The 72,089-nt window shown below is 34.9% G+C and overlaps 3 protein-coding genes and 1 long non-coding RNA gene across 5 annotated transcripts; 2 read left to right on the top strand and 2 right to left on the bottom strand.

Annotated features, from left to right (window-relative positions):
* Positions 1-28,146: 28,146 nt before the first annotated feature.
* Positions 28,147-33,796, bottom strand: LOC128558899 (uncharacterized). The gene is made up of 7 exons (XM_053549174.1): positions 33,716-33,796; positions 33,320-33,441; positions 32,251-32,342; positions 31,698-31,738; positions 29,872-30,033; positions 29,355-29,471; positions 28,147-28,371 (listed from the first exon to the last, which is right to left on the bottom strand). Coding segments are annotated over exons 2-7 (639 nt in total). The 5' UTR covers positions 33,322-33,441; positions 33,716-33,796.
* Positions 33,797-33,800: 4 nt separating this feature from the next.
* Positions 33,801-42,691, bottom strand: LOC128558898 (uncharacterized). Its single transcript, XM_053549173.1, has 3 exons — positions 42,573-42,691; positions 35,730-36,123; positions 33,801-34,294 (listed from the first exon to the last, which is right to left on the bottom strand). Exons 1-3 carry the CDS (start codon positions 42,615-42,617, stop codon positions 33,801-33,803), a joined length of 933 nt encoding a protein of 310 aa, XP_053405148.1. The 5' UTR covers positions 42,618-42,691.
* Positions 42,692-42,985: 294 nt separating this feature from the next.
* LOC128559065 (uncharacterized) lies at positions 42,986-54,432 on the top strand. Of its 2 annotated transcripts, none has more exons than XM_053550088.1 (7): positions 42,986-43,121; positions 47,318-47,474; positions 48,419-48,493; positions 51,216-51,263; positions 52,300-52,356; positions 52,944-52,979; positions 53,541-54,432. In XM_053550088.1, exons 1-7 carry the CDS (start codon positions 43,008-43,010, stop codon positions 54,086-54,088), a joined length of 1,035 nt encoding a protein of 344 aa, XP_053406063.1. In that variant the 5' UTR covers positions 42,986-43,007; the 3' UTR covers positions 54,089-54,432. The 2 variants fall into 2 exon arrangements, with proteins under 2 accessions (XP_053406063.1, XP_053406064.1); XM_053550089.1 differs by lacking the exon at positions 42,986-43,121 and adding an exon at positions 43,143-43,204 and having other exon boundaries at positions 53,541-54,429.
* Positions 54,433-56,244: 1,812 nt separating this feature from the next.
* Positions 56,245-58,939, top strand: LOC128559181 (uncharacterized). The gene is made up of 3 exons (XR_008372248.1): positions 56,245-56,275; positions 58,454-58,502; positions 58,855-58,939. It is a non-coding gene; the product is annotated as an uncharacterized LOC128559181 (long non-coding RNA).
* The last annotated feature ends 13,150 nt before the right edge of the window (positions 58,940-72,089 follow it).

The raw sequence follows: 72,089 nt of genomic DNA, 5'->3' as shown, positions 1-72,089 counted from the left end.
ATACTGAATTTCAACTGTAATTATGTTTGTATAATTTTTTGACCTTTTTCACATCTGACCGTGATATTAAGGCTTAAACCTGTCCTTGGCTCTGAAGAAAATCTGTTGGATATTTATGTACTGTCAAATGAAATAATACTTACGCAAATTTAAACAAATCTGAAATAACGGTGCGGAGGGCAAGAAACTAATGAATGTGTTAGGACTTTGACAGGTATAGAGACCGACAGACAGACAAACTGAAATATTAAACAAGAGAAAGTAGAATACTAAATGCCAACCTTGATGCATTCAATAACAGCACAAAGAAGAGAAATGATTTGGTCACTGCGCACTTGACGTTTAAAGTACTGACCTCAAATCAATAAGTATGGGTCATTTACCTGATCTTCGACAAAATCATTTTCTAGTTATTCGGCTAAATATGTTTTACTGTTCTGGGTCAATGTGACCTTAACCTTTGACCTACAGACCTCAAACCAATAGGGGTCACATGCTGGTGATATTCAACCTCCCTATCAAGTTTATTTTTTGATTCTATGCTCAAGCGTTCTCAAATTATCATCTATAAACGGTTCAACTGTTCCGGGTAACTATGACCTTGACCTTTGTCCTAGTGATATCAAAATCAACAGAGGTCTGCTGGTCATGGTCGACCAGTCTATCAAATGTCGTGATCCTAAGTCCAAGCATTTTTAAGTAATCGTCCAGAAACCGTTTTATTGTTCTGGCTCACATTGACCTTGACCATTGACCTACTGACCTCAAATCGATATAGGTCATCTGCTGGTCATGACAAACCTCCTTATCAATTTTCTTGATCTTAGGCCAATGCTTTCTTGAGTTATCATCTGGAAACCGTAGACCTGTTCACGGTCAATGTGACCATGACCTTTAATTTACTGACCTCAGAATCAATAAAACTCACTTGCAAGTCATGATCAATATTCTTCTCATGTTTCGTGATCCTAGGCCCAAGGGTTTCTAAGTTATAATCCAGAAACATTTTATCAGTTCCGGGTCAGTGTGAAATTGACCTTTGACCGAAAATATTCAAAATCAGTAGGGCTAATTAGCTGGTCATGATCAACGTCCATATCAAGTTTTATTTTCAAAATATACATTGCCGTGTTTATTAGGAGCTAAGTATATAGTAAATAACTGTAGTTTTGCATTACTTATGGACGGTTCTTCAACTCTTGGTGTAAATGACCATTTAGTTTTTAATTAATTATATGGTTCTATAAACTCAAAACACTATTAGTATATAGTTAGAGCACTTTATAGACTTTACATGTTTATGTATCATCAGAAGTTGTATAGGTTTTGAAGATCATACGAGGGACGTTCAATATATAATGTTACTCCGTATGTAGTTCCGTAACCGCTGGTTATTTTAGATGCGGTTTTCGGCACATTATAGAGCAATTTATTGGGAATACAATGCTATATGAATTATAAAAATCGGCAGGTTCAAAGTGGTGTACGCTGGTATATAGGACCATAATTATAATTTAGGTTTGTCTTTGGCATCCAGAGTCTCAGCAAAATAGAATAACTTGTAAAATCACAAAATTCTATCATTTTCCTACGAGGTACAGCAATTTGTGATGCGTTTGTGTTTGTTTTAAACTATTTATTGCATTTTTAATTTTACAACACAACTAAAAAATCTAAACTCGAGGTTGATTCCATTTGGAATGGGTGTTGAGAGCGATTAATCAAAGTTGTAAGAACTAGTTTCGCAATCAAGAATTAAGATACTAGTATCAACTTAGAATACAAGAATTTTCAAACGACTATTATCGCGCCTAACCTAATTGCAGAGGCTTATTGTACAAACCTTATTATTTTTCGAGTAAAAATATACACACTCAATTTAAAACTGTTATAAACTTTTTTATTTTAGTTTTCATATGTTTTTGTGAAGATCATGAATTGTTTTATCTCTTGAAACTAGAATCAAAAAATAGCATATTACAATCTGAATATTTTGGACATAAAATTGTCCAGTATAACAGAGAACACCTCACTCAAATGATTATATTTTTACTTTGAATCTACCAATTTTTATAATTTATAAAACATTGTGTAGCCAATAAATTGCTCTATAATATGCCGAAAATCGCGTCTAAAAATAACAAGCGGTTACGGAACTACGTACGAAGTAACATTACATATTGAACGCCCCTCGTAAATGTATCTGAAGCATTTACCTCCATAGCTGCTTTATAGTCAACAACTCTTCACACAAAGTTTCCCATGTCCTGACATATGTGTACAATATCTGTTATAGCAATAACATTTGAAGATTTTGTAATCATATGTTTTCGAAAGACAGCTTTACTATTTTCATTGTTAAAATGCATTGTAGCATTATAATCCTTGCAAAGACTTTACAACTTAGTTCTTTAAAAGCCAGTTATAAATTTTCAGATTACCTAAAAATTGTTGTGTTCTAATGAATTATGAATCTTATTATGAAACTACACATTTGAAGTTATCAAATATAATTTTTTTCTGTATTGAGGCTGTTGTGTCAGTCCCGTGTCTATGATATATATTACAGGTTACTTGTAAAATTGATGCATGCAGCACAGAATATTGAGACTTACAACAAATTTTTAATAATGTCACACCTGAACTAGCAGGTTTCCTTACACAAATTCTTCCTAAATGTGATCAAGGTTGTATCACAACATACAACCACCAATTGGACATTCTTCTTTCGGAGTCAACCTGCCTCGGGTTGGGAAAAGGTGCAGTCAGTCTTAAGCTCAAAATTATAACACTCCTTTTCAGGGCTAGTGTCCTTTCCTTCCTATTCTTCATTAAAGACACCAAGTACATATAATATAACCATAAGAACTTTCAGAACTTTCTGACGATTTCAAAACTTTTCTACTAGGAATATACTCTGTAAGCAGTTCTGCTAAATACGTAGGTGTTTTGCCAGGATGACATCTATACATGAAAGAAAGTACCTTGAACTCAATTCTTGATTTCACCGGCAACCAATGTAAGTGATAAAATTCTTGTTTAGAACTGTTAAATTTCCTCCTGTTAAGGACAAGTTTTGCGAACATGTTTTGAATACGTTGCATCATACGCACCTCACAGTTAGCTACAACATACAGTATGACATTGCAATTAATCCAGATGTGAAATAACTAGAAACAAAACTAGAATTTCAGTGGCTGTTTTTGTCAAATATTTTCGGATGTTCTTAATTCGTAGGTAATTCATCATGGCTGTGCGACATTTGCATTTTACATGATCTTTAAAGTTCAATGTTTCGTCAAGAAATGCACCGATATATCTAATTGTGCTTTCACGTTTTACATCATCACCAGCCATGTTAATGGAATTTGTAAAACATCTGTTCAATTAAAGTCCGCTACCAAACATAATAAATTCAGTATTGGAAGTGTTTATTTTCAGTTTGTTTCAATTTGTCTAGTCATTGATTATAATGCGCACCTTTCAAGGTCTCTGATCGCTTGTGAATCAACGAAAACAGATGCAGGACGAAAGCTTTTATTTAATACAACAAAATGATGCTACTTATTTATTTCGTTTTATTTTTATTGCTGCTTTAATAACATGACAACATTTTATTCTTAATTTTCATGCAACACTCCTACTTATAAATGTCACTAAACCATCTACTTTGCTTCAATAATATGACAAAACCGCCACGAAAGCAACGAATATATTATGTTAAGTTTAGGTAATTCAATAGAAGCTAATTACAGTGACGTGCTCAACTGTTCCTAAAGTGTCGGCTCAGTATTATATCTTCTAAATTAATGTGACCGCATCATTTTGATAGCATCTTTTTCATTAGTTTCTTACGACGGGTAATAACTTTTGTCATTTCAGTCAGCGTACCCAGGATATAATTATAATTTTGAAAAGAATCTGTAACTTACTGATACCCTTCACGAACAAGATGGCCATAAATGTCCATTTCTAATTTGTAAACACAATTGGTGTCCAAAGATGAATGGCCCGTTAAGATATAATCTGTAAATTGTTTGTGGTATTATGAGAGCTGTGATATGTTGTTATTGTACATCGTCCATTTTGCAATATATTAAAGAAGAACCTGTTTATTCCCTGTAAAATAATGAATGGTTAGTTGCAAGTATATTATCAAGCGTCAATGAATTTTTGGTTCGCGTAGTTTAAGTGTAAAATGTCGTCTCATGTTTTGTCATATTCTCAAGAGCTACAAAAAAATAAGTTAATATGTAATGGAAAAAGCGAAAACTTATTCCTTTTGATGCTAATTCTGTATGGTACAGCTATAGATCTTGTACTTTGTACTTGTTCATAATTCCAGGTGTTCTTCTACATTTAAACAAACTAATTTTCTAGTTCTTTTTAATAATTTTATAATTGAAAGAGTGAAAATAATAGAGGTAAGGTTCCTGTATACTGAATTTTCCCTCAGTCAAATTCGTCACTGTTTAAATGTTTTAACAATATCCTTTCAACCGATTTGAAGTTATGTTCCAGCCAAAAATGTAATGAGTAAATTCAAAAGCCGAAATCAGGTAAATAAGATAAGAGAAATAAAGCTAGAGTTACGGTTCCTGTACATTTCTCTTGTTTCAACTCCCTCTTTTGTGGAATCAAGTTTGAATAACAGAAAATATATCTTATGACTTAATTATAAAACTCGAGATAATTCAAACGTAACGAAGCAAGAGATTTTATACGCTGCACTTCTTCCCAATGATAGCCCCATGTCATCATTCTTTAAATTAAATCTGAAGACCAAATCGGAAAAAAAGAGTGGGGGTATTCAAAAGATAAGAAACGTAGAGGTATGTGTACATCACACTTTCTACCAAAAACACCTGTCATTGCATGGAGTTTAAATGAAATACCTTCAATAAGGTTCGAATTATGCTACACACAAAAGCGTTATGAGTAATACAAAGGGAGATGATATAAATATTGTGCATTTTTTTCACTGTGTTAAGTTTTGACAATATCCCTGCAATAAAACTGGAACATGCTCCGGACAGAAATTTTATTGGTTATGAAGAAATGGAAATTATCTAAAATGTAAGGACGATATTATAATCAATCTTGTAAATTTGTACTTTCCGTTTCATAGTATTGCTCTTTTGCTCAGGATGGAAGTGTTAAGAGTAAATCATTAATTAGGAGGTGGTCTTTTTCATACAAGTGAAGTTATATCAAAGACACATTTTACAAACGCTATTTAAGTTATATTACTTCCATTAGATCGGAGTGGTGTTCCTGACAAAAGTACTATATGTAATAAAAATGGATAGCAAACTCAAATGCAAGAATTTAGAGTTACCGTTCTTGTTTATTGAACTTTCTCTTAATAGCATGTGTCGTTGTGCAAAGTTTTAACAAAATTCCTCAAACTGAATTGCAAATATTCTCAGGAAAAACGTGGTATGCATATAACGTAAAAGGTGTGGATGTTCAAAACATAAGCAATGTACATTTTTATTCATGTTCTCTACAATCCATCTTAATGATGTCTATAACTGTATGTCTATCGTAATGGTCATTGTGTGACGTTTGCATGTGTTACCCTACGGACAAAACGCTTTACAATTCCAATATTGTCGTTATAAAATTTTAACAAGTTTCTTTATCAGGTCTTCAGTTTTGCAAATTTTATTCCTTTTTGTGGGCAAGCTGATGAACTGTAACGACTGAAAAGAAAACGAACGACTATTAAAGATGTAAACACGAGTTGTTTCGCCGTCGAAACTGCAAATAGCATAAGGGATGGCACCATCGTGTATGCAAAGTGTTCAGATTATAGAAATCACATACTTGCACTGTAATTGAACATTTGCAAGTAATTGGATGTTGAGTGGCACTTAGTCTGCTTTCATCTAGACTATGGACTTCTCTCCAGTAATGAAATTGGTAGGACCAGTTGCAATTTTTCGAAACGTGTGTTACAGTAAATGTAAAATTTGAACAAATATCCAACCCTTTAGAAGACAAATAACTTTGTTTATTATTTAAGATAAAATAAAATAATTTAAAATAAGCTTGGACAACTTTAGGATTATTTCTTATGGTTCGTAGAGTAGCCAGTAATTAGGTTGCGCGAATGGTTCTATCTTTGAGATGTTCAGTGTAAACAAATCTATATAAAACTGCATATGTTCTGCAAGGGGTGTGGGCACTTTTCCACTTTTAAACAGCTTCTTCACTTGAACACATTAATGCATCTTCTTCAAATTTAGTATATAACCCATTGATCAACATTTTCCATGAACAGCCTGATTGAACATCACAGGATCCGGCCTTAAGCATCTTTTGTATAGACCTTTTTCAGTTTCATGGGACACCAGAGCCAATAAATCTTTAAGAGGCTTCTAATCATGAATTATTTCATGGATTGACATCAATCTCAGCTTTGTTCTTATGGTTACTCACTTTTGAACAGTCACATTAAAAAAAAAGAAATTTCATTAAAGTTGTGTTAACTCCCTGAAGAATAATCGCTTAACTTGGTCAGAAGCACGGTAAGATGGTCACTGCCTTCCTCAAGTTAACGATATATTAATTTATCATTCAAAAATAAAAATAAAACTCTTTGTTTACATAAATATTTAAAAAGCAAAAAGTTTTTCTAAAGTGCATTAGAATTATAAACCAATTACATGCAATGTTTAAAAAGCAGGACATTGTGTCACTGATTTGCGAGTTTTTTTTTTATGCAAGAAGTTTCCTGCTTTGTATTTTCACGGTATACTGTGAAAACACTAATGTTTTTGGAGATAATTTTGTTGTGAATTCCATGGTTGTTTCAGTGCACATAATTAAATCCCAAGGAATAAGTAATGATATATCTTGATAAGTTGAAATCAATGATATCATATATGAATAACATAGAAGTTTTTGACAAAATAACACAATTTTATACTATTTAGATACTACTATACTATTATATATACTATTTAGAATTAAATGGTTTTACACTACTATTGTTATTGCACATCTTGTCAAATATCTTAATGTTATGTTGTTAATATTTAAGATCATACTGTTTAGTTGTTGATATTTAAGAGGTCAAAATGCAGTCTCAGTACAAAACCCTCATGAAATCATCAACCAGACCATTTTGAGCCAAAAAACTTGGTCACTTGTTCAGATCTTAAAAATATATTGGAAGATATTCAGAACCACATTTTCTGCGTCGTCATCATACAACTTTATCAGATTTTTTATCTTTACGTAATTTAAGTGAAGTATAAAACTAAATTATTTAAGTTAGAAATCTCGGCCATTGGGTTGAATCATTGAAATACCTTATTTTAAGTCAGAAACTATTATACAATTTCTTGGCAATTGCTAAAAGTCTGAATATGATGTCATTTCCCTGATCTGACCGTCTGGTGATTGCCTACCAAATTCTTTTTGGTTGCATAAACATGGCAATCGTATGCTATTTGGTTAATCGCATAATTATGGGCACATGTGGATAGGACTGTTTTTTTCCAAATATGAAGGTAGGCCACATTTTGCGAATCACTTTCTCAAAACGACTTGGGCTGAATTTGTCATAACGACCAATCAATATGATATATGATGGATGCCAGGGGGCAGAATGTTCAGAAATATATCTTAAATTTGTAGGAAAAATATTGATTTTGTTTTTTTAGTTTGCTGCCTCTATATTATGAAAGTATGCTTTAGTTATCAACTTAAATTACAAAAAAATGTGAACAAACTTTTGAAATCATCTCCCGTTCTTTTAAGATAAAAAAGTCTGCTCTTTGTAATACAATTCTCAATATTCATATTAATTACCGGACCTCTAGCCTGCCCTGTACGGGTTGTCTAGAGGTCCGGTTACCGGACCTCTAGCCACTGCCTTAACTCTAATTTTGACTTCTTGCACTATATTTTCTCGAATTTTTGCATAATTTTAATCTATTTTTTTATACATTTCAGGGATGTCAGATAATGGCTAAAAGGCCGAAAAGAGACGAACAGATCCGTGACTTCGCTGAATACGTTGATGGCAATAGCAGTGATATAGAAGATCTATCTGACAGTGATGATGATGTGACTAAAGTTCTGATAAATGCAACTAGTGATAGTGATACTGATAGTGACGATGAACCATTAGTAAACATGAAACGTAAACGACCCAGTGGCAGTCAGACAGCTAATTCTGGTGATGATAAGGCTAGTTCAGAAGATAAAGATGATGATATTCCTTTGGCCAAGTTAGTCTGTAACATCACTGACACACCTGTTCATGGTTCTGTGCGGACATCATGTGAATATCGGGCTCCTAACAGTTCTTTTACTGGTGATACAGAGGCCATCCTAGAAAACTTACAAACGCCTTATGCCTATCTAAAAATTTCATAACTGATGAAATGTTTGATGTTGTTTCTACAGAAACAAATATGTACAGCATGCAGAAAGATGGAATAAGTTTAAATACACCGCAAAAGAGATCCAAACTATAATTGGCGTTTACTCTCGAATGGGAATTATTAAGGTGCACAAGCTGCTAGCTTATTGGGAATGTTCAACTCTTTACGGCCCTGTTACCAAAGTCATGTCTCGAAACAGATTCTTAAATCTTATTCGGTTGTTGCATCACTCAGACAATCTGGATCATGTTGACACTGGCACTCCAGACAAAATATGGAAATTGCCATCATGGTTCTAGTCGCATGAATAGACCGAACTGTTATATAAGTATGGATTTTAGAAACTGATCACCGCTCTAGTCGTAGTTCACTTTAGTTTATTGTTAGACAGTTTTATTGTTGATTTACAAATTCAATATTAAAGTTTTTTTCATCAGTAATGAAGTTTGATTCAGTTTCATACACCTACTTTGTTAAAAACGCAGCCCAAACCTAGTTTCTATTTATGTAGCAGATCTGCTACAATTCCGAAAAAAAAACCCGGCGTATCAGATCTGCTACAAAAATAGTTTTGTTACCATAGTAACGAGATAAAAAATAAACATGATTTTAATTCACCAAGGTCAAGTTACTTAAAATAGCAAGTGATCAGAATGTTTCACATTTCACAACTACTGTCGCAAACGAGTTCACTTTCATGGGGGTAGGTGGTCTACGAATTTGTACATATGAAACTATATATCTAAATGTTTGTGACAGTCTGAAGTTGATGCCAGAATCCAAGTGGTGGGCAAAGTGGCCGCTGAAAATTAAAAATCGTACTAAACAAACTGACTTGACAATATATTTCAATTTTATAGGCATAGTCCTTATTCTATACCAGTTTCTGTTGCAGAATAGATTAAAACATAGCATATTTTATCTTCAAGTAATTGAAATATATTCTTACAAAATATGGAAGATATTGCATGCAAAACGATAGGAAATAATTACTGTTTTAGATACTTTCCTTTAATAATTCTATCACTTTTAATTGCTTGATTATATTTTACAAGTGTTGTGCTTTATTATGTTCAGAAATTTCATAAACTATATCATCAGTATTTTACATGACAGCTTTTAAGTAATTTATGATCTATTAATCTAACAATCAAGGGCTAAGTAAACAACTAATTGGGTGCGGTAAATCTACGTACACTTACATAAGAGTATAGTGTAATACTTTAAAATTCATATTAGGTAAATGTGTAGTTTTTTAAATGTCCAAACAGTTTCTTTTGGACAGAACGAACACGTGATAAAGAATTATTACATGATTAAAATTTGGTATATACCGGTATTAGTAAAACTAAGTTAAATAATGGGTGTGGTTAATCTGCAAATGATGAAAATGTATTATTTTCACATTATGACAAGGTTCAATGTTCAAGTAAACCTATGTGTTTCTTAACTCTTTATATAAAGTAATTAAAACAGACTGAAATGTTAATTCGCAAATTGAAACAAATTTTGTAGCAATGACATAAGTTGCTGATTTATTTACTCAGGTCATTTTCTTGTAAAAAAAAATGTAAAAATGATTAAAATACATCATACGTAACAATGTCCTCGACAGTTTGTTTACTTGTAAGCTTGTGAGATATTATAACATCAGTGAAAGATAGAATACTGCTCTGCAATTACATCTTTTTTTAAATATAAATAAATAACCTTTATAATATTAATTCTAAATTACTAATCAACCTACATTGAACAAATGTTGATAGATACAAACTGGTTTGATTTAAGTAATCTAAGTCACTAGCATACAAGATGTGTGTTTTGTGTACATTTTTACACATGTCAGTTTCTTATCTCCTGCACATCGGAAAAAATAAAATTTCAATTTCATTTATTTGTTATTTAAGGAAACTTGTTTCTTCATACTATACTGCTATAATTACCTCATACTACAAAATTATGAGGTAATTATAGCAGTGCAAAGTGTAGAAAATCCTTAGGTTGAAAAAGCCTATCGAGAACATATGTAGGAAACTTTTTAATGGGGTATCTTTGTATACTTAAGTAACTTATATCTATATTAAAAAGTTGAAACATATCCAGAACACGACAGCTCGCCTGATCACTAAGACGCCCCGTCACAATCATATAACACCGATTCCGAAGGAGTTCCATTCGTTTCCAGTGAAATACATGCCCACTCGTTTTAGGCTATACACAATCAGTCCTATGATATGATAGAAGTGTATAAACCGGTAAGAAACCTAATATCACAAGACACGCTGTTACTGTTTATGCCAAAAACTAAAACCATTATGTATGACAATCGTACCTTTTCATTCGCTACTCCAAATCTTTGAAACTCCAATGAAGTCAAGATCAGGGAAGCAGCTTTCAAAAGCTTGCTGAACACCAACTTCTTTGTACAACATTTCGTTAACTGAATGATACATTATTTTTTCTTTTCATAAAACAGCGTAGAACAGTATTTTGTCGTTAGGTAATTTAAATATGTATGTTTGTCTTGTTTTATCTGTATGTTTTACATTCACGATTGAAAAATAAATTAGTAAAATGAGAACACTTTTTGTTGGTTCATTTTAGAAAATTTACATCATATATTTAAACAAATGTTGACTGATACAATCTGACATAATATGTTTTGAGTCATCTGTATTATTGCCACACACGATGGCTAAATATTTAAGCATATTTTTACACAATGTCACGTCTTTGTCTGTATCTTCTGCACTGCAAGCGCAAATGCTACATCAGTCCTCATTTCCTATGGTTGTAAAATGTATTTGATAAATTATCTTGAATTGCATAAGACACTGCCTGAAAACATATAAATGGGGAGATGCTGAAAATCTGTTGATGGAGGATTTGTACAAAATGCATGCCAAGAACACACATAGTCGATATTGTATTCGTCATTTTAAGTTTACTTGTAAGACGTTGTTACTTCTGTTTAAATAACAAACAATTCTGCATATTCAAATATGTCAAAAATGAGAAACGTTGATTCTTCAAAAGAAGTAACATACACCTGAATGAATGTGAACTGTAACAATCAGGCATAATATCAGTTCAGTCATAAGTACAACTACCATGGTCTATGCACCTGTATTGCCATCGCCAAAGCTCTGGAGCAGCTGCTGGCTGTATCATCAATTTATGTTTTAAGTATTTATTCTCATTCGCATTTTAATCATAACCGAAGTCTCTTGCTCTTGGAAGTGCATTCCGCCATACCATTAACTGATAGCAACACCGTAGCAGCAAGAGCTGGTAAAAACTGTTCTCTGTTGGTGGGAGAGTTTTGGGCTTCTTCATGATTAGCTTTGTAACCCACATTCTAGGGTATGGCAAATATATTCCTTGAACATATATTGGTAAGGTCAAGATGTGTAACTAGAATGAAACAGATAGATATAATTATTGATAACTACAATTGCAAGCATCAGAATGAAAAGAGGTGGCATACACACACCTAAAATGTATATGTACAAGGACACTAACGAGTTCTAAAAGATTGGAAAAGTTTTCTCCTCTTAATGGACAACAACCTCGCTCGTTCAATTATACAGAGTATATACTGCAAAACGTAAGGAGCAGTCTCACTAACAAAGAAGTATTCATTAAACCTTGGCGGGCAAGGTGATAAAGCAATCGAAGTTTCTGTTGACAGTGCCTCAAGCATTTAAAAACTGTCATACTGTCAATAAAATGCAGTCGGCACTTTCAAGAGACGCAACATAGATAACGTGTAGAGTTTTCAACTTTGCCATGAAATCGGACTTCGCTCTTTCTTTTCTGTTCAAGATGAGTATTGAAATCTGTATCAGACATTATACTTGTGGTCCAAATTTCTATGCGATTGCTTCAAAAACAAATAAGTCTATATAAAACAAGGGACCACCCGGGCGTGTCCTATATTGTCCCCAGGGTCACAATTTGAACGGTCTTGGTAGAGAACGACAAGAGTACGTATGCCAAATACCAAATATCTAAGCTGTAGGACTTATGTCTACAAAAAACATTTTAAAGGTTTTTCCCTATATAAGCCAAAATAAAAACAGTTGACCCCGGAGTGCAGTCAATTTTGACCCCAGAGCCATGAAAAAAAAACTTGATGGTAGACAATACCAAACACCAAATGGCTTTATGGTTTTGGACAAGAAGATTTTTTCCTATCAATGAAAAACAAGGGACCCCCTGGACGTTGTATATATTGACCCCAGGGTCATGATTTGAACAATCTTGGTAGAGAACCATAAGAACATGCCACATACTAATAATATCTTTGCTCTAGTTCGTATGGTTTAAGACAATATTTTAAAAGGTTTTCTCTATAGAAGTCTTTTTTATACCATGTGCTCCTAGGGCGGGACCACTTTTAACCCCAAGTGTATAACTTGAACAATCTTGGTAAAGGACTCATTAGGACTACTACACTATGCTACATAACTTATATAAAGCCCTAGGCCATGTGATTTTGTACCAAATATTTTCAAAGTTTTCCCTAAGCAAGTCTATGTAAACTATGTGACATCCAGGGCGGGGCCATATTTGAGCCTAGAAGATGACTTGAACAATACTGTTAGCAGACCACTAGATGATGCTTCATACAAAATATCAAAGCCCAAGGCCCTGTGGTTTTGTACATGAAGATTTACATAGTTTTCTCTATATAAGTCTGTATGAGCCATGTGAACCCCGGGGACGTATTTGATCCTAGTGATATAATTGAACAATCTTGCTAGAGGCCCACTAGATGATACTACATTCCAAATATAATAGCCTTATACCATGTGGTTGTGGACAATATGATTTTCAAAGTTTTTCCTCTATGTAAGTATATATAAACCATGTTTAGCGGGGCCATATTTGATCCTATTGATATAATTTGAACAATCGTGGTAGAGAACCACTAAATAATGCTGCATTATTAATTATTGGGTTTGTTACTGACCCTCTACGGAAATATGTAGGGTCAGTATGCTTTATAGAGGGCGAGGCAAAGCGACCACTTAATTACTTCTCCAAAACCTTACAAAATGTCTTGCAATTACTTTTACTTTATCGTCATTTCTATATCAAAAATGCAAATTTCACCCTTTTTTAACTGTCATTCACATGTAGGATCTCCCACTGACCCTCTATAGAAATATAGAGGGCAACCACGTGACAATATTCAACCAAGGAAAGGGCTAGAATCTGGTGGGAGGTAAAACAAGCCAAATATTAAAGCCCTAGGCCATGTGATTTTGTACCAAAATATTTTCAAAGTTTTCCCTAAACAAGTCTATATTAATGATGTGACACCCAGGGCGGGGCCGTATTTGACACCTTGAGATGATTTGAATAATATTGTTAGAAGACCACCAGATGATGCTTCATACAAAATATCAATACCTAATGCCCTATGGTTTTGTACACGAATATTTACATAGTTTTCTCTATATAAGTCTATATAAACAATGTGATCCCAAGGGCGGGGTCATATTTGATCCTATGGATATAGTTTGAACAAACTTGGTAGAGAACCACTAGATGACGCTACATATTAAATATCAAAGCCCAGTGCCCTTGGTTTTGGACAAGATTTTTTTCTACGTTTTTCCAATATACGTCTTTATTAACCAGTTGGCTCCAGGGCGGGCCATATTAGACTCTAGCGGGATAATTTGAACAGTCTTGGTAGAAAACTACTAGATTATGCTACATACTAGATATCAAAGCCCTAGCTAAGACCTGTGGTTTTGGACGAGAAGATTTTTAAAGTTTTCCTTTTATGTACGACTGGTATAACGTAAAGAAAATTTAAGAAATCAACAAGCTGAAGCATATTCTTCAAAGTTGCTGCCAGTATATAATATTAGTCAGTTCAAATATATTGTGGCAGCCATCTTAGCGGCCATTTTTTAAAATAAATTTGATAGTTTTACATTTTCGTCGGAATACATATTTCGTACTTTACATTGTGTCGTTAATGATGATATATAGTAGGATGTATACATTACAAAAGATGATTATTATTTTGTTTCTGATTTCACCTATTATTAAATATATTTTATATTGACTTACCCTACCCACTAAAATATATATGTTATCAATGATTTAGATATACCCTTTAACAAAATAACAATGCTATTACAATTCATTATCACTTTATCAACTCGGTATTGCATAGTGTAAGGTAAAAAACAGTACATGGAAGCACACAAACAAAGTATATTGACCGTAAGTTCAAGAAAATAGTATTTATCACATTTTAGTCAATATAAAATTGGTATAAAATGTGTCAAAAAGTTGATTTCATATCGATTTATGCACATTAATTTGTAGATTTATAATTTTAAAAAAAATGTTATAATAATTCCAATTGAATTTAAAGCATACAAATGCTTTAATTTTTCAATGTTTTATACAATTTTTATGTATCAGCGGCCATATTTGCGGCCATCTTGAATTTGAGGACTTTGCCCAGTGCCTAGAAACTGGCATCAGGCAGGTCTGAAAACTACAGATTCTGACGAACATTTTGATATGCAGAAGTTGATGTGCACATTCATAGACCACCTACTACCAGTTTTAAGCTACTTATCTGGTCATATTTGCAGCATGAAACTGTGGTTGGGTTCTAGAGTGTTAATTTAACAACAATAAGTGCACTTATCCCATTTTTTCACCAATGAATATTACACAATATATATATTTAGTTGGAGCAAAGCCGAATTTTTTACTTATTCTAATCGTTGTAACGGAAATGAAAGTCATGCTGATAAATGCGCATAAAACCATTGCACATAAAATAATTGCTATTTGTCAATCAAACTATTGTGATTGTTTTTTGCTTGAATTAATCTATAATCAGCTTTGAACGGTTTCGCTACTCTGTCTATAGTCTAATATTTCAAATGCTATATCTAATTAGAGAATAAATTTATTACATGATAATATCAATTTTCCAACTTTACCGCACACTCAGTCAATCCGAATCCTCCATGTTTTTGATGATATCGCTCTATGCTTTTGCTGAACATCTTGTATTGGAATAGCAAATTGTTCAGACAAAACTTATATGTGTAGCTTTTATTACGAACTAAAACAAGCATTTATTTAAAATACACAATCTAAAGTAATTGAGGACAAAATGAATATTAGTATGCAACATCTCAATCGAATCCTCCTGTAATACATTCTAAATATCTAACTCTGACATGTTCTTTAAACAGAAAAAAAACTAGGAGCAAAATAAAACAAATAGACACAATTTCTTAAGTCATGGCACCATATATTTGATACAAATAGTACATGCATTGAATGTTGATAGAAGATAATAAAACTTGTTGATGAAAATCTAATTGACTCCTTTGTGTTGTAGTAGAATAAGACACATTAATAGGAGAGAATGTGTATTCTATTGCCATGTGTATTGCCCATTAATCTATTATGTACTAGAAATTTGATTGTTATCTGAGTATAATTTCAGGCTTTAGACTTTTCAGCAAATACAATAGATACTATCAAAAGGATGTGGCCACCTTACTTTATTAGATACAATACCAAAGTAAAATTTGACAACCAACTGACCATGACTATGTAATTTACAAAACTATTTACTTTTGATAAGATCTAAATTTAATTTATATATCGGCTACTTTAATAATGATATTGATATATGAATGATGTGTTCTGAATGGGCTTAATGACCTTTGAAATAAGAATCATGAAGCAATATAACGAAGATAAAAATTTCTCAAGTATCAGTTTTAAATAAAATGTCAACTTCATGCAACAACAAAATGCAAGATTCAATTTATTAAAGATATTGTAATTCATATGATAATATTTGATTGTATTAACCATAATTTGTGATTTTGTAAGTATTCTCAAAAGTCAAGATACAAATGATTGAAATTGTAAAATGAACTTATAAGAAAACCTATCAAAAAGTAATTTGGAGTCATAAAATGCTTCCAAGCAGAATAGTCTTTGTTTTATTTTCTATTTTGTGCAATATTAATCAGGACTCCAAGCGCCGGCTCAAGAAGACATATGTTACACATATATTAAATGGATCCTAATACCACAATGTAATAAAAAAACAACACACACTGACATATGTAGATGCATTTAAGTATAATCCCCTTAAACAAGAACAATAGCCGAACAGGAAAAGCTACCCATATTGCACTCAGGTAGCAAGTATTAAAGTTTTGAGTCATTTATTTTGAATTTCTTCATTCACTGAGTAACTTACTTGCAAGAACTGATCTCCTCCGATGCTTACTGAAAACAACTTGTTTTTATGAATATGATTAGTATAGTTCAACATAATGTACGTGGGTTTAGATATCGTTTATTTTGTTAGTTAATTTGTGATTCTGACCCATTCAAAACCATAAATTCAGGACGTCAAAACATTTTGACTAGCTTTCACTTATATGAAACAGTTCTTACTTGTCTGTTTTATTACTTGCAGAAAAATAGTTTTACTGACATTACAGAGCTATACCTACAACTTTGGTGGGACCAATATGCTACTTTTCAAAAACTACCTTTCCAGAGTTTGGGAGAAATATTTTATCAAAATGTCAATTTTTTAATTTTCATAGAATTCATATATGAAATTAATAAATGATGAAGTGAGTTCAAATAAGTGTTTCATATTGATTCAATAAGAACTATGAATTTTAATTTTACTATTATTTTAAAAGCATAACAGTTCCACCCCGTCTTAACCTTAAGATATGACACCATTTTTTGTCGTCCAAGGAAGCGGACTCCAGAGTGGTTCAATCAAGCTCCAGGCTTTCAATACAATCAATCTAAAATAAACTGACCAAAACAAACAGTTGAATTCCTAACGTACTATATATTTGTCATATTTTAATTGATATAATATCTTGCAATACTGTTTAATTTCATAGCACATAGTCGAAAAGATACTTATTTAGTCAGTTAAGAAATCAAAAATGTAAATATAGTCATTTCATAAAGTAAGGACAAATTATTTTCATTTCACTCAGAACTATTCATACATGTAAGTAATATGCATTTTGTATAAATATGATAGGAATTTGTGCACAAAAGAAAATGCAAGAGAGCTAACATTGTAAAATATGGCATTTTTCATAAATCCAGGAACATAAAATTAAACCTAACGGCTTCATTTTGCCCATTATCAAATTTTTAATATTTCTAAACTTAATGAAAATTTGGTCAGTGTAAGAAAACTTCGTGCTCAATTAAGCTTACCACGCAGTTGTATCAAGCAAAGACATGAAACTTGAAAAACAATCAGGAATATACCGTCATGGAATGACCAGTAGCAACCTATTGCCATGAAGTTTAAACGTGGGATTAGTTTGATGATTACATTTAATCATGTAGTAACCTTAATTCCAAATTTTGAATTCAGTACTAACTGTTTTGTAAATGCAATTAAGTCCAGGAAATTTTAAAATCTTTAGTAGAAACTTACATTATATACAACATGCAAAGTATAAAAAAAGGACGTGGAAATATAAAAATATATATTCAACATATGACAGTAACTTTTCAAATAACTACGAAATGTTTTCGTTTGCATGTATTGAATACACAAACAGATACATACACACATACGCATGCACACACGCACCTTAATGATATAATTAATGGCATGTATAGACAATAAAATTCATATAAAACTAAAATATACATTATGTTTGGGTACTGAAGGGCTGTAACTTCGTACATATGCTGTTCGTTAGAGACGACAGCAAAAGGTTTACATTGCACAGAGTAATCGTCTTGAGAAAACATGCAGATTTATTGTTTGGATAAGTTTTGTATATTTCTTGTTTAAAATAATAAATTGTAGGTTAGGTTCTTGCGGTTTGTCCGTTCATTACGTTTTGTTTAGAAATATGCTAAAATTACTGTGTACATTCTAAATGTTACATGAAATTGGAAAAACAATCTTATGTTATTTGTTACGTCTAATTGTAACGATTGCTTTCTATTTGAATTAATTAATTTAAATGAAAAAAACACACCATCAACTATTCACAATATCAAATTTTGTTCTAAAAAGTAACAATTCAAATACATTTGAAATGCTAACTAGCAGTAAAATGCAGAAATAGTCCAAATACTGTCCTGGATCAAATTTAAATCCCATCTGTATTAATTCCAAATTTCATCAAAAATATAAATCCTGTACTGAAAGATAAATTTTGAAATCCGTGTTATTATAAATGCTTTAAATGTTTAATGTTCAAACTGGAAATAAGAAATATAGGAAAGATTTTCAATAAGATGTTATAGTACGTTCTGACCAGTACTCAAACAACTTCTTATTAAAAGCATCCTAGAGGTTTCCAGCACTTTCGTGTATAACCAGGAATAAAAGAAGATTCTGAAAAATCCAGACATACCTAGACTTTAAAATAATCCAAACACCCTGATTATGGAACCTGCTTTTAAGGAAATCATAGTCTAGAAATAAATTATTGACATACATGTACATGATATCTCAAAGGTAGGAAATGCTTTATTAGTGTACAATGAGTCATCAATATATAAAATGTAATGCAGTGAACACAAGGGGGAATGACATGTACATGGCACATTTCCTTTACTTAGTGGACGTTAGTTCGTATATGAAGTCGGAACATATATAATCAATTATGTGTATTAAATTATTACACCACCATTTTGCTGGGATGACTCACTTGTGCAGTATTGCATTACTTCCGTTAACGAAACTAAACTATTTATGCAATAAGCTTTTAAGTACATAATATGTATAGTTCACTGAGTTTCTGTTATAAACGCTGTCTATTTTAAAAAGGGAATGTCCAAACATTCCCAATTAAAATCCAAAATATGACCAATTTACCCTGCTAAATAATGACCTTATTTTACCTCTGATGATAAAAGGACAACAACAAACACGTATAATTTGTTAAATAATTTATTTCAATTTAATTAAAAGTCATTTAATCTGAAAATAAATAAACAAAAATATACATTTATTACACATATTTATATCATTTGTTAAGCCAGCATAACAACTGAGCTGAAATGTTAATGTTTCGGTTAACAACTGTTAAGCCAGCTTAACAATAACTATCTGTAACAATATAATTGTTATGCTGGCTTAACATAAATCTTATCATGAAAATTTACCAGTCTTTATAATCATTTCTTAAAGCAGAATTTGTTCGGCAAGCGGAATTTTCTAGTTGTAAATTATTTCTATTCCAAAAGTACAAGTTAGCTCAAGGAATCGTTAAGCCGGCTTAACATAATCTTATCAAAAACATCGATGTAACAGCTATGTTAGCAATGAGACAGATTCATTTGGTGGAAGCCTATTTATTTTCAAAACAAGCAGCAAGGAGCTAACATTTGTTTGGCTGGCTTAACAAAAAGATACACATAGTATCTTGAAACAAATATGGTAGAAACTATGCATTTCTTACAATTTGTTAAGCTGGCATAACAAATTAATTTGTGATAAAAACACTTGTTATAATACAGTCAATACTATAAATAAAGAGCTAACATTTGTTCGGCCGGCTTAACAATGAAACGGTGTTCAGTTTCTCGAAACAAATATCGGTGGTAGAAACCATAATGCATTTCTTACAAATTGTTAAGCTGGCATAACAAATTAACTCGTGATAAAAGCACTTGATATAAAACAGCTCTGTACAGAATATATTTTAAAGAGGTGACATTGTTCGGCCGGCTTAACAATGAAACATGTTTAGTTTTTCGAAACAAATATGGTAGAAACCATGATGCATTTCTTACAATTTGTTAAGCTGGCATAACAAATTAATTTGTGATAAAAGCACTTGATATAATACAGTCAATGCAGAAATAAATAAAGAGCTAACATTTGTTCGGCGGCTTAACAATGAAACATGCTCAGTTTCTCGAAACAAATATCGGATGGTAGAAAACCATAATGCATTTCTTACAAATTGTTAAGCTGGCATAACAAATTAACTCGTGATAAAAGCACTTGATATAAAACAGTTCTGTACGAAATAATTAAAAGAGGTGACATTTGTTCGGCCGGCTTAACAATGAAACATGTTTAGTTTCTCGAAACAAATATGGTTAGAAACCATAATGCATTTCTTAAAAATTGTTAAGCTGGCATACAAATTACTGGTGATAAAAGCACTGGATATAAAACAGTTCTGTACAGAAATCATTTAACGAGCTTGTATTGTTCGGCCGGCTTAACAATGAAACATGTTCAGTTTCTCGAAACAAATATGGAAAAAACCATGATATATTTCTTACAATTTGTTAAGCTGGCATAACAAAGTAACTTTTGATAAAAGCACTCGGTAATTATAAAACAAATCCTTACAGAAATAAATAAAAGAGCTAACATTTGTTCGGCCGGCTTAACAATGAAACATGTTAAGTTTCTCGAAACAAATATAGTAGAAACCATGCATTTCTTACAATTTGTTAAGCTGGCATAACAAATTAACTTGTGATACATGCACTTAATATAAACAGTTCTATACAGAAATAAATAAATGAGCTAACATTTGTTCGGCTGGCTTGTACAAAACATAATGCATTTCTTACAAATTGATAAGCTGGCATAACAAATTAATGATACATGCACTTGATATTAAACAGTTCTATACAAAAATAAATAGAAGAACTAATTGTTCGGCCTGCTTAACAATTAAACATGTTCAGTTTATTGAAACAAATATGGTAGAAACCATGATGCATTTCTTACACTTTGTTAAGCTGGCATAACAAATTAACTTGTGATACATGCACTTAATATTAAACAGTTCTACGCAAAAAATAAATTAACAAAAGAGCTAACATTTGTTAGGCCGGCTTAACAAAGAGACATGTTCTTTTTTTTTTAAACAAATATGGTAAAAACCATGATAAATTTTTTAAGCCAGCGTAACAAATAAACTTGCGATACAAGTTACGGTCACAAAAGCTAGCCATGAGCCTTTGGTTCAGGTGAGCTAAAAACTACTTCATATAATATTTATAAAACACTTGAAATCAACCTGGTCGGTTAGACAGCTTATCTTATTTCTTAAGTATAAAAAGGAACACAAATTGCAAATAACATTTGAGCAAAAATGAACTGTACAATTAACTAGCTTATTGTAGATCACTGCCTTTGAACGGTTATTTTTTCTCAGAAAGGAGATGGAGTATTTCGCACTAACCCTAAATTCACAAAATAAAATTCCCCATGGAGATAATATCTTACGCTTGTATTTTATGAAATAAAAACATTTGTTATTTAAATAGGTACAGTCCAAGGCATTAGTACACCAATAAAACAGCTAAAATTTGTTTGGACGGCCGGCTTAACAATAAGACAAGTATGGTTAAAACCAACATGCATTTCTTACACTTTGAAAAAAAAAATGTGTTTCTATTTCAAAAACTTTTGTCCTATAAGAGATGTAGCACCTGGTTTGGAGATGACCTTATAATGATTGTATTGATACTGTTTGATACAGATTAATCAAGCGGTTCATGAAAAGAAACTTTTTAATTAATTTATTTTGTTAGATTTAACTGGCACCAACACATGATAGGTCATATGGCGACTTTCCAGCTTTAATGGTGGAGGAAGACCCCAGGTGCCCTGAAACTGTTCAAATGTATATTCATTTTAGTACTAGAGGTAATAAATGTATTTTCTGTTGTTTATTTAAGTTCTACGGCCCCTTGCCCACATTTTAACAAATTTGATAGTGGACCTTATAAAGATGTCATTCAAGCAAAAAGAACGAAGATGCCACATTTGAACATACTTAAGACATGACCTCATATAAACAATGTTTCATAAGCTGCATAAAGTTGTCAAATAAGGAGAAATTGTTCATTTTTCTCTTGTTGCTCTGGTGGCCCCTAAAAGTGGCCAAGCTCAACCATTTGAACAATCTTGATAAAGAACCATACCAGAATGTAACTTACCATCTGAACAGTGTAAATACTTAAAATGTTTTCATTAAGTAAGAGTGTAACATCAACCTTATCGAAAACAAAATACAAGGCTGGTATTTTTCAATTCTCTTAATTTACACCATTCAGTTATGATGCATAAATTTAAAACATGAAAATGTATAGATCCATAATTTGCCCAATATCATTCAAGGTCCTAATATTGTTTCAAATTAATTTACACAAAACCATTGTTCAAATGAACTTTAAGAAATGTAGTGGAGCAAACTGACTGAACACCCAATACATGGATTATAACAGTTCCTTGCAACTTTTGTGCTATAGTTATACCAGTAACAAGCATAATTCTAAGTTTTATAATTGATGTTATGCCCTCACTTCAGGTCACATGAACAGGCAGAACTAAAACCATCACATATAACACGAAGGTTTATAATAAAATTTTATGTTCAACCAAATCGAAACACAAAAACATTTTTTCAATAAAAAATTCCAGGTACACAAGAAAAACACTAAATAATATGTGTATATCTGACAGTAAAATTCTACTAATTAAACAATACAACTGTGTTGACCTTTAAACATACCCGATCTGATTTAAGTCACTGGATATTTCGATTCATTTATCAATATCGTAATAACTTGATCACATTTTAAACAACACAGCTAACTCTGTATCCATGTTTAATACTCTCATTAACTGTAATGCTCAAGGCTAAGTGTCCAGTATGACTTTCCACTAAGAAGCGAAACAATGCCATTAGATAATGTAACAATTCCAATAAACAGCAGAGCTTTATATAATTCAGGAAGATCAAAAGAAACAAAAACATAAATCATACATTTTTCAAACAAATCTAACAAAATTAGAAGCCAGATATGTTTCTTTATCTCATCCAGTAGTGGTATCTGAACTAGCCTGTATGACATCTTCCTCAATCGTTTAGGAGCATGGCCTACAAAAAAGAACACAGATTGAATTTCATTATTGGTAATTTCAATAACATAATTGCTTGTTTATTTATAGGGTTTTATAAACCAAAGAAGGTTCTACTTAAAAGTTTAGCCGATAAAAGTATCTCTAGAAAGCTGAAAGTACAACACTCTTTTTAAGAGTACTACAAATAGTCATTTACCTAGAAATATGGAACATTAAGGGCTGACTTTCTTTATAAACTGGATGTATAGAATAAGGTGTGACATTGTTCCATCAAGTACACAATAAGTAAAATATACCATATACTGTTAGGTAGGAATAAAGACTGTACTGAGGATGGCCCTGATAAGCTTATCGGGAGGTTAAAACAAGAGATGTCATTCACCAAGTTTGATCGTAGCTTGACATTTGGATGCTTAACTCAAAATAAAAATGGCAACAATTTTGTTTAAATTTTTTTTTTCGTTTTTTCCAACCTAAACCTACTTAAAATCAAATAGCTGTCCATAAGACAGCAATGCTCAATTATTCGAATTGCCAATGCTCAATTATTTGAATTATTGTCCCACAAGCAGGAAAATGTACCCTAAATGTTAAAATATTCATAGAGTTTCAACCCAGTGTCTGCATTAGTTATGGAGATAGTAACTTGCATGTATAATTTTAACCAGAATTTTCTAAGTCCAAAAGGGGGCATAATTTGCCCAAAATAGATATCAGAGTTATGGGACTTGACCATGTGAGGTTGGTAATTGATCTAGAAAAGAAAAGATAAGGTTTAAATCTGAATGCCTTTTAGTAATACTTCTTTGACGTACACGCAAAACATTAACCAGGATTTTCTAAGTCCAAAAGGGGGCATATTTTGGCAAAATGCAGGTCAGAGTTATGGTACTTGATGCTATCAGCTAATTTATAACCCCAAAGACACGTCAATTTTCAATTCAATATACTGCATTAGTTTTGGAGACTTGTAACTTGCATGTAAACTTTCACCAGGAATTTCTAAATCCAAAAGGGGCATATTGTTCAAAATACATGTTAAGAGTTTATGGAACTTGACATAGTGAGGTTGGTAATTGACCTAGGAAAAGAAAAAGTAAGTATCAAAGCTATATGCATATAAATGATAGCTGTATGTACTTGCATGCTAAACTTTACCCAAGGTGTAATGCCGATGAAAAGTGAATAGTATAGCTAAACTTTTATTCGAATAGTCAAGCTAGAAAAGCTTCTGTCTATTGTTATAAGAAGAAAAGATAACCCGACTACATACCCTTTGTGGATGAGTTGGTCTTACTCTTTGGGTTTTTCTTCTTTGTTTGCCCTGAATTTTTTTATAAAAGAAACAGTACTAAGAGTATGATGTCTCAAGTTAAATCAAAATAATCACACAGAATATTAAATTTCTGTCTTCAGCATGCATTTCCAAATGTCAAAATATTTTGACTTTAAGCAGTCAAATGTAAATTTTATCTACTTGCAAGCTTAATGCAGTGAAATCCCTCTTTATGGTCCGAAGCTGTCTTGAATAGGTATCGCAAAATATGTAATTTGAACTAGGGTAATACTTAGTAATTCTTATCAATCTACAACACAAAACTGGAAAATTTCATGCTTTACTCAGTGAAAAAATTGTGTTATGAAAGCTGTTAAAACTTGCCAAATACAAATAATAGAACTTAAAAGAAGACCCTGTGGAAGTACAGAACACAACCAAGCAAGTATTCAACCTATAACACAAGGTACAAAAAGACTGATCTAATTACCAGTATTTTTGGTTCCACTCTTTTGTGTCTTTCTCCTTTTATTGGCTGTGTTTCTTCTATCTGCTGTGTGTGCTAATCTCCTTGGTTTCTTTACTGTCACCTGCAATTATCATGAATATTAAATCAGAACTGTCACTGTAATGTAAGAGCCTTTACTTAAAAACCAATACAGATATTCCTTAAGTGCTTCTTTGTCACTGTGTAAAATTTGAAAGTTTAAGCTACTATACTTCATATTTTACAGACTGGAAACCATTTCCAGTTACATGATCTTCATCTTAGCAAATGCAGTCATTTTTAAAACTGGGCTTACATAAGAGATTCTAACTAAAAAAGACAGAGCTCCGAAAGAGCTGCATCATCTTTTGTCTAAAGACTTTAAAAACAATAGGGGAACGGTCAAGTTGTGCTTAGACTTAGAATACTGCCTCAATTAGAAAAGCTCGAAGAATGTTATGCCCACAGAAAAAAAGCACTTATATTGATAATAGCAGATTTAGACTGAAATAACATCAAAACTTTCACCTGAAATTTAACAGAAAAAGGAACATAATTCATGAAATATTAGTGCAAAATACCTTTTTGTAAAATGATACAGGTATTTATGTGGAACATTGCTAAAATTTGAACCATTTGAAAAGTACACAAAAATTAACCTTAAATTCATAGTAAAAAGGAGGCCAAAAAATAATGAAAAATTGCAAAGAGTTTGCACTTTCTGTCATTTGATGTCCCATATGATGGGGTATTGTTTTTATGTTAATTCAATTTAAAAACAGACTTAAATATGAGGAAGTTACAAACATTTAAATATTTGATTAAAATGGAAGTCATTTTGTTTCCATGGCAACATTACTGGTAAAGAAAATGGTTGATTATTGAATTTCTAAGTGTGCCTTTAAACTGTATTTACTTATTTCAGTGAAATCATTTCTCTACTTTTTTTCTAACTATAATCATGAAAACAAATGTTCTACATCTTATAATCAAGAAACATTGGAAAGTAATTTATTTCATCGACTATTTGCTAAACAAGAGGGTCACTGATCCTAAAGCGCTCATCTGAGTACAAGACTTAAGTGTGCCTGTGTAGGGATAACGCATGTTTTTTCGTGTTATAACATCTGCAGAATCCCGAGGGTACCAACGATTCCCGAGGGATTCTGAAGATGTTATAACACGAAAAGAATATGCGCTAACGCTATTCTAGCATAAAACGCGTAAAATACCAAGTAAATGAATATATTGTCCCTCAATGTCATTAAATTTTCATGAAATGCGTGGTAAAGTTTACGTTGTTTCACGTTGACGTCAATTCCTACTGAATTATCCGTTTTGGGGCCGTAATACGTTTACACTTTGCCACGAAACGCGCATATATAAAAAGGTGTTATAACAGCTCGTGAGCGCGAGAATTTCTCTGTTAACACACGTTTTCTCTCCTGTTAAAACACCCCCAAAAAGTGACAATAACAGCAGTTTTATGCTAGAATAAAAGTACAGAACTAGGTTTCTTCTATATAAGCCTATATTATCATGATTATATGCATGTCACTCACACTTTTGAACCGAGGGCAATAATTTGAACAATTATGGTAGACATTTCAAGTCTGATCTCACACGCCAAATATCAAGGCTCTAGCTATTATTGGTTCAGAGAAGAAAAGTGACCAAGGCCCCTGGCAGCAATTTTTTTCAACGAATCGGAATAATTTGAACAATCTTGGTAGAGGATCACACAAGAACCATTTGTGTAAAATTATTTCTAAATCATACTTGCAGTTTCACGCATTGTCAAGAAGAGTTTGAAGTTTCTGTTATTGTACAATTAAGGAAAAGTGACCACGCCCTCTGATGGCCATGTTTTCACGAATCAAAATAATTTGAACAATCTTGGAAGAGGGTCGCACAAGGACCATTTGTGTAAAAATATTCTAAAATTGAGCCAGCAGTTTCACATAAGAAGATTTTTCAAAGTTTCCACTAAATACATATGGGAAAATGTGACCACACACTCTAGCGGCCCATGTTTTTAATGAATCGAAGTAATTTGAATAATATTGGTAGAGGGTCACACAAGGTTAATTTATGTAAAATTAGTTTAAAATCGGACCAGCAGTTTTAAACAAGAAGGTTTTTGAAGTTTCCACTATAAACATACAAGGAAAAGTGACCATGCCCTCTGGCAAAACATACTAAAGTTGCTTCCATCATGATCAGCAATTTTCTTAAATTTCAAACCATATCTTTTTCAGTGGTGTCCAATTTAATTTTTTTTACTGTTACAGCATTATGAATTCTGGTTGATAGTTTATACTTAAAATTAACTGATTGTCAGGCATTCTTTGCCCTTTAGGTTTGTTCAGTAAAATTCGAGATAAAGTTAAAGTGCACCAAAACTTAAACTCAAAATTCATAGCAAAAAGGGGGATAATAAATGAAATATTTGTTTTAGTTATGACCTTGACATGTGTTGAAATGAGAAATGCTTATTTCAAGTTTGAAGATAAAATGGAGAAAGTGCATCAAAACTTTAACCAAGGTGTCAACGTCAAAGGATGTTGGTGCTGGATCAAGTTGAATAACTCTCTATATAAATATACACTTTATATACTAGTAGTTCAAATCAAATACTGCACATGTGATTTGTGTAATGTATAATACTCTGAAATCAATCTAAAACTACCATTACCTTTGGTATAACTGTTTCTTTTTCAATCTGCTTTCTAATTTCCTCTGGGATTTCTATATCTATGCTCATTTCTCTCGGTTTCTGCCTTGGCAATTCATTCATAATCCACACAGCACTATTTTTATTGTTTTCTGACTTTCTCCTGATTTTCTCATAAAATTCTTGCCATTTAGAGAGTGAATTTGATTTTCTGAATAAATTTTTTACAGCTTCAACTTGTTTTATATTTTTTCTGCTTATCAATTCTAGAAAAATCTGGCAAGAGAATTGAAGGTTCACCTTTGGAACTGGATTTTAAAATATTTTCTTCCATAGGAATCCAGGGCAATTATGCTGCCCTTTATAATACAATGAATTCTCTCATTTACACTACTAAATTGTAATGTAAGGTGAACTAACACCAACAAGTTCTTTAATTTCTGGTGAGAGCCAACTTTTAATGTCAAACATAATATCAATCGCTTCTGAACTTGGTAACAAATCAAACAAATCCTGTAAAATTTCAACATCTGTCTTCCTTAATCGTTCTGCTACATGACTGAAGGCCGCATCCACATCTTCATGCGTGTGTCCAACGTACAAGAAAGACAAGTGTACCTTTAAAATAAAGAGAAAGAAATTTAATGCAATTTTTACTTCTGAATACTGGTACCCATAGCTCTTTCGTTTTGGATCTGTTGGACTTATTCATGCTCTCAAGAAAAGCTCCTCATAACAGTGTATATTTCAAATATCATCAAATGTTTCTGTAAGTGTATTTATATTAGTGCATACGCCTTGAATTGAGTAGTTTCGACTTATTAGCGCGTAGTTGTATTAGCGCAGTATCACCAGCGCTTAAATATGGTATTCGTAATGAAATCGACCAAGCACGCACATAAAAATGCATAGGTCTACAGTATGACATAAACTCTACATTCGTTTAGATTAGTGTTAATCTGTATTGCTGTAAATTTGTACATGTACACAGTACAGAATGCTGTAATTGTTTGTTTTAAAAATTTGCACTTGGTTTTCAAAGCAGTATAATGGTATGTTAAAACTTGTTATTAGCGCTACTGGACAACTGGCAATCTACTCCGAAGGTGTTATACACCATGTTTACGGACAGTGGTGAAGAAAAAAAGCAGCTTAATTTACAAAATTGGATGACTTTTGTACAAATATTCAAACAGGTTAAATTATTCTATTCAAAACATTTTGCAGAATAATAGTTAGAATGCAGTTATTGTCGTATTTACACAATTAGTCAATTAGTATATATATTTCTCTGTGTTCTGTTGCATTGTGATAATGGTATTTTCAATACTATAAATAGCACTTTTTAAGCCTTTCATTTCAGTCTAATATTAGTGCTAGACATGAATTAGCGCATGCCCGATCCAGCTAATAACGCGAAAATTAGTACTCCGCTCATATTAAAACATTTACAGTATTAGTTCTCATTTTATTTCTGAGACTAAGTCACAATACTAGTATATGCCCCAAAGCATGGACATCAGACTGTAGAATGTTCTCTTTCTCTGGCTCTTCAAAAAGCAAAATTTTGGCCATTATTTCCAATTAGGTAAAAAAATTACCTCATCAAATATCCTTTCCGTGACCAGAAGCTCACAAAATGCCATAACATAGCGATTTTTATTTTCCCTCCCGCAGTTATCTGCCTGGATGTATAATACAGGAGGAAGTTGATTCATCTGTAAAAATACAAGTTCAACTAGAAATGAAACACTTATAATAAATAAAAAAAAACACCAGTCATCTGAATTAATAACTTTTAGGAACATGCATTTGCGGAAGACACTCTGTCTCACTGAGGTTAACATTCAAGTCAAACGGAATTGCTCCATGCATGTCAAAGTTATGTTCCGGATAAACAAATCCGGACAGACTCACGGACGGATGCACATACACCAAACAGCCATTTGGACAACTATGTCTTCGCCTCCGCGAGCGGGCTCGACAATAAAATGACGGGTCATCTATTGAAATGCTCATAAATTTCTCATATATATTTTAAGCACTTGAAAATTCTTTCCCTTCTTCAAATCATACAAGACAACCTAGCAAACAGTAACAGAATTTACAAATACATACATGTTGCTGTGCAGTTCTCTTCAACATCTTCAGTAAAACGTTAATAGTAAGATTTGGATCATGAGGATATTCATTCAGGTCAACATATGTATGGAAGCCACCATGACCATGATTGATCACTCCTGTGATATGTGTCTTCAATAAATCTGTTCCTTTGATATTCTGAAAAAATAAAAGCGAACAATAGACTACAGTAAAAACACCTGTCTCCCCGTATCATTTCATTCAACAGAAAAGTGAAGGCTTGTGATGCTTATTCCAGTCTGGTGTGCTAAAGGCACACCAGTTGCATATGTTCCACTCTACTTTAACAGTTTTATTTAAAACAAAATTAAAAGTTTTTGTACAGGACTGAATATTCATGTAATGCATGAGAAAGTCACATTTGTCTGATGATGCTGCTGACAGTGTTTCCTTCCATCAGCATTTGGTATAAAATTATTCATTCAAGGGGACTTTTTTGTGTCATCCAGAAATGTGCATGAATTTGCTACAAGTGTACCGATATCAGGCACACCAACTCACATAACCTCTGATATTGGCCTCATACTGCCTCAGAGCAAATATGTTAGTATATTAAGAAGCATATCATAATTCATGTTTAAAATCACTCTTACATTATGCTCCAGACAATTTTTTTTTAACTAAGCTGTCACAGGAGTAGTACAAACTATACCCCCACAATATGGCCTTGTCACAGAACTAAGCCAATGTCAAAGCAGAACTTGCTTCACCTTTGACCTACTGACCTCAAATCTATAGTGGTCATCTGTCTGGTCATTATCAACCTCCCTATTAAGTTTCATGACCCTTTGGCCCAGGCATTTTCAAGTTATTGTATGGCAAAGGTTTCAGTTTTTTTTGGTCATAATGAACTTTGACCTTTGAAACTCTAAATAAATACGAGTCATCTGGTGGTCAAGACCAACCTCACTACCATCTTGGTAGAGGATCACTAGATTTTGCTACATAATAAATATCAAAACCCTAGGCCCTGTGGTTTTGGGCAAGAAGATCAGATACCATTTAACTCTTCCTGGCCAATGTGACCTTGACCTTTCACCTCAAAATCAGTAGAGGTCATCTGCTGGTCATGACCAAACTCGCTATCAATTTTCCTGACACTACGCCCAAGTGTTCTTGAGTTTTTGCACGGAAACCATTTTACTGCTCCTGGTCACTGTGACCCTGACCTTTGACATACTGACCTCAAAATCAATAGGGGTCATCTGCTGGTCATTACCAACCTCCATATCAACTTTCATGATCCTAGGCCTAATGTGTTCTTGAGTTATCATCCGGAAACCATTCAATTGTTCAGGGTCACTGTGACCTTGACCTTTCACATACCGACCTCAAAGTCAGTAGAGGGCCGGTCATCTGCCTGTCATGACTAAACTCTCTATCAACTTTCATGATCCTAAGCCCAAGTGTTATTGAGTTATCATACAGAAACCGTTTTAACTATTCAGGGCACTGTGACCTTGACCTTTGACATACAGATCTCAGAATCAATAGGTGTCATCTGCTGGTGATGACCAACCTCCCAATCAACTTTCATGATCCTAGGCCCAAGCGTTCTTGAGTTATCACCTGGAAACGGACTGGTCTACCTTCCGACCCACTGATCGACTGACATCGGCAAAACAATATACCCCTCCTTCTTCGAAGGGGGGGGGGCATAAAAACACCTACGGTACTCAATAGGTTGTTCACCAAGAATTTTTTTTTAATTGCAGTGCAGCATTCTTTCTGCCATTTTCCTTCTAATCTTACTTAATACACTTTGGATACTGCTATTATTAGTGTTTAACAGAAATAATTACCTTTGGTAAGCGCCCAGTGAAATGAGGTAGATTTGTCTTTGCTGAAAACAAAGGAATGTGATTTTAGCTTAGAATCAAAATAAACAATCAATTTGTAAATCCGTATGCCTCAAAATGACACAAATTACACAGAGAATATTTTCAGCTTGCTTAACCTGAGGGTATAAATCACAACAGCCTATCTTAAGCATAGGCGAGTTGAAATGACCATTTATTATGGTAAGCATTAAATTTTGTACCAGAAAGAACAAAAAATGTTCAGAGTTTGAAGAACTGTAGTTTAAACTTGTATGACTGACATAGCTAAACATTGCATTTTGCACATTGTTTCTTTATTGTATACATTGATGCCACATAATTTAGAATAAGTCTGAGAGGTAAAAGTGACAAACTGACCTATAATAATATGTCCCCAATGATTCTGTCAGTCACAGTCATATGTTGAAGGACATTCATTAAAACCAATCTCCTCAAATCATTCACTCTATGTTTTTCTAAACACAGGAAATGAAGAAATATGCTAGAATATTCTCTTAAATTTGTAAATACTTACATTGATCCATACCATCAACTATCAAAGACATATATGCATCTGGGTTCTTCCTACTGGCATCCCTTTTTCTGTAATAGTATTTTCGCTCAAGCCTAATAAAAAGGAAAATACCATTTTTGAGCTGTGATTCAGTTCTGAATTGTTAATATAGAGTAAGGTATATATACATCAGTTCCAATTTTATACAGTGAAAGATTCCTTGCCATGTACCTTTCAGAAAAATAGCTAGATTCTATAAATTGGCATGTTTCAAAACCAAAGAATAGTAAAACCTTGAATACTGCATATTTGTTGTCACAAAGGAACTTTGTTCCAACTTCCTTATATTACAATGGTTTGTTATGCACTTATTATTGATGGAACTAGTTTGTAGCACTGCTAATAAACTGCAATAAGAACATCAAAAAGAAGTTGGAATTAATTTTAATTTTTGTCCTCTCAATTCTGAAGATAAGGTAGTTTCTCAGATATTTGTAAAATTTAAATGTGTTAAAACATTTATCAAAAGAGAATAAGATGGGAAACTATAACTGTTTTTGAGAAAAGCAAATGTCTCTCACAACTGACTAATCATCTAAATAGCAAGTCAGTCTTTATCTACTGTTTACACACTACAATTCAAGGGCCAGAACTCCAAAATGCCTAGACCGATTTGGCTCATTATGGAACTTGGCTGAGGTCTTATGGTCAAACACATTTTTATTCAAGTCTGGTAAAGATTGGATGAGAAATGTTCGACTTAAAGTGCGGACAAGGGTAAAAAGACTAATTTTTCAGTAATTCAAGGGCCGTAACTCCAAAATGCCTGGACCGAATTGACTAGTTATTGAACTTGGCCAAGGTCTTATGGTCCAACACATTTTGTTTGGCGAAAATCGGACGAGAAATGTTCGACTTTAGAGTGCGGACAATCTTTGTGACAGACACACGGACTGAAGTTAAACAATATGTCTCCATACCACTTAGTGTTGGGAGACATAATTAATAGCTACAGTTTCCTTAGGCTGTTTGTGCTCTGACTTTGTAACAGACACACTTTTTGAGTATATCTATATTATTATCTACTTACATTTGTCTTTTATTATGTTCATCTTTCTGCTTTTTGTACTCGGCTCTTGTTTGTACACATGTTGTTTTCTCTAATTGTCGTTCCAATGTTGTACATGTTGTACACTTAGAAAATGAATTAGTCTGAAAAAGAATGAAAATGCTTGGTTATTATACTCGTGTAACAGTCAGTTTATGACACTCTATTTAAACTGTGTAGCAAATTTTCAAGGGTGTTTTAGCCCCAGTAAAATTCAGTAATTCTGATGTCGAAGCCTAAAGGAAGTTAACCATGTCAAGGTCATGATTTGTTAACAGACCAACTAAATGACTCAAACACAGACCATTTGTGTATTTTTTTTAAATCTGGCAATGAACATGTGTAGTCAAAATAAAATCTCAAACAAATAAAGAATACCTTTTTTATCTTCAAATGTGGAAAAAACTGTTCCCAAATTTTAAAAAACTGGGATCTGCTGACTGGATGCTCCAACCACTGTCTGCTACTTCCAGTATAAATCCGTTTTCACAGTTTTGTATGGAAGGAGAATATCTACCGTATCTGGCATTCTGTCTCCATGGTAGGTTCCATAATCCTCCAGCCAGTTAATAAGTAACAATGTTTTTTCTGACATATCTCTAGGATTTTTTCCCGGAACTGTTGCAACATTTTTGCTGTTCATTTGTATTGCACGTGAAAGCGTGTTTTTGTTTACCCAGAATACTGAGCAGAAAGCCTTGGAACACAATGTAAATTGTTCTACATGTATAAATCGAAATATACCTTTCTTCTTCGAATGAGAAATGTAATATTTAAGCAGCTGCATTCGCATTGTCTTCGAATGAAACCAAAAAGAATTTCTAAGTTCTCTCACAGTTTTGAAGTTCACTTTTTCTAAACATTTTTCACCACATACACATCTGTCTTTCAACGCACTTTTGATACTTAAAAGGCTTGTTGCTTTTGACTTCATCTTATTCCCACTGCTTACTTCAGCTGAAAGGGAAAATATCAATCTTCAGAAATTTCTGCAAATGGCAGAAGATGTTATCTTTGGATACTGGGTGGAGGTTTTTGGTATTTCACTCAACAGTGCACATTAAGGGCTGTTGTGAAATGTAAGGAACCAGTAAACCCTACCTCGCCATGGAGTTTGCAGTTTTCAGCTCTTCAACAGGGATGGTACAATTGCCATTGGTATACTTACTTATACCGTTCAAGTTATCGAGTATAGACTCAGTCTCTACTCTACCCTGAGCTTTGATGTGAACTTACAAAATGGTGTAGAATGACTTTCTTAATGTAAGTGATAAAGTAACCAACTACAAACCTTATATTACTGGTAATAAATAAATGCTGTGGAATCAATATTATTTTAGGCATTACATGTTCATGGTCGCATCATTGTGAACATTATTCTAAAGAGCATATTTCTATCAGTTTGTGTTATAATCTTTACAAGGCAGTCTGAAAGACAGCCAAAATCTCCTGCCACTATTATGTAGTGAAAGCGTAAACCTCTAACTTTGAGCTGTGACCTTGACCTTGAACTGACATGACTGACTCATGAATTCTGCACATCATCTTGATGATGTGATTATTGGACCAAAGTTTCATGAAAATTCTTCAAGGGGTTTAGGAGATACAGAGCTCAAACAATTGACCTTAAGTTGTGACCTTGACCTTGAGTTAACATATCTGAATTGCAAGTTCTTGATTTGATAATAATTTGACTAAAGTTTAATGAAAATTCTTCAAGGGTTTTAGGAGTTACAGAGTGGAAACAAAATGTTAAGCTTAAACCTTAAACCTTTGCGACCTTGACCTTGAGCTGGCATGGCTAACTCATGGGTTCTGCACATTGTCTTGATGAGGTGATCATTTGACAGAGGTTTCATGAAAATCCTTCAAGGGGTTTAGGGGATACAGAGCAGACACAAAATGGAAGGCTCAAACCTTTGATACTGAGTTGTGACCTTGACTTTGAGTATACAAGGCCGACTCATGAGTTGAATTGGTGAGGTGATCATTGACCAAAGTTTCATAAAAAATCCTTCCAGGGGTTTAGGAGATACAGATCGGACACTAAATGGAAGGCTAAAACATTTTACCATGAGTTGTGACATTGACCCTGGGCCAACATGGCTGACTTATGAGTTCTGCACATTGTCTTGATGAGGTGATCATTTGACCTAAGTTTCCTGAAAATCCTTTAAAAGGGTTTAGGAGATACTAGTATGGACCAGACACGGAAGTGTTACAGACGGACAGACGGATGGATGGAAGGATGAAGACCATTCTTATAACCCCCCACCACTTAAAAATGTGGACAAAATGATTTCCTTTGTAATTATTCCGTTTTATAACAATCTCAAACACAAACTTGTGTTCTTTATTTAGCTCTTTGAACTAATATTAATTAAGTACTTACAAAATATATAGCTGTTGATGTTTCTGAGTGGTGGAAGCTTTGCATTCACAGTTTCAAAATCGACCTCTTTATGTGCACTATAAGGGTCAATCATTTCAAGTGTAAGTTCTTCTGAGGAAGAGTCCAGGGATATACCTCCTTCGTCTTCAGAGGATGAACACAATGATATTCCAGCCTCATCTTCAGAGGATGAACACAATGATATTCCAGCCTCATCTTCTGAGGATGAACACAATGATATTCCAGCCTCATCTTCTGAGGATGAACACAATGATATTCCAGCCTCATCTTCTGAAAGGGATTCATGGCAGGGAATCTGTGCTCTTGACAAGACAGCTCCCCTCTCTACATAATTTGACATAGCATTCTTTTGACTAGGCTGTCCATAGACTGACTGCAAAAAAATAATCAAACAAGTCTGAATCAATTCATTTAACAGAAATCACTAAAATGACTGAGTATTTAAAAGAGTAACTGCTTTTTTGAATTTCTAATCTGGATGGAGACATTTGGCAATAGCTTCTCAAAACAGTGAAACTCAGAATCGGTATAAAAGGAACATAATTCACGAATAGCTTCTGTAAATGTATTGCACTTATAAAATATTTGCACCAGAGTTACTGACCTTGTGTCATATGATGATGGGAATGATGAGCTGGAAAAATTTATTTAAGTTCCAAACAAATCCTCCCCTCCCCCTCTCCACAAAAAAAAACAAGAGGGTCATGATGACTCTGAATCGCTCCCCTGAGTAATATGAGCCACATGTTTCAAATGACAAACTGATCAATGCTAAAATATTAGAAAGTAGGTCAGTAGATCACGTTCATGATCAATGAAAGACAGTTTTAAGACTAGTGTGCAAAACAGTACATGTCATCAAAATCTCAAGGCTCACGGTATCTTAAAAAACAAGAAAGTAGTTCAGTAGGTCAAGGTCACAGTCAAGTGATCCCAAATCGCTTGGGTCATCAGGTAATTATAATTAAACCGTCAAGGAAATATGATCGGATAATTTTTGAAGTACATTTTTATATAACTCATAATTATAACAAATGACCCCCAGGGCAGGGCCTCTTTTCATCCCAGGGGCATTAATAGTAAAATTCACATAACAAGAGGGCCATGATGGCCCTATATTGCTCACCTGTTATCATTGCACTTGAGGACATGAAGGTTCTCAGAAAAAATATCTAAGTCCAAAGGTCAGGAACAACAAAAGGAAGAAATTTAACCAAAAAGAAAAGAAATAATTCTTACAAGGTAAAGATATGTCAAAATGTACCTAAAAATTGGAGGTACAATCCATGTTGTACCACAGAAAAGTGGTCTCTGTTTTTCCCTACGGCCAATAATAAAAAGTTACTAAAAATAAGCTATTTATAGTAACGTAAATGTGAAGTAATTAAAAAAATAACATTATAAGTGAACAAAAGGATCTGCCAAATAAATCTGTTGATATAAATCAAATTTCAGATCAGTATCTTCATAAGTTACGGAGATATACCCATTTTAATTTGAAATAAAGGGAGGTAATTTGACATAAAATCAGTACATAGTTATCTATCCTGATAGTTTCAGTCCAACTAATAACAATAATGAAATTTCAAATAAATCCTGCAAGTATTTACTGATATAAATCCATATTGACTACAATCAGGGGAGGTAATCAGATATAAAATAACTCTGGAACCTACGATTGGATCTAATTTGTCATGGAATCCAAGATTTATTGTTGTTGAAGATATTTTGGAAGTTTGTATCAAATAAAACCATAAACGAAGTCTCTATATGGCTGCAAAAGCCAAAAGAGCCAATTTTGGACCTTTAAGGGGCCATAACTCTGGAACCCATTATGGGATCTGGCCGGTTCAAGAAAGGAACCAAGATCTTATGGTGACACAAGTTTTGTGCAAGTCTGGTTAAAATCATGTCATAAATGAAGCTGTTATTTTGCAGACAAGGTCAAAATAGCTAATTTTGACCCTTTCAGGGGCCATAACTCTGGAACCCATAATAGAATCTTGCCAGTTCCAGAAAGGAACCAAGATCTTATGGTGATACAAGTTGTGTGCAAGTTTGGTAAAAATCAAATCATAAATAAAGCTGCTATTGTGCAGACAAGGTCAAAATAGCTAATTTTGGCCCTTTCAGGGACCATTACTCTGAAACCCATAATGGGATCTGGCCAGTTCAAGAAAGGAACCGAGATCTTATGGTGATACAAGTTGTGTGCAAGTTTGGTTAAAATAAAATCATAAATGAAACCACTATCGTGCAGACAAGAAATTGTTGACACACGGACGGACGACGGGTGATCACAAAAGCTCACCAGTCCTTGTCACTATGTGACAGGTGAGCTAAAAATATAACACTTCAACACATTGTCTTTTTTTATATACTTGTACCAGTCTTTTATTTTTCACGGTTTAATTTAATATAATGCTTTTTTTTTTTGAAGGTGAAAGTCCTTGGCAAAAAATGCAAAATTTATCCTTAGTAGGGTTTTTAATTTTATACCATACACAGGATTTAATAACACTTCATCAGAGAGTGTTGTTTTGTGTAAAGATTCCATAATGATCAATTAAGATCCAGTTTAGGGGTTTTATGGTCCCTTGTATATTGGCACACTAGCTTTTGAGAAAGTGTGATTTTGTGCCTGTGTTTTATGGCCTGTTGTTGCCATCTCAATAGGTGACTTATTAATTAGGTTGTTTTAATTAAGGAATGATTTTGATGCATCTTATGACCCTTTATTTTGTAGATGAAAATACAAAAGATAAGAAATATACAATAGGGCATTAGGGTAGGGGGATCAAGTGTTTATGGTAGCATTTCAAAAAGCTTTTGTAATTAGGGAAAAAGTGGGGCAGAGTTTTCTGGATATGATGTTAAAACCTATAAATTACAAGACTATAAAATTCAAGAAGACTGACGAATGAAACTCTACTTACTTCTTTCAACATGTAGTTTTAGTCCAAAAATGTAATGATCCCCCAACACTTTAAATGTGCTTATAGATAATGTTTGGCAAAGTTTTACTTTTTATACATACTCATTAGTCTTTTTTCATGTTTGAGCATGAGTTCTTTATATGAAAGTAAAATTCATGTATGAAACTGATTCATTTTGCTGAAGATTTCAACAAATTTTGACATTTTTTTTTTACACACACAGTGTTTTTTAAAAAAAATGTCACAAAATAGTGTATTTTACTGATTTTCAATGCATTCTTTTTTAAATTTCAGTTCTTATTGGTAGAAAATAAATAAAAGAAATTGAATTTGATAGAAAATAATAATATATATACAACATTCAAAATCAATAATAAGTGGGGACGGACATTACGGGGACGGACATTACAGATATCTTTTACACTTTTGTCAATATCTAAAAAACTGCTCGATGGATTTCAACAATTTTTGGAAATGTTACTCATGTCATCATAATTATGTAATAAAAATGTGCTGCAAATTTCTAGTTTTAGAACACTTAATGAAGTTTATGGTAGGGGGACGGACATTACGGATTTTTTGTCACAAACTAACTTTTAATGAGATATTCGGCCATATCTATTTATAGACTTGATGTACAGAAGTGATACTTTGACTATTTCAACTTACATATTTTTCAAACTATTCAAGGCTATCTCACATGTTCTAGCACCAAAACGTACTACTTTTTTCTACACTTCTTTAAGTTTAGCTTTTTCACATTTCTAGGACGTTACATCCATACAACTTTGGTTCAAACCATAATTCTCAAAACAAGAATTAAAGAAGTACATGATGTTATAATATCAAATGAAAGCTAAGATATTTTTCTTTCACAAAATCTAATAGTGAAGATGTAAAAAAGAACAGAATTTCTGTTCGACAGCTTACAAAACTGATAAAATTTTAGATGCTAACCCGTTACATGCAAAAATGGCTAATTTTTGCCTACTTAAACTTGTTGCACTACTTGATTTCTAAGTTTCATGAAAAATGTTCACCTTCACATCTACATCTGTATCATACCTTACTTATAAACTTTATTTCATAGTTCTATCATGTATTGTTTGAAAGATGGGGCTATATGTACATGATTTTTTGCTGAATTGGGCACTTTACTGTGCACCAGGCCCAAAGAGGTTTCCATCTACTGAATAAGTTAGCACATGTTTTAAACCGTGTATATCCAGTAACACATACATGCGCAAATAACAGATCATTTGCGCAAACTATAACATTAGAGTGTGCAGACTAATGGCAGAATTCACCACAGAAAGAATACACGATGAGTAAACTGACTAATATCTTTTGTACTGATCAGTATGGAAACAATTGAATATGTGCATATGGTTAAGAAAACATTCTGTTTCAATAGGCAATAACTAGAGTAGATGCTCCAGAAAATCAAGGATCTTATATGAATACTGATAGCTCTTGTTAAGCCTAAAATTGACCCAATTATGAATGATTTTCTCTTAAATGTGTTTGTTTCACAGACAAGCATTTAACAGAAAATTTATGAATTCTTTTTTTTGTATTTCAGTGTCAGAAATATTTTGTAACATCAAATGTACTTCTTGACCCCAAAAAAATAAAACAATAAAGGAATTTTGTAGACAAAATCTCCCTCCTCAACCTCATGGTACACCTTACTTAAGCAGATATACATATGAGCCACGCCAAGAGAAAACCAACATATATAGTGGCTTTGTGACCACCCTGCACAATTCTGTGCCGTCTAGTCAGGGTCCATGCTGTTTGCTTTCAAAGCAACTTTGTTGGTTTTCTCAAGGTGCAGCTCATTTATAATAATTTCCCCAAACCAACTTTCATTTTTCAAAATTTTTACTTCTTTTCATTAAAAAAAAAAAAAAAAAATGATAAGAATTATTTAAAAGCTTGTAATTTTTAATTTATTCCCCTAGCTAACATAAAAATAATGTCCATTTATATATAGTAATTTCCCCAATTTAACTTAATTTAATTGCATCATGCCAATTTTTTATTATCAGTTTTACCTGATTTTTATTTAGAAAAACAAAGTTGGGCAGGAGGAGGGAATAAAAAAGACGAAGTTTCCTTGATTGTAAATTATTTGATTTTTTAAAAAGATGATACATTTTTACCTGTCAGCAAAAAAATAAAAAATGCATAGAAACAGTGTACCCCTTATAAATAAAACACTGGAATGGAACCATTTTTGCAGCAAATATGAAGGAGTAAGGACATTTGTTGTTAAAAATGTTATATCCAAATCCATTTCATCTTTTTTAAATATATAAGATTTGTTTAACATTATTTTCATGTATAATAAGTATGGAACCTGTTGTCTAAGATTCTTCATCTTAAACTGTTATTTAAAAACAAAAAAACAAAATAACTTCACAATTATTCATTTTCTTGAGAAAAAAAAGGTAAATGCCCCCAAAACTATGAAAATCAACAGATGTGCTTTACCATCTATGATCAGTGTGTGTGTGCATCATTTTTCGACACTTGTTTTTTTTTTTGTTTTTTTTTTTTTTTACAAGCTAGTAAATTTTACTTTTTTCATTTTTTTAAATTTTAAAGGCAGGGTAAGTAAAATTGAAGATAAAAAATACTGGCCTTATTGAATTTAAACTTAATGGTGCATGTAATGGTGCAGCATTCCAAGGGGTCATAAAAAGTCCCCATGTACATGCAATCAGCTCTGGACACAAGTTGGCCTTTACCAATCAATTAGCAAACCCTTTGATCTTGTGGTAAAACATTACACAGTGTGGGATCAATAACAGGAAACTGTTCCTGTTTATATAAAAAAGGTTCTTAAACATATATTTGTTGTTAACAAAAAAACTGTATTGTAGGAGGAGAAGGAGGTTAAGATGTCAGCTATCATACAAATCAGATACAGAAAAGGCACCTTCTATCTTGTGAAATTCATATTAGTTCAAAATTTCTTAATTATCAACAAAAATTACTTTTAAATTTTATCAAATTTGAAAGTTTTTCCTTCACAAAATGATGGGAGATAGTTGTCCACATTGGTAAAATAAAGCCAGAGAGATTTCGAATTTCTACAATTATCTAATATATGCCATAAGTAAAGGAAAAAAAAGCATAACACTATTTTCACTAAACTTCTACACATCTTGAAATTTAAGTTAGGTCATAATGAGCCATGCCATGAGAAAACCAACACAGTGGCTTTGCAACCAGCATAGATCCAGACCAGCCTGCGCATCCGCACAGTCTGGTCAGGATTCACGCTGTTCGCTTTCAAAGCCTATTGCTATTAGAGAAACTGTTAGCGATCTATGCTGGTCGCAAAGCCACTATGTTGGTTTTCCCATGGCATGGCTCATTATCATGAACAATCATGAGAGAAAAACAAAAACAACAAAAAAAAAATTGTAATTATCACTAAACTTTTCCATATCTTCATTTTGGTACAATACCCAAAGCCAAAAAAAAACTTATGTAAGAATTTCATCCATTCTAAAAAATGTGCATTTTTATTCCTTTATCATAGTTTAACCTGTCAATTAATGTATTTGTTCAAAACATAAAGCTGATCATTTACATTTAATTCATTACATGCAGCATGTAGGACCACAACATCCAAACATTTAAAATGTATAAAAAAGAATTCTGTCTGCATGCCAGTAAAAGAATGATAAAAATTATGTAGCCCTAGATCTCTACTGTAAGATTGTGTAGATCTACTTATAGGCCACTTTAGATCTACATTTATTTATGATTTAGCAATTCATTGCAACACCACTGAAAATGAAGTAACAAAATGTAATAAATATTCACTCGGTACATCACAAAATAATTACTTTTAAAACAAAATTTAACTCACCAGCATAGCAGTTAGGAGCAGCATACACGATTTCAGCGTCACCATCTTTATACCGCCTTGTTGATTGTGTAGTTGACGACAACCGCGGGTATACTGGACTTTCCTATTTCATTACACAGGGGGTTTAAACCAAGTTGTGTTAAACCAAATTAGGTTGAACATATCTGTTTCAAATACGAGCCAGTATATATATACTTCTAACATCATTGTAATATTATCGTACTGTAACTTCTCAAATATTTGTGAATGTATATCAAAGATTTCAAGATTTTGTTTTAAGAAACCCCAAGAATAAATGGAACAGTCCAAATGTCATTCGGATGTGTTTGGATTTGATCGAATTGCCAGCTTCTTTTTAAACACGTCATTTAGCGGCAAGTCTCTTGATAGTTAACACGCGAAAGTTTGAAAAGTTTCTGAGTTTGATAGACAACAATGGGTTCCTGGTGTTTTGAACGGGTTGATGGGTCGCTCTACGTTATGATAGATGGAGAAGAACGTGGTGAGGTCAAGTCGTTGAAGATTGGCAAGAAGTTGACTACAATCAAGGTAAGAATAGAATAGAGACTATATACTATAGATGTAGAGCTAGTTTAAATTACACTCAGTTTTATTAACGTTTCAGCTACTGTGTAAGAATAGAATAGAATACCGTATTGTTTTATTTGATACCAATCATGGGTCACATTACATGACAAAATAATCACATCGATAAAGTAATTGTTAATGTATGTGATAATGATAATATTAGTTACACAAATAAGGCATGATTCATATTGGCAGAAAACAACTAGATTTTTAACAAGGCTTGATATGTTAAAATCAAATTTTGGATTCTTACTGTTTTATTAGAGGTTACTGTTTATAAAAACTCAATATATGAAATTCATATAAGAAGCAAAGAGTCAGACACATATGGTTCACCTTAGTCCAACTAATTGTACGTGAGCCATGATATTGTGATAATTTTTGTATAGGTCAATATCTTTCCTCCACAAATTAAAGGAGGGATTATGACCTATCACAAATATATCTCAGAATCACTTTTGATGTCAAATTATTTGGACTAGGTTCACCTTAATATGGCATAATAAAATAGTCACAAGCAACTGGGGGCAAAAAACATTTGTCAATAGATATAACTGTGACAGGGTTATATATCCAATGATTTAAGATTTTATTCAACATGATAAGGGGGGAACGGCTTTGTCAGTTTCTTGGTCTCCGGTTGGGAGGGGGATTTATCAGTTTTGTCATACTCAAGGTAAATATATGTACGAATATTTAGTTGTTCTAAATTTAAGTATCCCTGTTTCTCGTATTCTCAGGGTATCTCATATTCTTGTTTTTTGCCTTCAAGTTGTCAAATAATGTACTGTTTGTTATTTTCTAGACAGGAATGGTACAAAACTGCCACACTGAAAATTTCAAGTGATTTGAATGCATATTGACAAAACTATCTACTTTTTACTCAGTTTTCAAAAAAATCCTTATTTTTTTTCTGGTTGTGTTAGCAAATTTGCCATAAATTATTTATTATGCAATTAATTGTAATATTTCTTGATATATTTACTACAGAATATCTTTTTATAACACAATGGTAATTTTAATGTTGTTAATTCTACAGCTTATTTGTGATGAAAACTCAAATCTAAATCCACGGGAATATGTAAACTCTTGGTCCATTTCAGCAGGTGAGGGTGGTTATCAAATACAGTAACAAAATAATTAAATGGGATAATTTCAGAAACACATTTTATGACTCCATCTGAAAGGCAAGTGAATTTTCTACAAAATAACACCCAAATGCTGTTTATGAAATGGTTAATCTGTTACAACCGCTTTGGCCCACAAGAATATGAGAAAACAGAATGTTTAATTATGACAGTAGCTCTTTAGTTTTAAAAACAGTAGAATATGAGCATAATTTAGGTTGCCAAAACTTTATTGTGTCAATTCAGCTACTAATGATAAAAATGTGCCAGTTGCACAAATATATAATTAAATCTGGATCACCTTGCCTTATGTTAATTACTAAAGACAAAGTTCTTGAATTCACTTTTAAAATTTTTAAGGGACAGTTTGTTTTTTTTTGTTAAAAAGGGGTAAAATACAACCCTACTAGGGGTCTAATTATACAATAAACAAGGTTATGTCACTTACATCAAAGAGTGTTGATTAATGTAAAGACCCCCTGATGATCAGTTAAGATCCAATTAGGGTTTTTATGGCCACTTGTATATTGGCACTCTGTTGAGAGTGTGACTTTGTGGTCCCCTGAAGTTTGTAGAAGTGTTTTATGGCATGGTATTGACACCTCAATTAGTGACTAATTATGTTGTTTTAAGGAAGGATTTTTATACATTTTATTGCCCATTACTTCAATATGTATATGATAGCACATAAATATACAACATTTTAGGGCGCCACTTTATGGTAGCTTTCAAATATGTTTAACTGTATTAAATTAAAGACTGTGAATTTTTTAAAAAAATGACACCTAAATATTCACAGATTTGTTTCAACTTTCATGTCAAAAAAATGTTATGTCATTTCCCTAGCATTTGATAAAGTTTTACTTTAAAGTTTTCATTCATTATTTCCATGAGTTTGGCCATATATATGTTTGCATGCATTCATTTTATATAAAAGAAATTTTTAGAAAACTGATTCATTTTGAGTCATTTTGATGATATGTTTTTTTTCCTTTTACACAATGTGTTTTATAAATTTAAATTGTTGTCACAACATTATAAAGTAAGTTCATCAATCTTTTATGATTTTATTTTCTCCAAATTTCAACTTTTATTTATAAAGCTGAAAGGAAAGACATATTATAATTAATATAAACAGAAATTAATGAAATAAGATACAACAATCAGTGATAGAATGACTGACTTAGCAGATAATAATAAATTTTGTGGTCGGTATACCAAGCTACTATATAGATTTCTACAATTTTTTCATCGTTTTTTTTTTTGATAAAAATGTGTTGCAGATACATTCAAAGATATTCAACTTAGAACGCCTGCACATAGTGACTGCACAATATATGACAAGGGAGGGACAATTTATTCTGTCAGCAACATTTTCTGAGTTATTCCCCATTTTAATTTAAAAAAGATGATTAAATTTTTTGATAAAGTCGAATATCTAGATCACTATAAAAGTCTGATTTTTAACTGAGACTTAGAATACTAGCATATATATAGTGAAGTTATGCACTTCAGTGACAAGGGACATTACTCTTTCAGCAATATTTTCAGAGTTCTGTCCCTTTTTCATGATAAAGTCAAATGTCTTGAACACTGTCAAAGATATTCAACTAAGACTTTGAATACTAGCACATAGCGACAGTGTCACCGTGTGTACCTGTGTGACATTGTACATTTCCTTGCTGCAATATCTTTAGAATTACGCCCCTTTTAACTTGATTTTTAGTTTTAATTAGTTTTTCTCACCCCAGTTGCCATTACCATTGGTTAAAATTTTTGATAAAGTGAAATACTATAATCTGAGACTGTTCCTATCAGTGGAGGGACATTTTGGCCATGGAAGTTTTGGCATAGATGTTACGGCCAGGCAAATTTTCTTGAGAGGAAGTTTAATATGGCCAAAATAATTTGTGGTTCCAAAACATGCAAAGTATGGTCTGGAGATTATTCTAAAGATTTGTTAAAGTATAATTGAACAAAATAAAACCAACTCATTTTATTATTATTATTAATAATTTCTATTTTATAGGAATGGTCTGCGTCTGTCCGTCCGTCCTTCCGTCCGTAACAAAATCGTGTACGGTCCATATCTCCTAAACCCCTTGAAGGATTTTCATGAAACTTGGGTCAAATGATCACCTCATCAGGACGATGTGCAGAACCCATGAGTCAGCCTTGTCGGTTCAAGGTCAAGGTCACAACTCAAGGTCAAATGTTTGAGCCTGCCATTTTGTGTCCGCTCTATATCTCCTAAACCCCTTGAAGGAATTTTATAAAACTTGGGTCAAATGATCACCTCATCAAGACGATTTGCAGAACCCATGAGTCAGCCATGCCGGCTCAAGGTCAAGGTCACAACTCAAGGTCAAAGGTTTGAGCCTTCCATTTTGTGTCCGCTCTATATCTCTTAAACCCCATGAAAGAATTTTATAAAACTTGGGTCAAATGATCACCTCATCAAGACGATGTGCAGAACCCATGAGTCAGTCATGCCGGCTCAAGGTCAAGGTCATAACTTAGGGTCAAATGTTTGAGCCTTCCATTTTGTGTCCGCTCTATATCTCCTAAACCCCTTGAAGGATTTTCATCAAACTTGGGTCAAACAATCACCTCATCAAGTAGTGTGCCGAACTTATGCACCATTTACAACAAACGTAACACTGTTAATGATTTTTTGAAAAAAGGACATTCTTGTTTTTTGATGACATTTCCATTTAAATGATCCAATATTAACTTCTTCCTCAGATCACAATATTCACTGTTTCGAAATATTATTCCAGCCTATATTTTGCATGTTATGGAAATGAAGGTTAATTTTGGCCAAAAAATTATACCCCAAAAACTTGTCTAGCCAAAATATCCTAGGCCAAAACGTCCACTAGCCAAAACGTCCTACATTCGTTACAATCATTTAGCTTTGTGACAAATGTTGATCACTGTTAGACTGAAAATATTTATTTTGTGCACTAATGAACCATCCTTTTCATATTAATGGCAATGCATTTAAACAAGGGTTTGTAAAATCTTCAGATAATCTTGGCAAGTAAGCAAGAGTTATCCTTGGGTGTAGACCTGTTTGATGATGAAGGCTCAGAGGTTTGCAGAAGTATGACACCTTTGAAGAAGAGTAAAGTTGAGCCATTCTGTGTGTCTAGAACAAAGTTTGTGGAGCGTTGGAGTAAATACGGTAAATACTTTAAATCAAAAGTTTTACAGTTATAAAGCTTACACCCTAGTAAGTTATTATAAATAAGTAATGTTGATCCCTAGAATATTTCATAAGGATCTGGCTATTAACCCTAAACTATGCTAAATTTCTATAATGAACATGTCCATCTTTTAATTTGGACAGTACCATTAACTGTTAAATGGGGTGCTTAATGTAAGGATACTGACTGTATGGCAAATAGTGCAGATCTTTATTAGACTACAATCGTTACAGAGGAAGAATCATCCAGATCCAGCATGCTTAAGAGTTAAAAAGAACAGTTAGGTTGCTATACTCATACATACAAAGTGTGTCACTAATTTTTAGCTTGACCAGAGGCGGCACATTCAATTGTCCATATCACCCAGGTTGTCCCAAATCTTGTACGGACAATTGAAATTTGACCAGAATTTACTATATAACTGTCATACAGACAAGTAAAAACTAGCAAATGACAAAATGGACAAGCAAGTGAAAATCAGATTTTGCCGCCCCTGTTGACTATTCGAAGAATAGGGGAGCTATCCTACACACCCCGGCGTCGGCATGAGCATCACACAAATGTTAAAGTTCACGTACCACCCCAAATATTTTCAAAGTCCATTGAGATATAGCTTTCATATTTTGCATACTTGTTTACAATCATGATCACAGTCTGTGAAAAGGAGGAGGCAACTGTATCAAGCATTTAGACTGAATTATGGCCCCTTTTCGACTTGGAATAAATGTTAAAGTTTGCGTACCACCCCAAATGTTTTCAAAGTCTATTGAGATATTGCTTTCATATTTTGCATACTTGTTTGCCATCATGATCCCAGTACAGAATTTTACTTCAATGTTGTAATTCTTTTCGTAAATTAAATGGGAGTCCTGGTTTGTTTTTATCATGAAATAAAGTTCAGAATTGCCTTTTCTCTTTTCAGTGTCTAATTCGCCTGTGGACAATGATTCAGGGGAAGATCTGTCTAGTAGTGGAATAGAGTCAGAAGATGATAGAAGTATGTATCTAAATTATACTGTGTATATGTTGTAGGCCAAATTGGAATCTTGGCAGGTCTGGAATAGGTCTTGACCAATTTCAGATTTGCCTAGACCGTACTAGAATTCTAGTTTGACTAGATCAATTCCTGATCCGCCTGAGGCCAAACTGTAATCTTTTTTATGAACTTAAGAAATATTTGTAATAGAAGAAAATCAGTGTTCTTGCAAGTTTTTTAGCTCACCTGTCACGTAGTGACAGGGTGAGTTTTTGTGATCGCCCTTCGTCCGTCGTCGGTCCACAATTTCTTGTCTGCACGATAGTGGTTTCATTTATGATTTTATTTTAACCAAACTTGCACACAACTTGTATCACCATAAGATCTTGGTTCCTTTCTTGAACTGGCCAGATCCCATCATGGGTTCAAGAGTTATGGCCCCTGAAAGGGCCAAAATTAGCTATTTTGACCTTGTCTGCACAATAGCAACTTTATTTATGATTTGATTTTTACCAAACTTGCACACAACTTGTATCACTATAAGATCTTGATTTCTTTCTTGAACTGGCCAGATTCCTTTATGGTTTCCAGAGTTATGGCCCCTGAAAGGGCCAAAATTAGCTATTTTGACCTTGTCTGCACAATAGCAGCTTCATTTATGATTTGAATTTAATCAAACTTGTACACAACTTGTATCACCATAAGATCTTGGTTCCTTTCTTGAAATGGACAGATCCCATAATGGGTTTTAGAGTTATGGCCCCTGAAACAATAGCAACTCCATTTATGATTTGATTTCAACCAAACTTGCACACAACTTGTATCACCACAAGATCTTGATTCCTTTCTTGAACTGGCCAGATTCCTTCATGAGTTCCAGAGTTATGGCCCCTTAAAGGTCCAAAATTGGCTATTTTGGCTTTTGCAGCCATATAGAGACTTCATTTATGGTTTTATTTGATACAAACTTCCAAAATATCTTCAACAACAATAAATCTTGGATTCCATGACAAATCAGATCCAATCGTAGGTTCAGAGTTATCTTATATCTGATTACCTCCCCTGAGTGTAGTCAAAATGGATTTATATTAGTAAGTACTTATAGGACTTATTTGAAATTTCATTATTGTCATTAGTTGGACTGAGCCAATCAGGGTAGATAACTATGGACTGATTTTATATCAAATTACCTCCCTTTATTTCAAATTAAAATGGGTATATCTCCGTAACTAATGAAGATACTGATCTGAAATTTGATTTATGTCAACAGATTTATTTGGCAGATCCTTCTTTTGATCACTTATAATAATTTTCTTTTTAATTACTCCCCTTTTACGTTAATATAAATAGCTTATTTGCAGTAACTTTTTTAATATTGGCCGTAGGGAAAAACCGAGACCACTTTTTCATGGTACAACATGGATGGTACCTCCATTTTTTAGGTGTATTTTGATATATCTGTACCTTGTAAGATTTTTTTTTTCATTTTGGTTAAATTTCTTTCCTTTGTTGTTCCTGTCCTTTGGACTTAGATATTTTTTCTGAGGACCTTCTTGTCCTCAAGTGCAATGATAACAGGTGCGATTTAGGGCCATCATGGCCCTCTTGTTTAGCTCATCTTAGCACGGAGTGCTCAAAGGTGAGCTTTTGTGATCACCCATCGTCCGTCGTCAATTCGTCCTTCGTCAACAATTTGACTGTTAACACTCTAGAGGTCACATTTTTGGCCCAATCTCAATGAAACTTGGTCAGAATGTTACCCTCGATAAAATCTTGAATGAGTTTGATATTGAGTCATCTGGGGTCAAAAACTATGTCACCAGGTCAAATCAAAGGAAAAGTTTGTTAACACTCTAGCGGTCAAATTTTTGACCCAATCTCAATGAAACTTGGTCAGAATTTTACCCTTAATAAAATCATGGACAAGTTCAATATTGGGTCATCTGAGATCAAAACTAGGTCACCAGGTCAAATCAAAGGAAAAGCTTGTTAACACTGTAGAGGCCACATTTATGACTGTATCTTCATGAAATTTAGTCAGAATGTTAAACTTGATGATCTTTAGGTCCAGTTTGAATCTGGGCCATGTGGGGTCAAAAACTAGGTCACGGGGTCAAATCAGAGGAAAAGCTAGTTAACACTTAAGAGGCCACATTTATGACCATATCTTGATGAAACTTGGTCAGAATGTTAATCTTGATGATCTTTAGGTCAGTAGGACAGGTGAGTGATACAGGGCCTTCATAAAATATAAATTTTAATGGTATGGTCTGTTTTCTATCCATAAGGAAAGAATAAATTATATAAATTGCCCAAAAGAAACAAAAAAATACAAACTACATATCACCACTAAAACTTTAACAAGAAAATTTCAGTTTGGCCTAGGCAGATTCGGAAGTGTCACATGTTCTGCAGTTTGAATGGCAAAAATTGGACTTCAATTGAATCTAGCCAGAAGTTTGGTGCAGAGTGTCTAAAAAGTCAGCTTCTAATATTTGAAGAATGAGATTTGTAATAAAAACTGTTCTTATTACAGTTTTAAACCTACTTTAGTATTTCATTTAATAAAATTAAAGTTGAATAGAGACAAGTTTAATTGTTATTATTGTAACTTTTGTCCTAATTGAGAACAGTAAAAAGTTTCTTCTAAAATTTTAAATGAAGAAACCAATGTATTAATTCAATATTTAGAAATCCACTTTTGTGTTACTGGTTATATATAGTTCCACTCTTTTTTTTTCAGGATATAGCAGCTCTGGTCATCAGTCTAGCAGCACAGACTCTGATGGTGGTATGTACAAACTTTATGCAACACATTTAGTACATTTTGTACTAGCTTTCACTTTGAAAAAAAAAAAAAAACATACCAGTATTGTAATTCATACTAAAAATGGTATTAGGTATTTTGTGAAGAAAAGTAACCAAATTTTGAAAAAAAACAAAAAAACATAAAAATTTATTTAACTTAAAGGCCTGGCATAATATTTTCACGAGGGTGCAGCCCAAGTGAATTATTTCGAAGGACATGTAAAAACATCAGTTTATTTGCATCTATAAAATAAGGACAATTCTGTAATGATTGATAGTTCTTTGGCATAAAAAAACTAACAAAGTGGGATTTTTTTGTCTCAAGTTTTTTTAACTTTTTTAAGAGAAGGGTATACTTTGCATGGAATTAACGATATATTATTCATATTTCTTTTACCTATTTAATGGCATGGTTGATAATAATGTACACACTTCTACCAAAATTGTATATTAACAAATAGTCTGTAAATATCTTAAGATTTACATATGTTAAGTTGTATGTACTTACAGATTTGAGTGTATGGAATCTGTCTAAATTTTTCCTCGAAATCACAGGTTGAAATTAATTGCTTTGCTTATGTCATTATGATATGCAATGAAATAATGCATATGAGTTAACATTGTGTCAAATCATTGCCTTTGACATTTGTTTAAAAATATTTTAATGGCAAAAAGCAAAGTTTGGAATTAGAAAAGTTATAAAGTGTGTATCAGGTATCTTTGCATAAGAAAAATACTTTTCACTTGTTAGAAACTGAAAAATGAGTAAATTAAACACGAGAATGTATTTACATGTAAGATCAAAATGGTGTTAAGTCATGAACATCATTTCTTGTATTTTCACATGTGATAACACTACTTTTTAGGAATATGGCATCTTATGTTCACTCTGTGAAAGATACTTTTATCTTTCTCTGAAAAAAAAAAACAAAAGTCTTTTTATAATACTTTGAAAGTAGGAGGTGATGGGAGATTTGTATCTTATCGCAATCTATAGTTATGTGTTTTTTACTTTACAGTTTCAGTTATGGAATGTGCTAGTCGTTCAGAGAAGAAGGAAGAAAATGGTGTTGCAGGTAATTGATTATAATTGTCCTGTTGAAATATAAAGTGTATACTATTGAGGTACTTAGTAAGTTTTAAGCCTGACTATTCGAAGAATAAGGGAGCTGTCCTGCTAGTCCCAGTGTCGGTGTGAGCGTCACACAAATGTTAAAGTTTACGTACTGCCCCAAATATTTTCAAAGTCCGTTGAGATATTGCTTTCACATTTTGCATACTTGTTGACCATCATTACCCCAGTCTGTAAAAAGGAGGAGGCAACTCTATTTCATGGCACCTTTTTCATTGAATTTATTAAAATCACATTCTATTGAAGGATGAGCACTGCAGTATTTTAATCTTGCCAGAAAGTCTGATGTCTTCTTGTATTTATGAGTGGATGTCAAGTACATGTACTAGCTTCATTTTGGTTTAGATGAATTTACACATAATAACTGTGTATGATAAGTAGATAATAGTTATTGTACAGATTAAACTTCAGGTTTGGAACTGAATTTCTGCTTCATATTAGGTTTCAGTGCAGAAAGGCTCCAGCTTTTAACTATTTATGATTGAAACAATTTACCTCCAATATGTCTTAATGCAGACTTTAACTTTTCAGGACTTCAAGACAAGATATTGAGGGAGAGCTTCCTAGGTATTTTATTATATTTTAATAGTAATAGTTGTATTTAAATCCATGACAATGACAAAATATTGTTTGGTTTTCTGCTGAGGTAAATTAGGTTTTAGTTAACACTAATTTCCTTAGCTGAAACATGCTGAAAGCATTAATGTTATTTTAATCAACCACACAAATCTGCTTTCTTTTAGAAAATCTATTCTATGAATATATTTTTAATGGCCTTTTAGGGTCGAACCCACATAATGCTCATTGAACAGTGTAGATGCAGAGCTAGATTTAGCATCCAACTGCCTGTATAATTCATTCAATGGAAGATTATCTCGTCTTCCTTATGTTATTTACTTCATTTATTTTTCACAATTTATATAGATGTTATAATAAACTGTAAACTTGACTAGACTGAATGAGAACATATATTTGATCCTTAGTATTTGAGAAAACTGATCTCTGTCAAATCTGACACAGGCGTCATGTATTGATAAACTAGCCTGAGCTGTACAGATACTTGTTCTACTTGATATAAATTTTGTTTTACTTATTATTTGATTACATTTGATAAATTTATTTTTGCAGGTACATTTGATGTGCATGTTAACAATCTGACAGCACCACACCCATCCAGAGCTACAAGAATGCTACATCATGATCATGTAGGATCCCTCACAGAGTCATTCCAGGATCAGGACTGTGGGCAACTTGTTATACTGATTGGTATGTTGACGTCTGATCAAGTACAAACAGACAGTTTGGCAGAAGAAGACACAGCCACCGTTGAAGTTTTAGGGGGCAACCACACCCGTCAGGCCTTGCAGTCCTTGTTCCTGAAAGGGTTGTTGACAAGCCACACAGTCAAGGTAAACTTGTATAAGCCCTTGCCATTGACAGCAGCACTTGCCATCGGCTATCAGCACAATGCCTTACTACATGAAAGGAAAAGACCCCTGAACTTCATGGACAAAGTTCGTCTAATGAGGCAGTGCAGACCAGCAGTTCAGATGTCCAAAAGTCAACTGAATGAGTGGAAGGACATGTTGGTTACCGTCTTTCGTGCCAAGGTAATATTTCATTCTTTTTTTGCAATGTTATATAAATTTTCTATCTTTTTTTTTAAACTCATCTGAACCAAAGTCTTACGTTAGCCAATGGGATGATGCTGCATCCATCGTTTGTCATCCAGTGTTAACTTGCTGCAGAATTTTCAATTTAGTTGGATTGATACTCAGTTATGGGCAATTTCATGTTTTTTTCCAGATTGGAAATAAGTTGCTGTATAAACAAATATATATCCTTGTTTCATAAATTACATTTTATCATGATATTTTCAACTTCAATATGTTGTAAATATGTGCCTCAAAATGTATGCAACGTTTGAGTACATTTTACCATGCAGCAATTTTTAAATCTTCAAAATTGTACCTTTGTTCACATGTTTTTAGCTGGACTATACGAAGTTTATGGAGAGCTATCCACTCACCTCTGCATCGGTGTCGGCATTTTTTCCTTGTCCCCCCTTGGTTTAGGTTTTTTTTGAAACATTTTCCTCTTTTTTTTGCCCCCAAAGGGAGGCATTATTTTTTAAACAGTTTTTGGCGTGGGGTCGTCCGAATTTTTTCGTACCCGGGTTTCCATATCTTTGTCATCCAAATTAATGGATTTTAAAAATAACTTGGCATGAATGTGAAACACAGGTAAAAACAAACAAAAAGTAACTATGCATAAATGTGGGGACGAAAGACAAGGGTTCGTGCGCAAGACCCGGGTTCCCTGAATCTCAAAGGGGGGGGGGGGGGGGGGGGGGGGGGGGGGGGGGGGGGGGGGGGGGTCAACCCCCACAACTTTTAATCCTACATTTAGTGAAAAAAATCTTTCCTCCTTAAAAAAAATTTTTAATAAAAACAAGGAATTTTAAAATACTATGCAAACACCCAAAAAAACAACTTCCCCAAAACCCAATCCCTATTAAAACCTAAAACTCCTTAAAAATCGGCCAAAAACTTTAATTTAAAAACCCCCCGGGGGAACATCCAAAAAAAACACCCTTTTAAAAACCCACCCCTTTTAATTTCCTGAAAATTTCCCAACCTTTTAAATTGGACCTCACTTCCCCACTCAACACCCCAAAACTTCCCCCAAACCCAAAATTTCCCTGAATTAATTTCCCCCCTTTTTACTTAGAATTTTCCCTTTAAAAATTTTTATGCACTTTCACTTTTTGTCAGGGAATCCAAACGGACATGATTCAGACTAAGTGTTTTTGTTCCCAAAAAAACTTTCCCACATCCCTATTCAAAAGGGCCCCAAAAACGGTAAAAAAAAAAACTAATGAATTATTCCCCCCAAAATTTTAAATTAGAATTTTAGGTTAAGTTTTAAAAGCACCCCTTACCCTCCGTTTTACAAATGGATTTGATTCAGACTTTAAAAAAGTTTTTTAACATCACACTCACATCATATAAAAAACAAGGGCCATAAAATTTTTTCACTAAGCTTTCATGAATTACTCCCCAAATTTTTTCGCTTTGAAAAATTTTGGTTAAAGTTTTGATAACACTTTTAAATCTTTTTCGATTATTACAAATTTTTTTTTATAAACTCCCGTTTTTTTCATGTTAAATTTCGAAATGAAAATTTTATTTTTAAAAATTGGGAAAATGACATCAAACCACAAGATCGTAAACTTGAGGTTTCATAACCTTGGGCCCGTATTTTTTTAGATTATGCCCCCCTTTTTCTTTGAATTTACAGTTTTTTTTAAAACACTTTTTTATTTACCTTTCTAATTACTTTAAAATTTTGCAAATCTTTATTCTGGACAGCTCCAGTAAGTACAGGGTGGGAAGCCAAAGAAATTTTCCCAAAAAATTTTTAAAGGGGGTTTTTTTAAATTTCATTAAGTAAAAAGAAAGAAACACCATTGGTTTGAGCATTGTTGACTTGACATGTTCCGGTTCCTCTAGCAATTTAAAGTTCCCCTTTTTATTTTTTTTCCATCACTTGTAACCCCGGGTGGAAATTGGTCCCTGTTTTCCTTTTTTGACTTTTTTAGTGATGGATCTTTTCTGTATTGTGAAAAAAATTTTCCATAAAAGGACCCCGGGGAAGACTGATGGTTTTTTAACCCCAAAACCATCAAAATGGCACGGGGTTTCAGATGTTATTTGGCAAAGGTTGTAAGGGCACCCGAAAAAAAATGTTTTCTATCAAGAGAATTTTTTTAGGCCATTTATGAGAAAACAGTGAAAAAATGACAAGGGAAGAAGTGTCTTTTTCCCCGATTATGAAGGCCCTAAAGTATTTAATAAACAAGTGTAAGTAATTTATAAAGTATCTCTTTATTTCTTTTTTTTCAAATGTATATCAGAATTACCTTCAGGTTAATGGTTTTAAGGTTGTTCTGCACATTTAACAGAAAAACATCTACAATGTAGAATTTAATTAAACCATCAGTATCACTATATCTGATCTACATTAAGACTAATAAAAAGATAGGGTCTTATGCTTGATATTTTGTTAGACCATTTTCAAAATATAGGACCTGTCAATTTCACAATGGGCTTCTATGGGAAAATTACACCTTGATGACTGTTTATCACTGGTGCAAAGGATATCATAGTTTCCTGGCAACATTTATGCCACTGGTATATAGCTTTACTAGGTGTTGTTTTCTGTTTTTCAGATAAAATATGTTAAGCCCTCACTTCCGCATAATTGATTGTGCAGAACTACCATAAGATATATTTAACCACATTTATGATTAAATTTAATGAAAGAAATCTGCAAAACATTAAACATCCCGCAACTCTGTTGATACTTTTTAGCTCACCTGTCACATAGTGACAAGGTGTAAGCTTTTGTGATCACGCAGCGTCTGTTGTCCGTCCGTGCTTAAACTTTTGCTTGTGACCACTCTAGAGGTCACATTTTTCATGGGATCTTTTTGAAAGTTGGTCAGAATGTTCACCTTGATGATATCTAGGTCGAGTTCGAAACTGGGTCACGTGCCTTCAAAAACTAGGTCAGTAGGTCTAAAAATATAAAAACGTTGTGACCTCTCTAGAGGCCATATTTTTCAATGGATCTTCATGAAAATTGGTGAGAATGTTCACCTTGAAGATATCTAGGTCAGTTTCGAAACTGGGTCAAGTGCGGTCCAAAACTAGGTCAGTAGGTCAAATAATAGAAAAACCTTGTGACCTCTGTAGAGGCCGTATTTTTCATGGGATCTGCATGAAAATTGATCAGAATGTTTTATTGATGATATCTAAATCAAGTTTGAAACTGGGTCAGCTGCAGTCAAAAACTAGGTCAGTAGGTAAAATAATAGAAAATCCTTGTGACCTCTCTAGAGGTCATATTTTTCATGGGATCTGCATGAAAATTGGTCAGAATGTTCAGCTTGATAATATCTAGGTCAGGTTTGAAACTGGGTCACGTCCGATCCATAACTTGGTCAGTAGATCAAATAATAGAAAAACCTTGTGACCTCTCTAGAGGTCATATTTTTCATGGGATCTGCATGAAAATGGTCCAAATGTTCATCTTGTTAATATCTAGGTCAAGAATGAAACTGGGTCACATGCGGTCAAAAACTAGGTCAGTAGGTCAAATAGTAGAAAAACCTTGTGACCACTCTAGAGGCCATGCTTTTCATGGGATCTGTATGAAAGTTGGTCCGAATGTTCATCTTGATGATATCTAGGTCAAGTTTGAAACTGGGTCAACTGCGGTCAAAAACTAGGTCACTAGGTCTGAACATAGAAAAACCTTTTGACCGCTCTAGATGCCTTATTTTTCAATGGATCTTCATGAAAATTGGTGAGAATGTTCACCTTTGTGATATCTAGGTCAAGTTCGAAACTGGGTCACATGCGGTTAAAAAGTAGGTCAGTAGGTCTAAAAATAGAAAAACCTTGTGACCTCTCTGGAGGCCATATTTTTCATGAGATCTTCATGAAAATTGGTGAGAATATTCACCTTGATGATAACTAGGTCAAGTACAAAACTGGGTCACATGCCTTTAAAAACTAGGTCATTATGTAAAATAATAGCAAAACCTTGTGATCTCTCTAGAGGCCATATTTTTCAATGGATCTTCATGAAAATTGGTCAGAATTTGTATCTTGATGATATCTAGTTCAAGTTCAGAACTAGGTCAAATGAGCTCAAAAACTAGGTCACTATGTCAAATAATAGAAAAAACAATGTCATACTCTGTTCATGTGGTGAAAGGTGAGCGATTCAGGACCATCATGGTCCTCTTGTTTTTTAATGTTCACTAAAACAGTGTAGCTATTTTTGGATGTGATGGAGATGTTCTACAGATTAAACATAACTGTATTTATTAAAGTACAACTATTTCAAAATCACCTTCAGTGATATCTATGTTAAGACAAACAATGCTTTACTAACTTATAAAATGTAAATCTGGTGTTGAGTTTTATTTGTAAAGGTATTCCAATAATTATAGAAAATTATATTTTATACAGGAAAGCATTCATTGACCAAGGATATGTTAGATCAAAGAAGTCTAGAGAGGTATAACTACCATTAATATTTTTATTCAAACTCACATAATAAATGAAACTAGAAATTTTTCAATTTCTTTGTGACTTTATCTTTCAGATTAACCCAATATAACTGTTAAAAAAAAAAAAAAACTTGTAGAAATGCCTTATGTAAATGATTTTGAATGCTTCTTTATTTTAATTTATTTTTGTAAGGAATAAACTATGCAAAAATTTATATGCCCATAAATTGTTTTATGTGTAGGTATTAATGAAGTATACATGGAAAGATTGTCTATGGTGATAGCAAATTAGCCTGATTAGTTTCATTTTAGTTCTCAAACTCTCAACAATTGAATTTTTATATTTATTTCATATTTCAGTCTGTATCAAGTGTTGATGCAAATGTGGACGACAGTGCACAAATAGACAGCCCTAACTTCAAGGAGAAGTATTTAAATCTTAAGGTAATTTTTCACTGTTAATCTCAGATTTATTGGGTACAAATATTTAATTTGACATAGTAATAAAATTCAAATCAACATTGCTTCAAGTCATCAAACCAACTGAAATAACCAAGTTAGATAACTTAAGATTGAATTTCTTGTAAATTAGGGCCATAATTCTACTTACATAGTTAAATATAGTTAATTTTTTGTGTAAAAAAAATTCAAGCTTATCACAGTAGGAACTATGTACATATTTTATTGAAACTTCACACAAGACATCCTTCTATCAAACATGCTTACATCCCATGTTAGCGAGGTATTGTTTGAAATTAATTGAAATTACTATTGCCCTTGTTTGACTTACTTATTCTTACCTTTATAATAGATTTATATGCAATAACTGTTACATAAGCAATGACAAGTTATAGCACTTGTTTGAAATTTTATGTTAGAAATGGTTGAATAGTTAAATGAGATGTCTTATCTATAGACATTCCTTGTTATGGCTTGCCTGACACTTGGCACAAACAGATCACTGACAGCTGCATGAAGGGCAGACTTGACACACAGATGGACATATTATATAAAAAAAGATATTATTTAACTTGATTTTTATTACTTTTCTCGATAAACTGATATTTAGCATTTGTACACTTGCCTAACGGGCTAATAGCCATAAAAGCAAATATTGTTTATTGATAACAGGAGTAAATAACTAGGTAATTATTCTTAACACAGGTTATTTCTTGTTCTTATGGCATCAAATATATGTTAGGACAGCATAAATGACGTTGTAAAATTACTTATTTCACTATTATTTCGTGCTATCAATCCGCTGTTTTGGGTTAGTATAATCTTAATGTTGGCACGCGGAAATATTATAGAATTATCTATGTTTCATATATCCCTGCAATTTTTGTCATCAAATCAACACAAATGGTCTTAATAACATACAATATGGTTACAAATAAAAAAATCAAAGTATAGAATATTTTTTTAAACTTAACTTTTACCCTCATATTTCTATAATTTTTCCGCGGGCCGCCATTAATATAGCGTTTAAGATTATACTAACCCAAAATGGCGGATAGATAACACGGAATAATAAGGCAGTCATCAAAAATCGCTATTTTAATAAAGTGAAATAAGTAAGTTTACAACGTCATTTATGCATGTCCTAACATATTTTTGATGTCTCTTAAATACTTCCGTAATCCTAGCCTATCCTCATAGGGTTGTCTAGGAATACGGAACTTCCGTAATCCTAGAACCGGAGGCTAGGATTAGGGTACCGTAATCGAGCCCACTCCCTTTTCCCATAATAATTGCTTACATGGACAATGAACAAATTTTGATGAATCCTGTCACCTCGAGAAAGAAGCTGCCTCCCTTCAATAATCTTTGTGATAACCCAACTGGCCATTTTATATTAAATACAAGGCATAGTGAAATCATCTGTGTTTAGGGGCCACAAGATAAATTTCATAAATTTCCTCGGATGTTTGGATTCATTTCCCGGGGTAAAAAAAAAAACCACTTATTTCAGTGAAAGTTTCAAATATATTAGAGAACTTCATTAGCAACTGTTTTTTAAACGGTACTTACCAATCAGTAAACAGTATTACAAGTCTCAGATCCCTTCATCGTTGAACAAAAGGAGTTAAACAAAAGTAAACTTCAAAATGCTTCCCTGTTTTACTGTTAAAATCCGAAACCGGAAACATAGCGAAGGGGAAACAACTGATTTTCAACGAAATATTTTGCCTCAGGCGTAATAGGAAAACATTAAACGTCACGCATTCCTTGTCGTGTCACGTATCGCCGGTATAAAATGGCGGATAATGAATATTCAATCTCTATGATTGACAGTAAATGAGACGGTGTTTCCGCGTTTCCGTGGTTTTTTCACTCGAAGAATCTAAAAATCCATTATAGTTTTAAATGATGAAAAAGACAAAATCAGGTCTTAAACTGATAATTCTTAAATAATCATTCGCTGTGCGATATAAACGTTAAGGATTTATTTTTGTAAAAGTTACAAAACATGATCTTTCGATCACTGTTTTGGCGCTCATGAGTTTAAACCCCCCTTTCTATTTTGCTGTCAAATAGTTATAAAGTGACCTGTTAAAAATTTTAAAATTACACTAGTTTGCAAAGCGGGAAATATTTACTTTGCTCAAAAAAAACATGTATGCATTTCAGTAAAAACCCATTAGAAACATGACCTTCTTATTTACAATAAGGTTTGACGAAGAGCAGCAAAAACAAGGAATGGCGTGACAAGCGCCTTCCAGTCATAATCGCTAATGATTGTTGGAAGTATCATGTAGATGTAGATTTAGTATTCTTTTTGTAAGATTATATTTTTGTTTTTTTATTTTGGTGTATTTGTATGTCTTTTTAGATTTATTTTACTCTGCTGTAGACTATATACCTTGTATCATTTAAAAACGTTAATTTATTTTAATTGGTTTTGCTGCTCTTCGTCAAACCTTATTGTAAATAAAGAAGGTCATGTTTCTAATAGGTTTTCAATGAAAGTACCAAAGTTAGAATTGCGAGAAAGTGTATAATTTTTTGTGTCCTCACTGTTTTGATAATGAGAATGACTACTATTAAAGAAATGTAAAGTGAATAAAAAACACACAATTTACAAAAAAATAGTAAAAACATAACTGAAAAAGTTTAATTGATTAAAAATAAAAGATTAACTTGTTCATTGTCCTTTTAAGTTTAGGTCTTGACTGCATTCACAAAGAATATAACAGCCAGATAAGATATCTGGCCATACAGGCTAAAAAAAATGATTTTTTGGTTAGGAAAGCCAGCCAATCAAAAGGCGTCATTTACTATTCACCATTTGGCCCATAAAATAAAATAAAATAAAAAAAAAATATCATTCATTAAATATATGATTTTTTGGAATGATAAATATTCAGAAAATGGCTTTCTTTTATTGAAATATTATAATAAATTCCCAAAATAATCAGTAAATAGCCCTATATTAGTCTAACTATAACATAACATTGTAAATCGTCGCCTGAATAAATACATTACACGAAAACGAGATCAGTCATATTACACAAATGAGCACTGACATGCGAAATGAGGTTTTTAGGCCTAGGGGAAAAAAGGACCTGGTGTCATAAATGTCAAATATAAGGTTACTTAAACATTGCCATCCTCTGGCCCTCTGACACAGGTAGTGCGCCGTACCACCAAACGGTACGTGACGCGTACTCACCTACCTACCTGCACTATGTGACACGTCCTAGACACAGAGCAGCGTTTCATATCTCATTCTAGTTACCTTCAGAGATCAGCTGGGTGCTGTACGCATTGGGCTTACTTACACAGTCTCGTCCTCCCACACACCGCTTAAGTTGTACCACTCTGCGATGCGTGACGCGCGGATCATAAACCTACCTGCAATACGTTTGGACACATAACGGCCTTCAGTATCGCGCTCTAACCACGCTTGGAGATGACGTAGCTGCTCTGCTCACTTGCCAGTGGCGTTCCCGTGGTGTTCTAGCCCTCTGACACAGGTAGTGCGCCGTGCCGCCCTAAGATACGTGACGCGTACTCATCTGCCTACCTGCACTACGTGACACGTCCTAGGTACAGTGCAGCGTTTCATATCTCATTCTAGTTACCTTCAGAGATCAGCTGGGAGCTGTACACATTGGAGAGAGCACTTACTTCCACAGTCTCGCCCTCCCACACACTGATTACGTTGTACCATCCTGCGATGCGTGACGCAAAGATCCAAAACCTACCTGCAAAACGTGACACGTCCTGGACACATAACGGCCTTCAGTATTGCCTTCTAACCACGCTTCGAGATGAAGTAGCTGCTCTGCTCACTTGCCAGCGGCGTTCCCTTGGTGCTCTGGCCCTCTGACACAGGTAGTGCACCGTAACGCCCTACGATACGTGAGGCGTACTCATCTACCTACCTGCACTACGTGACACGTCCTAGACATAGAGCAGCGTTTTATATCTCATTCTAGCTACCTTCTGAGATCAGCTGGAAGCTGTACCGTACGCATTGAAGAGAGGACTTACTTCCACAGTATCGCCCTACCACACACTGATTACATTGTACCACCCTGCGATGTGTGACGCGCGGATCCGAAACCTACCTGCAATACGTGACACGTCCTGGACACATAACGGCCTTCAGTATCTCGCTCTAACCACGCTTGGAGTGAAGTAGCTGCTCTGTCCACTTGCCAGCGGCGTTGCCGTGGTGCCCTGGCCCTCTGACTACACAGGTAGTGCGCCGAATCGCCCTACGATACGTAAGGCGTACTCACCTATCTACCTGCACTACGTGACACGTCCTAGACACAGAGCAGCGTTTCATATCTCATTCTAGTTATATTCAGAGATCACCTGGGGACTGTACACATTGGAGAGACAGCTAACTTCCACAGTCTCACCCTCCCACACACCGATTACGCTGTACCACCCTGAGATGCGTGACGCAAAGATCAAAAACCTACTTGCAATACGTGACACGTCCTGGACACATAACGCCTTCAGTATCGCCCCCTAACAACGCTTTGGGGATGAAGCAGCTGCTCTGTCCACTTGCCAGCGGCGTTGCCGTGGTGCTCTGGCCCCCTGACACAGAGTTGCGCCGTATCGCCCTACATACTGAGGCGTACTCAACCCACCTACCTGCACTAAATGACCACGTCCTAGACACAGAGCAGCGTTTCATATCTCATTCTAGTTACATTCAGATATCAGCTGGGGACTGTACGCATTGGAGAGACAGCTAACTTCCACAGTCTCATCCTCCCACACACCGATTATGTTGTACCACCATGCGATGCGTGACGCGCGGATCCAAAACCTACCTGCAATACGTGACACGTCCTGGACACATAACGGCCTTCAATATCGCGCTCTTACCACGCTTGGAGATGAAGTAGCTGTTCTGTTCACTTGCCAGCGGCGTTGCCGTGGTGCTCTGGCACTCTGACACAGGTAGTGCGCCGTACCGCCCTACGATACGTGAGGCGTACTCACCTACCTACATGCACTACGTGACACGTCCTAGACACAGAGCAGCGTTTCATATCTCATTCTAGCTACCTTCTGAGGTCAGCTGGAAGCTGTACGCATTGAAGAGAGGACTTACTTCCACAGTATCGCCCTCCCACACACCGATTACGTTGTACCACCCTTCGATGCGTGACGCGCGAATCAAAAACCTACTTGCAATACGTGACACGTCCTGGACACATAACGGCCTTCCGTATCGCGCTCTAACCACGCTTGGAGATGAAGTAGCTGCTCTGTCCACTTGCCAGCGGCGTTAACGTGGTGCTCTGGCCCTCTAACACAGGTAGTGCGCCGTATCGCCCTACGATACGTGACACGTACTCACCTAGCTACCTGCACTACGTGACACGTCCTAGACACAGAGCAGCGTTTCATATCTCATTCTAGTTATCTTTTGACATCAGCTGGGTGCTGTACGCATTGAAGAGAAGACTTACTTCCACAGTCTCGCCCTCCCACACACTGATTACATTGTACCACCCTGCGATGCGTGACGCGCGGATCCAAAACCTACCTGCAATACGTGACAAATCCTGGACACATAACGGCCTTCAGTATCGCCCTCTAACCACGCTTGGAGATGAAGTAGCTGCTCTGTCCACTTGCCAGCGGCGTTGCCGTGGTGCTCTGGCCCTCTGACACAGGTAGTGCGCCGTATCGCCCTACGATACGTGACGCGTACTCACCTACCTACCTGCACTACGTGACAGGTCCTAGACACAAAGCAGCGTTTCATATCTCATTCTAGTTACATTCTGAGATCAGCTGGCGGCTGTACGGATTGGAGAGACAGCTTACTTCCACAGTCTCGCCCTCCCACACACCGATTACGTTGTACCACCCTGTGATGCGTGACGCGCGGATCCAAAACCTACCTGCAATATGTGGCACGTCCTGGACACATAACGGTCTTCGGTATCGCCCTCTAACCACGCTTGGAGATGAAGTAGCTGCTCTGTCCACTTGCCAGCGGCGTTGCCGTGGTGCTCTGGCCCTCTGACACAGGTAGTGCGCCGTATCGCCCTACGATACGTGAGGCGTACTCACCTACCTACCTGCACTACGTGACACGTCCTAGACGCAGAGCAGCGTTTCATATCTCATTCTTGTTACATTCAGAGATCAGCTGGGAGCTGTACGCATTGGAGAGACATCTTACTTCCACAGTCTCGCCCTCCCACACACCGATTACGTTTTACCATTCTGCGATGCGTGACGCAAAGATCAAAACCCTACCTGCAATACGTGACACGTCCTGGACACATAACGGTCTTCAGTATCGCTCTGTAACCACGCTTGGAGATGCAGTAGCTGCCCTGCCCACATGCCAGCGGCGTTGCCGTGGTGCTCTGGCCCTCTGACACAGGTAGTGCACCGTACCGCCGTACGATACGTGACGCGCACTCACCTACCTACCTGCACTACGTGACACGTCCTAGACACAGAGCAGCGTTTCATATCTCATTCTAGTTACATTCAGAGATCAGCTGGGAGCTGTACGCATTGGAGAGAGGGATTACTTGCTCAGTCTTGCCCTCCCACACACCGATTACGTTTTACCACCCTGCAATGCGTGACACGCGGATCAAAAACCTACCTGCAATACGTGACACGTTCTGGACACATAACGGCCTTAAGAATCGCACTCTAACCACACTTGGAGATGAAGTAGCTGCCCTGCCGACTTGCCAGCGGCGTTGCCGTGGTGCTCTGGCCCTCTGACACAGGTAGTGCCCGTACCGTCCTACAAAAACATAGGCGTACTCCAAACCCACCTACCTGCACTACGTGACACTTTCCCAGACACAAAGCCCTTTCATATCGCATTCTAGTGACCTTCAGAGATCAGCTGGGTACTCTACACATTGAAGAGAGGGCTGGTTATCGCGGCATTGCCTTCTTTCGCACTCATTACGCTGTACCACTTGCGGTTCGTGAAGCGGACAAGTAAAACCCTACCTGTGGTACGTGACACGTTCTGGACACATGACGGAGTTCAGTATCGCCCTCTAATCACTCTCAATGATCAAACAGCTTCCCTTTCCACTTGCCAGCGGCGTTGCCGTTGTGCCCTGGCCGTCTGACACAGATGATGCGCCGTATCGCCCTATGATGCGTGACACATACTAAACCTACCTACCTGCACTACGTGACAAGTCCTAGACTTAGTGTTGCGTTTCATATCTCATTCCAGTTACCGTCAGAGATCAGCCGGGGGCTTGGCGCATTTGAAGAGGGCATACTTCGCAGTCTGCCCTCCTACACCTGATTACGCTGTACTGGCCTCGATGTGTGCAGGACCAGAAGACTAACTCAATATGTGACACGTCCTGGACACATAAACTCTCTAATCACTCTCGAGATAAAGTAGCTGCCCTGCCCCCTTGACGGTGGCGTTGCCGTGTAGCCTAGCACTCTGACACAGAGAGTGCGCCGTACCACCCTACATGCGTGACGCGTACCCACCTACCTACCTGCAATACGTGACACTTTTTGTACAGGTATTGACTTATTTATATAGTCTTACTATTTTTGAAAACACTTGAAAGTAGAAAACACTTGAAAACTTGGTTCATATGACTATTTTGCACGCACATAGTATGGCTACGGTATTACCGACAGCGTGAGATTTCATCGCCTACATACATCTAATACCTGACACGATTTTTAAAGATAATGACGTTTATTTTACTAGTTTTACTATTTTTTGAAGACACTGGTATGAAGAACACAGTTGAAAACATGGTACATGACTATTTTGCATGCAGATAGTACTAGTATGATTACGTCATTACCGACAACAGATGTGTGAGATTTCTTCGCATATCTACATCCACTATGTGACACGTCTTTTACAGATATTGACGTTTATTTTTATAGTCCTACTATTTTCTGAAGCCACTGGGATGAAAACACAGTTTAAAACATCATGATATGACTGTTTTGCACGCACATAGTATGATTACGCCATACCGACAACAGATGCGCGAGATTTCTTCGCCTACCTACCTCCACTACGTGACACGTATTTGACAGGTATTGACATTTGTTTTCACTGTCAAATCATTATTTGAGGCCGTGTTGATGAAGAACAAACTTGACAACGGGTTCATATAACTATTTTTCGTCCTCATAGTATGATTAATATTACGCCATACCGACAACAGATGCGTGAGAAGCTGTCGCTTACCTACCTTCAATACCTGACACGTCTTTTACAGGTATTGTTGATTTTTTTGTAGTCCAACTATCTTGAGAAGCATGCAGACTACAATTGAAAACATTGCTCATAGGTTTGTTTTGCATGCACATAGTATGATTACGCCATATCGACAACAGATGCATCAGACACTCACTTAACTACCTTCAATACGCGACACGTCTTTGACAGAATTTAACATTTGTTTTAGTTGTCCAATCATTATCTGAGGCCACTGCGATGAAGAATACAGTTGACAACGGGTTCATTTGACTGTTTTGCATCCTTATATTTATATGATTACACCATACCGAGTGAGACACTCGCGCTTACCTTCCTCTAATACTTGACCGATATTGACGTTTATTTATGTAGTCTATTTCGAGAGGCAATTAACTGGAATGCAAAACATCAAACCGTGTGAATATTTCCTTTTTCCAAAATTGAAAAAACAAAACAAAAAACGCCTCTCTGGATGCTCTCAGTACTCTCGAATGATCGCCTTATTTTCAGAATCTATTGACATACGAGGTATATTCGGAATCTTGCAAATGACAGGTTTTCTCAGAGATATTAATAACGTGTTTCTACTGTTTTGTCCAGTAACCTTCGAAATATCTTTTAATTCAATTTTTGAAACAAGTTTCGTACTCATCTTTTGATACACCCATAAGAAACTGGTGAACTGCAAAGTCCAGTGCACGTCTAAACATATATCTCCTACCAAATGGGCTCGTACCATATAGGCGTTTTTTCGCATCGAGGGCGGTACAGCGTAATCAGTGTGTAGGAGGGCAAGACTGCGAAAGTATGCCCTCTCTCAAATGCGCCAAGCACCCGGCTGATCTCTGACGGTAACTAGAATGAGATATGAAACGCTACACTAAGTCTAGGACTTGTCACGTAGTGCAGGTAGGTAGGTTTAGTATGTGTCACGCATCATAGGGCGATACGGCGCATCATCTGTGTCAGACGGCCAGGGCACAACGGCAACGCCGCTGGCAAGTGGAAAGGGAAGCTGTTTGATCATTGAGAGTGATTAGAGGGCGATACTGAACTCCGTCATGTGTCCAGAACGTGTCACGTATCACAGGTAGGGTTTTTCTTGTCCGCTTCACGAATCGCAAGCGGTACAGCGTAATGAGTGTGAAAGAAGGCAATGCCGCGGTAACCAGCCCTCTCTTCAATGTGTAGAGTACCCAGCTGATCTCTGAAGGTCACTAGAATGCGATATGAAACGCTGCTCTATGTCTAGGACGAGTCACGTAGTGCAGGTAGGTAGGTGAGTACGCCTCACGTATTGTAGGACGGTACGGCGCACTACCTGTGTCAGAGGGCTAGAGCACCTAGGCAACGCCGCTGACAAGTGGGCAGGGCAGCTACTTCATCTCCAAGCGTGGTTAGAGTGCGGTACTGAAGGCCGCTATTTGTCCAGGACGTGTCACGTATTGCAGGTAGGTTTTTGGTCTTTGACAGTCACGCATCGCAGGCTGGTAAAACGTAATCGGTGTGTGGGAGGGCGAGACTGTGGAAGTATGTCCTCTCTCCAATGCGTACAGCACCCAACTGATCTCAGAAGGTAACTAGAATGAGATATGAAACGCTGCTCTGTGTCTAGGACGTGTCACGTAGTGCAGGTAGATAGGTGAGTACGCGTCACATATCGTAGGGCGGTACGGCGCACTACCTGTGTCAGAGGGCCACAGCACCACGGCAACGCCGCTGGCAAGTGGACAGAGCAGCTACTTCATCTCCAAGCGTGGTTAGAGCGCGATACTGAAGGCCGTTATGTGTCCAGGACGTGTCACGTATTACAGGTAGGTTTTTGGTCTTTGACGGTCACGCATCGCAGAGTGGTAAAACGTAATCAGTGTGTGGGAGGGCGGGACTGTGGAAGTAAGTCCTCTTTCAAATGCGTACAGCACCCAGCTGATCTCAGAAGGTAACTAGAATGAGATATTAAACGCTGCTCTGTGCCTAGGACGTGTCACGTAGTGCAGGTAGATAGGTGAGTACGCCTCATGTATCGTAGGGCGGTACGGCGCCCTGCCTGAGGGCCAGAGCACCACGGCAACGCCGCTGGCAAGTACTAGTAAGCAGAGCAGCTACTTTATCTCCAAGCGTGGTTAGAGCGCGATACTGAAGGCCGCTATGTGTCCAGGACGTGTCACGTATTGCAGGTAGGTTTTTGATCCGCGCGTCACGCATCGCAGGGTGGTACAACGTAATCGGTGTGTGGGAGGGCGAGACTGTGGAAGTAAGTCCTCTCTCCAATGTGTACAGCTCCCAGCTGATCTCTGAAGGTAACTAGAATGAGATATGAAACGCTGCACTGTATCTAGGACGTGTCACGTAGTGCAGGTAGGTAGATGAGTACGCGTCACGTGTCGTAGGGCGGCACGGCGCACTACCTGTGTCAGAGGGCTAGAACACCACGGCAACGCCGCTGGCAAGTGAGCAGAGCAGCTACTTCATCTCCAAGCGTGGTCATTGTGTGATTATTATCATTAATACTATTATTGTTATCATTTTGTTACTACATCATCGTGTAATTATTATCATAAATACTATTATTGTTATCATTTTGTTACTACATCCTCGTGTAATTATTATCACAAATACTATTCTTATCATTTTGTTACTACATTGATATCATCATCATAATATTTCCCCTTCTTCTTCTTCTTTTTCTTCACCTTCATCTTTTGATCTTTGTAGTTATTATCACTATCAAATATCTTTGTATAAGGAATGCTAAATTAAACCAATACAATCGTTCATTTTTCATTTGCTATTAAAGTTACGCACTTGGGAAGGGCTGACTTCTAATGTTGCAATAACTTGTAGCCCAACACATTTGCTTTTGTTACTTATTATGTATATGTGCTATGTATTATGTTTTCAGAAGCAATAAAATATGATTAAATCCAACTGAGAGCAAAAGGAAACAGCGAAAATTGCAAACTCGGTTGAATTCTGTTCATGGGCAGTAATAGAAAAAGCAACACTGTCCACGCCCCTTAGCACCGGCTTAAGAGGTATTCAGTTTCAAATCTAAATGTCATGAAATCGGTGATCCTTTTGAGGGATCAGAAAGTATGACAACACTGAAATAAACTATGAGGCAACGTTTTACGGCCGCCAAAAAGCACTTAACATCTGCTGTTGTAAAGTAATAAATTCTGAAATGAAATAAGGGAATCTTTCGAGAGCACTAAAAACAAAAGCAAACAGCGAAAATTTCAACCTCGGTTTAATTGAGCCTGTTATGGCCATATACACAATGTATTCAATCGGAGTTTTGAAGAAAACAATGACTGTGTTAAGGTGTTAAAAGACATACTGCGTATCGTGCACTCCAGGCATCTGAAGATGCGTGAGACGCTCTTACCTGCCTGAAGTGCGTGGTATGCAATATGTCTTTGGCCTATGGTGTAAAGTCGGCGGTTGCATGACGGCAACATGAACCCCATTCTCGACTGTGTTATTCTTCCAACTGGCTTCTTAAACTTGATGAATTTAAAACATATGCCCGTATGTGTGTTTGACATGTCGCATATTGAATGTAAGTCTGCGAGGTCGTGTCACGCATCTAATGACGGTATATCAAAATAATGATTTAGAAGCATGGGAAGGTAAGTTTAACACAGTTCCTGGTGTGTTTTCTTCAAGTGAATTCCAAAGCATATTACAGAAGATACATCATGTATTTAAAGTCCGTGTCACATCTACAACACATTCAGACCAGTGTAAGCTAAATGTATGTTAACTGAGTGAAAATAAACTTCAGATATTATTAAACAAGAATATCGACTTTATTTATTTGTAAACAAATAAGTCACACACTGCTTCAACATATTATTCTGTATAAGTATTTATATTATGGAAGTTCCAAAATTCCAAATTAATGGTCTGGTCTGAGATGTTCGTTAAAGGATTTGTTTATGAAATAATTTATAGCAAAAAAGGTTATAACACTATTTATGCACGATGGGCGGTTATACGTCGGACGTAATAATTTCACGGGGGCACAGTCCTCACTGAAAACAAACAAATTTTCTTTCTATCTTATGCTAGTTGGTGAAGATAAACGAATTTTCTGTTTATTACATGCTTACATGTTCAAATAAGACCAATACTTCATATTGATATTCGGATTTATTTAGGCTGCCGTGTTACATATATGATGCGTCTGTTAAATTACTATGGACACTCAGGCACATTGATTAGGTCTGTGAAATCAACACTACTCTGCCTTTAAAATATTTTGTTTAAAAAGTGCACAATCCGCGGCCAAGACAGTAATTAAGTAATCATATTTATAACTTTTCGGGTCAATGCTGTCAGTTCGTTGAAAAACCGGAAGCTTGCTTTGTTCGCACTCATTGGTTTAATGGGCGTTCCCAGGCACCTGTAGGCGGAGCTCTGGAAACCTACAGCAGATACGTGACACGACATGGAATACGTGAGATTTGATGCTATCCAGGCGTAATACCACTGTTTTTTACAGGTCTGATGTCTAAATATACTTTCTGTAGTAGGCTGTCATCAATCATGTAACAAGCAGTCGTACTTTAACGGTCAAACTTTTGCTAATTAAAACATGTGTAAAAAAGCTGCGCGCGTAAACTTGGCGCAACTTTAAACGTCGTTTCTCGATATTACGTCATGCCGCATCAGGACCGGTTTTCAAAGACGACGTCACATATATAATTTTTCTGGCAACATTATGAATCTTTTTAATTTAAGTATATTCCGAAAGTGAGCATTAAATCATTATCAGAACCAAATATATACTGTTTAAGAAAAAATATTATTGAGGTGTCCATTGACCCTCAGGCTATTTAAGGGAAATATAAATCCAGTTGTATGTAATGATTCACAGTCTAAT

This window comes from Mercenaria mercenaria, chromosome 8 (genome assembly GCF_021730395.1).
Source record: "Mercenaria mercenaria strain notata chromosome 8, MADL_Memer_1, whole genome shotgun sequence".
Taxonomy (NCBI): domain Eukaryota; kingdom Metazoa; phylum Mollusca; class Bivalvia; order Venerida; family Veneridae; genus Mercenaria; species Mercenaria mercenaria.
The sequence above is the reverse complement of the archived record's forward strand: the minus strand, read 5'-3'. Positions and strand labels throughout refer to the sequence as shown.

Bases quoted from the DNA above. Each gene is read 5' to 3' on its own strand.
- LOC128558899 (XM_053549174.1), bottom strand. The intron at 31,739-32,250 runs GTAAGTATTTAC...CTTTGTTTTCAG, and splicing joins AGTTGATGGTATGGATCAAT to CAAAGACAAATCTACCTCAT. The intron at 28,372-29,354 runs GTAATTTTTTTA...TTTATTTTAAAG, and splicing joins CGGAAAGGATATTTGATGAG to GTACACTTGTCTTTCTTGTA.
- LOC128558898 (XM_053549173.1), bottom strand. From the start codon at position 42,617: ATGGTGACGCTGAAATCGTGTATGCTGCTCCTAACTGCTATGCTG. The intron at 36,124-42,572 runs GTGAGTTAAATT...ATTTTTTTGCAG, and splicing joins TGCTCCTAACTGCTATGCTG to TCAGTCTATGGACAGCCTAG. The intron at 34,295-35,729 runs GTAAGTACTTAA...TTTCCCTTTCAG, and splicing joins CATCAACAGCTATATATTTT to CTGAAGTAAGCAGTGGGAAT.
- LOC128559065 (XM_053550088.1), top strand. From the start codon at position 43,008: ATGGGTTCCTGGTGTTTTGAACGGGTTGATGGGTCGCTCTACGTTATG. The intron at 47,475-48,418 runs GTAAATACTTTA...TTCTCTTTTCAG, and splicing joins GGAGCGTTGGAGTAAATACG to TGTCTAATTCGCCTGTGGAC. The intron at 51,264-52,299 runs GTATGTACAAAC...TTTACTTTACAG, and splicing joins CAGCACAGACTCTGATGGTG to TTTCAGTTATGGAATGTGCT.